Source organism: Oncorhynchus kisutch, linkage group LG15 (assembly GCF_002021735.2).
Source record: "Oncorhynchus kisutch isolate 150728-3 linkage group LG15, Okis_V2, whole genome shotgun sequence".
Classification (NCBI taxonomy): Eukaryota; Metazoa; Chordata; class Actinopteri; order Salmoniformes; family Salmonidae; genus Oncorhynchus; species Oncorhynchus kisutch.
In genome coordinates, this window is record NC_034188.2 from 33,700,170 (window position 1) to 33,761,117 (window position 60,948).

Consider the following 60,948-nt stretch of genomic DNA (forward strand, 5'->3'; position numbering starts at 1 on the left):
AACACTCATTAAGTTTAATTTTCACACTTATTAAACGTCTATTATTATAAGATGTAATGTAATGCGCCAAATGTATAAAATACACTAGCCAATTCTTAAGGAAAAAACACATTCCCCTGGTCACAATACTACAGCCTCTTACTGCCCACAACTTTCATCCATTGCTGTTGTAGCCTAGTTTTATCATGCAACAAATAATTCCCATGTTTAGTTATCAGTTAGCCACAGCTCTATCGATATTGCCAATCAGCTACTGTATTATTAGAATTAACACTTGCAATTCTTTGACAAGAATATATTCAGTTCATGATTCAGTGATTCAAATACGACTCTATTCTCAGTAGATTATTCCAGCACACTATTTAGGCCACACAAAAACGTACTACCTCGAAATCACCTCGCTATTTATGTTAAATAAATTAGCCTTTCGATTTGAACTAAGCAAGCTATTAAAACGTTCAGTTTACATCTTAAAACAATCACTGGCTGCTATATTTATCCAAAAAAAACATGGCAATAGTTGGAAATTACAATCAGAAACTCAGATTTCAGTCAGTAACATAGACCCAATGCTATTTAAATGACAAATAAATCCCCCAAATGATCCAATTATAATGGTTTGTGGTCTTAACATCTGGCAAATAATAACAACATAATTACCAGGTCATCAAAGTGTCATCAAAGTGTCAATGCATTGATTTGGAAACAGATCTGGCTAGGTCAATAAAAACGGATGATCATTTCTCTTGCGACATAATGCAATTCCTTCCTTTACATCACATCGGCTCTGTAATGATTCTTTTCTTGATGAAAAGTTAGGGCGAAATTCCACCTTAATTCGCTCTAACTTCATGGAAAAAAGGATTTATTCAATAATGGCCATATGGGCAGTTTTCTCTAAATGTATTTATTAACCCGTCCGGGATAAATCTGTTTAGACAGTCATATAATGCTTTAACCTTTAACCTAATCTCTAACAAATTATCCACAAAGAGTCCACTCTGAACCTACCAGAATACTTTGTACCCCTTTTACATATTATTATCATTATCAAATTTCTAATAAACTATTATAAACACACAATTTCTCATGTTTTTCTCATATCTTCACAGAATCCATGTATAACGTAGGAACTCTTAGGTGCTCACATGAATGAACCACTCCATGTGCGTTTCAAAGGACTCTCCATCCCTACAAAGCAGCTCTATATTTGGAAACTTATTATTCAAATTTAAATCAGCCTATTATACACATTTCTATATCTTATCATCCAAACTTCAGATTAACACTTATTTCCACACACACACAACTCTCATATCACATTCACAAGACCCACGGGGGAAATGAGAGAAGAGGAAAAAACGGTTAGCGCTGTTTTTAGATTTCAAACCCTGTTTATATGAACAGGGAAACCCACACCATTACCAAAATATTGCCTAATTGTGGCCTCCCGGGTGGTGCAGTGGTTAAGGGCGCTGTAATGAATCGAGTCTCTGTGCCATCAGAGACTCTGGGTTCGCGCCCAGGCTCTGTCGTAAACCCAGCCCCTCCCTTGGATCTTCAGGAGTGGTCAACAGGTGAAGTTGCAGATCACCTCCCCGTTGACAAAAATGCAGTGGAAATTCTTACCTGGACAATCATCTTTATTTAATATCGATTCATTATTGCAATAATGAGACTAGTTAACCCAACACTCTTGACTGTTGGGCTGAGCAGCATAACCTTTACAGAAATGCAGAGTTCTTTATATAGCTGACACTAAGAATGCTTAGTCATGGCTGGTTCCACTCCTCCCATGCAGAGCATCATAAGCCACTCTTCAAACAATCATCTTTATTTAATATTGATTCATTATTGCAATAATGAGACTAGTTAACCCAACACTCTTGAATGTTGGGCTGAGCAGCATAACCTTTACAGAAATGCAGAGTTCTTTATATAGCGGACACTAAGAATGCTTAGTCATGGCTGGTTCCACTCCTCCCATGCAGACCAAGGGGCATCATAAGCCACTCTGGGTTCATCCTGTGGTTATCTACACGGGGGTTGTTGTCTTAAACCCCACACTGGCATAATTTCCCAGATGCCAGAATGATTTAAAGGATTATTTATCCTGTACAACTACAACTGGTTTTGGAGTTATAGTCTGGAGTAGGGCTGTTGCGGTGATCATATTACCGCTACACCGGTAGTCATGAGTTATGACCGCAGTCAAATTCCACGTGACCGTTGAGTCATGGTAGTCTCCTTTTATGCACTCTGGGTATGTGTTCAGTACCCAACTTGCTAACGACTGTCAGGTTGCTAATGACGTGAGACAACAGGTTGAAACTGAGTGGAAAACATGTTTTTTTATGGATGTTGTTTCAAAGACAAACACAACAAAATGGACAGGGCTTTCTAAGGTGATGAATAATTCAAAACACAAGCCGATAAACAATGAGTATACCAAACATTAGGAACACCTTACCAATATTGGGTTGTACTCCCACCGTTTGCCCTCAGAACAGCCTCAATTCATCAGGGCATGGACTTTCCTGTTTGCTTATGAGTGTGGTTTTAGTGCCAGCATTGGTCTGTGGTGGTATGTAGACAGCTACGAAAAATACAGATGAAAACTCTCTAGGTAGATAGTGTGGTCTACAGCTTATCATGAGATACTCTACCTCAGCGAAGCAAAACCTCAAAACTGCCTTAGATATCGTGCAACAGCTGTTGTTTACAAATATGCATAGGCCCCCGCCTTGTGTCTTACCAGAGGCTGCTGTTCTATCCTGCCGATGGAGTGTATAACCCACCAGCTGTATATTATTAATGTGATCGTTCTGCCACAACTCGGTGAAACACAAGACATTACAGTTTTTAATGTCCCGTTGGTAGGATATACGTGCTTTCGGTTCGTCCCATTTATTTTCAGCGATTGAACGTTAGCTAACAGTACGAATGGCAAAGGCAGATTAACCACTTGTCACCTGATCCTCACAAGGCACCCTGATCTCTTTCCGTGAAATCTCCCTTTCTTTCTCCAGAAAATGACTGGGATGAAGGACTGTTCTGGTGTTTGGAGTATATCCTTCCTGTCCGACTCATTAACGAAAGATTCTTTGTACAATTCGAGGTGAGTAATCGCTGTTCTGATGCCCAGAAGCTATTTTCAGTCATAAGAGAAGTTAGCAGCAACATTATGTACGAAATAAGTTGCAAAAAAATGAACAAAATAGCACGGTTGGTTAAGAGCCAATAAATCAGCAGCCATCCCCTCTGGCGCCATTAGACCCATGGTGCAATTATTCATTACACTTTGGATGGTGTGTCAATACACCCAGTCACTACAAAGATACAGGCGTGCTTCCTAACTCAGTTGTCGGAGAGGAAGGAAACTTCTCAGGCCAATGGTGATTTTAAAGCAGTTATAGAGTATAATGGCTGTGATATGGGAAAACTGAGGATTGATCAACAATATTGTAGTTACTCCACAATAATAACCTAATTGACAGAGTGAAAAGAAGGAAACCTCTACAGAATAAATTATTCCAAAACATGCATCCTGTTTGCAACAAAGCACCAAAGTAATATTGCCAAAAATGTGGCAAAGCAATTTACTTTTTGTCCTGAATACAAAGTGTTATGTTTGGGACAAATCCAATACAACACATTACTGTGTGCCACTCTCCAGATGTTCAAACATAGTAGTGGCTGCATCATGTTATGTATATGCTTGTAGTTGTTAAGGACTGGTGAGTTTTTCAGGATAACATTTTTTACGGAATGGAGGCACAGGCATCCTCGAGGAAAACCTGGTTCAGTGTGCTTTCCACCAGACACTAGAAGATGAATTCACCTTTCAGCAGGACAATAGCCTAAAACACAAGGCGAAATCTACAATGGAGTTGCTTACCATAAAGACAGTGAATTTTCCTGAATGGCCGAGATACAGTTTTGACAAAAAAATGCTTGAAAATCTATGCAAAACTTGAAAATGGCTGTCTAGCAATGATCAAAAAAACAAATTGACAGAGCTTCAATAATTTTGAAAAGAATAATCAGCAAATATTGTGTGAATACTTTATGATTGTCATGTTTAGAAGTTCATAAAATTGCTTAGTCGGGTTGGTTGAAACTAATCTTTTCCCACCCACTATGTGCTCATTTGCCTTGAACAGAAGAGGTGCCATAGAAAGTGAATCTATCATAGAGATGAAGGATCATAATCTAGAATCCTGTCCCCCTTTGTCTTTTTAACCAGGCAAGTCAGTTAAGAACAAATTCTTATTTTCAATTACTTCAGTCGGTTAACTGCCTTGTTCAGGGGCAGAACAACAGATTTTTACCTTGTCAGCTTGGGGATTCAATCTTGCAACCTTTCAGTTACTAGTCCAATGATAACCACTAGGCTACCTGCCACCCCTAGTCTTACATTGTGTCTCATTTGATAAAATTATCATCAATAAATTAAGTAGTCCAAAACTGTCATATAAATAATTACATTTGAGATAACATATAAACAACACAGAGTATTTTTTTATTTGAAAAAGAAACATCACATTTTACAAACAAGGTTAAACCCTTGAACACACATACAAACAGAGTAAAAATGTTCACCTCTAAAAAAAATAAACTGTTAAAAGATAAGACATAATAATGACAGCCATGCGTTAGGATTTTGATATGTTACAACAGAACAATGTTCATTCCTATAGCGGAGGTGTATAAAGATGGCGGCCCCAAAGCACTTACAGTACCACACGTTCCTCATTTTGCTACATTTGCCGTATTGTACATTGCTCTCTGTCATTTTTGTTGTGAGCAGAGCATACTATTACATGATCTCAATCCTAGCATCAAGCCATCGGCAATTTGAAAAACCGAAAATTTGTGCTGATTTATTGATTAATTGAACCATATCAAGCGTGGTAGTTAAAACAACTCAGTTGACAGAGTGGTGTGTACTCATGGATGCCAAGGGAAGACTTCCCCAAAACACTTACAAATAAACATTTGACGTCTTTTGTCTCTCTGTGTTTCAGAATTTTCCTTCAATTTCGGAAGATGCTGAATGAATCTCACGAAAGCATCTGAGAGAGTGAAACAGCGCCCCTCTTTCTTTAGTAGGTGTAGCCCAGCTGATGCTGTCTGGTCAAAAAGAGTATGACATTGTTGCCGCCTGTAGCATTGAACGCAAGGGAAGCCAGCAAGCATTTGGCCTCCCTTGATACATATTTAAAAATAAATTATAACCAATCAGCGTTGAGATAAACGAGCTCAACTGTGAATGGTCCTGGTGTACCAAAAAATGATTATAACAGTGATCCAGATCCAACCATAAATTCATACATTGTGCGTCTGGTCTGATAGGAAGTTCAATATGTAGCTAGATGTAGTAGGCCAACGTTAACTAGTTACCTATGAACGGAAGTTAGGCTAGTGAGCAAGAATTTTAGCCAGGTAGCCTAGGACAACAAAAACTAAAAGCGTGTACTGTATGACAGAGTCATAGAGCGTTTAGGCAACATGATAGAGAGGAGGATGTCATTGGCGTATCTTGTTTTTGAAATCTTGTTTTTGAAATCTTTTAGAAATCTTTTAGTTGTCACTGTATTAAACTAAGCGGAGGTGATTTGATGAATCTGAAATGGCGCTGGAATAATGGAGGCAGCTCCTGTTTTCTTTGCGACTTGCAGTAACTCTCTGTGGTTCTAAACCAATGGTTGTTTAGTGGTCCGAGCATGTGGGAAACATTAACTTGCTTGACCATGCTGTAGGCCATGTAACTGTTTGTTACATGCAATATGCTTCGTGGACTCCGCCTTCGGCCTATATTGTCTCTGCCTATATATCATGGTGGGAAGGCATATAACTAACAGGTTATTGAGCAACCAACGCAATTATGACAAAACATAGGCTGTAATATGGCTTTTTCCCCCCTGACTTGGCTTCCCCGGTGATTTTAACCACGCACCACTACCGAGTGGATAGTGCTGAAACAATGACGTAATATCTGAACCCTGTCACCGTTATGCACGTTTGTCACATCTTGAGTTATAAGATTTGTAGAACTACCTCAGGATTTCACTCAATTTACTGTAAGTGCTGCTTAACAAAATGAACGTTGTAAGTGCTGCTTAACAAAATGAACGTTGTAAGTGCTGCTTAACAAAATGAACGTTGTAAGTGCTGCTTAACAAAATGAACGTTGTAAGTGCTGCTTAACAAAAATTATGTTTTAGAATCGATGCTCAGTCACTAGCATGGTGCAAGAATGTTCACTACAAATGTAGTGGTCCCTTTTCCAGTTGTTGCACAACGACTCCGTCTGTTTATCTCAGCGCGACATCATTCGAACGAATTCTGTGAAAAGAGAGAGAACGTAACAAACAAATTCTGTGAATAGAGAAGAGAACGCAACAGAGAGAGGAAAAGGAAAAAGTATTATCCTATACACAAACCATCAAAAAAGCTGAAGCCCCTGTTTCTGACAAACATAACTCAGTTCTGAAACTTCACACACACGCGCACGCGCATACACGCACATGCACGCATATGGGGATTTTAGGTCCCCACAAGGATAGAGGAATCAACCCAACACACACCCTCAAAGTTGACCAGTCCATCCCCGTTGAGGTCCACATCCCGGAGGATCTCATCAATCTCTCTGTTTGTCAGCTGTTCTCCCATCAGTTTCTTCATGGCCTCCCTAAGCTCCATTATACTGATCTGACCATCGCCGTTAGTATCGAACTGAGAGAGGGAAAGAGAGACAGAGACAGAGAGACAGAGAAAGAGACAGAAGAACAAAGAAAGAGAGAGAGCGAAAGAGAGACAGAGAGAGAGAGAGAGGAGGGAAGATATAGTGACAGTTACTCACATTGAGAGAGACCGCAACCATTTCTGTCAGCTTTGAGCCCACACAATCTGAGAGAGAAAGACTGACCTCCTTGAATGCGTCTCGCAGTTCTTTCACTCCGATCATATCTGCTGTCTCTGCCAGCATCTTTGGGCCCATCAGCTCCACAAAGTCCTCAAAGTCTAGTTTGCCCCCACCTACAGACCAGAAAGAAAAAAAATATGTATATATATTTTTTTACATTTCTTTTAAATTTCTTAAACTTTTATTTAACTTGGCATGTCAGTTAAAAACAAATTCTTATTTACAATGACGGCCTACACCAGCCAAACCTGGACGACGCTGGGCCAATTGTGCGCCGCCCTATGGGACTCCCAATCACAGCCGGATGTGATACAGCCTGGATTCGAACCAGGTACAGTAGTGACGCCTCTTGCACTGAGATGCAGTGCCTTAGACCGCTGCGCCACTCGGGAGCCCTCGGGAACACGACTACTATTACTCACAGTTACATTATGGATACGGCTAATGTCTTTCTTTACTGACTCCGTGCTTCCTGGGTCCATCATTCGTTGTAATAACACCACTCTAGAGTTTCAGATATTCTATGATTCTGTGGCGTTTCCCCCGTCTCATGTTGATGATGACGTCAGACTCACAGATGGACTGGCCAAGCTCGATGAGCTCCATCTCTGTGGGCATGTAGCCCATGGTCCTCATGCACTCTCCTAGGTCCTTGTAGCTGATGTAGCCATTCTTCTTCTTATCAAACTCCAGAAACGCCTCGCGGAGCTCTGCGCGCGCACACAGGCACAGACATACACACAGGGTAAGAATTGGATCATCTACACTGAAACACGTGTAGTGGTTTATGATTATGACTATGTCAGATAGAGGGGTGTAATCTACCTTCAATCTCCTCGGGTCGTAGGTCCCTGTCCTGTCGGAGGTAGCAGAGGGACACACATAAGCAGACTGGTAGTTGCACATGAACACACACACACACACCACACCACCCACTCACACATGTACATCACAAACACACAAGACTTAATGACAACACAGTCTGTTTACACACGTACCCACGGTCAGACCAACGTACTCCGCATGCCTCTACGTTGACACAAACACCGCAGTCAAATGCACAGATGAAAATCTAAAGGTCGACAAAAGAACAAATGTCCAACCACTGATATCCTGAAATGCACAACGCACTTCAATCACAAAGACAATGGGAGCCAATTGGCCAAAGGCAGCAGGGGGATGAGAGGAAAGCCGGGGTAGAGAGACAGAAGGTCTGCCGTTTGGTTTCCTTTGATGAAAGAGAAGACTTTTTAAGGCAGGGCCGTACATGTGATTTGTAGTGGGCCAGTAGACACACATTAGTAGAAAGAGTAAGCCAGGATGCTCTGCGAAGTCAGACTAAATACGATATCTATCTGGTACATTACATCGAAAGGATGGGATATATCTGAATCTAAATGTATACAGAGGACATTGGGAGAGACATTTGTTTGTGTTATGGAATGGGTAAAAAATAATTTTACGTCAACGTAAATCACCATAGGGAGGGTTGCCCCTGGCAACAGCTGGAGATGAGGAGATTTGGGAGGTTTAGTATGAGTGAGACCCTTGTACACATAATGTGCATTGTCGGTGCAACCACGCACACACTGTAGGTGGTGCCTGTTCCGGTGTGGTACAGTATAGGAAGAGAAAATCCCTGTAGTTCTATTTTTCTTTATAGTCTTTACTACAGATGTTCTTCTTGGAGTCTCCCTGTATATGATCTGCTCTGTGTGGACAAAACATTAGGAACACCAGCTCTTTCCATGACATAGACTGACCAGGTGAATCCATGTGAAAGCTATGATCCCTTATTGATGTCACTTGTTAAATCCACTTCAATCAGTGTAGATGAAGGGGAGGAGATTTTTTTATTTTTAAGCCTTGAGACAAGTGAGACATGGATTGTGTATGTGTGCCATTCAGAGGGTGAATGGGTAACACAAAATATTTAAGTGTCTTTGAACGGGGTATGGTAGTAGGTACCAGGCGCACCGGGTTGAGTGTGTCAACAACTGCAAAGCTGCTGGGTTTTTCACGCTCCACAGTTTCCCGTGTGTATCAAGAATGGTCCACCACTCAAAGGACATCCAGCCAACTTGACACAACTGTAGGAAGCATTGGAGTCAACATCGGCCAGCATCCCTGTGGAACGCTTTCGACACCTGGTAGAGTCCACGCCCCGACGAATTGAATCTGTTCTGAGGGCAAAAGGGGGTACAATTCAATAGTAGGAAGGTGTTCCTAATGTTTTGTACACTCGGTGTACACAGTGTGCCAACACATCAAGGTTTGGTTCGCCTCCTCTCAGACTATTTTACACTATATCATTTATATAGCAAGTTTGATTGGTTGTTCCATGATGGTCATGAAAGTGAAATGACAACTTAATTGTGGAGAGAATATCACGTGGTGAAAATGAAGTGACATAACGATGATGACGTGTGTGTGTGTGTGTGTGTGTGTGTTAGTGGCATTGTGTGACTGAATGGTTTAGTATGCATTTGTAAGTGTGTATGTGTGCGTGTGATGAGTGTGTCCGTGTTCACTAGTGCGTGTACGTGTGATGAGTGTGTCCGTGTTCACTAGTGCGTGTACGTGTGATGAGTGTGTCCGTGTTCACTAGTGCGTGTACGTGTGATGAGTGTGTCCGTGTTCACTAGTGCGTGTACGTGTGATGAGTGTGTCCGTGTTCACTAGTGCGTGTACGTGTGATGAGTGTGTCCGTGTTCACTAGTGCGTGTACGTGTGATGAGTGTGTCCGTGTTCACTAGTGCGTGTACGTGTGATGAGTGTGTCCGTGTTCACTAGTGCGTGTACGTGTGATGAGTGTGTCCGTGTTCACTAGTGCGTGTACGTGTGATGAGTGTGTCCGTGTTCACTAGTGCGTGTACGTGTGATGAGTGTGTCCGTGTTCACTAGTGCGTGTACGTGTGATGAGTGTGTCCGTGTTCACTAGTGCGTGTACGTGTGATGAGTGTGTCCGTGTTCACTAGTGCGTGTACGTGTGATGAGTGTGTCCGTGTTCACTAGTGCGTGTAATGAGTGTGTCCGTGTTCACTAGTGCGTGTACGTGTGATGAGTGTGTCCGTGTTCACTAGTGCGTGTGCGTGTGATGAGTGTGTCCGTGTTCACTAGTGCGTGTACGTACGATCTGGCTGCTTGCAAAGCCCTGTTTGAGGAAGATGCAGGCGGGGCCCACGATGCTGTGTAACACGGTGCAGTTCTGGACCAGCGCAGACAGGGGTGCCTTAAACTCCTTGTCTTCGCCCGATTCCTCCTCGCCCTCCGACCGTGGCCCCTCCTGGCCCCCTGTTCCCCGCTTGTCCCCCCGGGGCTCGACGGCCCCCTTAGAACCAGAATCATGCAGAACTAGTGAACCCAACAGTCGTTGGTTTCACACTCTGTTTCATTCTCTGTCTGCTGGGGTCTGACAGCCAGCTGTCCACAGCACTAGTCCTCAGGGAGATCAGATGTTGAAACAGCACACAGTACAGGAAAGGATTGGCAATCTCTTCTCTTTTAGGAAGTTTAACTCTGCCTGTCTACATGGTAAACCCTGTCAGCCAGTGGCTCATCAGCCTAATAAGTAGAACTCTCTGTCTGTTTACATGGCGGTATGTGTATTGGTTACAAGAAGCCATGCTTCCCCTCTCTCTCTCTCTCTGTCCTGTCCCGGTCCCTGTCTCTCTTCCCCTCTCTCTCTGTCCCGGTCCCTGTCTCCATTCCTCTCTCTCTCTGTCCCGGTCCCTGTCCCTGTCGCTCTCTCTCTCTCTCTCTCTCTCTTGGTCCCTGTCTCTCTTCCTCCCTCTCTCTCTCTCTCTCTCTCTCTCTCTCTCTCTCTCTCTCTCTCTCTCTCTTGGTCCCTGTCTCTCTTCCTCCCTCTCTCTCTCTCTCTTGGTCCCTGTCTCTCTCTCTCTCTCTCTCTCTCTCTCTCTCTCTCTCTCTCTCTCTCTCTCTCTCTCTCTCTGTGTCCCGGTCCCTGTCTCTCTTCCTCTCTCGCTCTGTTTTTCAAGGCTCAGTGTTGGATTGGGGTGTTCATTCTGCTAAGTGTTCAGGCCACAGACACTCAGCTCACCTCAGGGACTTAGCACAATGTTACATAACACACTTACAGAGTACGTCTAGTCAATAACTACTCTACGCGTGACTTGAGTATTAAGTTGATAAAACCAGATACCATTGATCTGGTTCCCGGGGCCTGCCCTTTCAGGAAACACAAGTATAAAGAACTCCTCATTCTTGGAGATAATCAAAGCAAGGTCTCCACCGTACTAATACCGCCGATGCAGAAACAGTATGCAGACAGGTGAAGTGTCATGGATTGCCTCTGCTGGACTTGTTCAGAAGAATTACATTAGATTGTTTCAGATCAATGTTGTGACAGTCCTTTAGATCAATAGCAAAGTTGTTTAGAAGCACACAGGACCTGTTCTCAATTGAGAACAAATACAGAGCAACTACATGTAGTCAATATCTTCATGATACTCCATGCATTAACACATAGGCAAGGAAATAGCAAGCAAGCAGAAGCTTCTCTCGTCCCATATCTTTGGAAAAGCAAAAGCAAATGGAACTGCTCTTACCTTTTTTGTTTTGTTTTTCATGGATGGCTTGGTACAATTCCCCATCCCCTATCCTCGAAGTGAAGTAACACTCTATCCTCCCTCTCTCGTCCCTCCCTCTCGCTTCTGTTTTCCTTCTTGCTCTATTTTCTGTCTTTCTCTCTCGCTCCACCCCTGTCGGTGGAGTTTTAAAGGTCCCACCCAACGTTGGAGCTCTGAGGTGGGGTCCAGGGCATCCTATCACCCATCGTGGTCTGAAGAGTGATGTTCATATCAGAGATGAAACTCCTGATGTGTGTTTACTACGGTTGCCTATAAACAAACATAAACCTAGCCCATAAACGTAGCCCATAAACCTAGCCCATAAACCTAGCCCATTTCTATGTCTGTACAGAAAAGAGCTGCATGACATTTTGTCCATGTGTGCATCACTCTGTCTCTCTCTCTCTCCTACCCTCAAATTTACCCCGTCTTTTAATCCCTTCTCTCTCTCTCTCTATCTCTCCCCCTATCTCTCCCCCTCTCTCTCCCCCTCTCTCTCCCCCTCTCTCTCCCCCTCTCTCTCTCCCTGGAGCAAGGCTTGTTATACCATAGAAATGACTACATATATGTAGGGTGATGAGAGGCAGACGGAGAGAGAGAGAGAGAGAGAGAGAGAGAGAGAGAGAGAGGGAGAGACAGAGAGAATTAGAGGAGGCAATTGCAAGGGATTTAATCCCTTTCCCTGCATTTCAGATTAAAGGGAGAGATGGAGGGGTAAGAAGAGAAACGGATAGAGTAAGGAGATTGAGGGGAAGAAGAAATTGAGTCCAGGGTGGAGAGAGGGGTGATGCAAGATGAAAAGAGATGGTGAGAAGGTAAAAGTGGAGGACTGATGGAGAGACAAGGATGGACTTTTCCCAGAGTGACAAGGAAAGAGGAAATGAAACTGGCCAAGGGATGAAAAGCAATGAGAAAGCCATAAGAGGACAAAACAGAGAGAAAGCAAAAGAAAGAGAAAATGAATGAGGAAGAAAAGAACCAAGAGTGAAACAGATGCTCAAACAGCCTGGGAGCTGCGGTCTTGGGCTACCATTGGATGAGTGTGTGTGTCTGTGTTAGCATTACACACACACCTTTAACTGCATGTGTGTGTGTCTGTGTTAACCCTATCCAAACTAAATACACGCCTTACAGTAGACTGTTCTGATTGGTCTGTTTTAGCATTGATAAAGGCTTCAGAGGCTATTATTGGATGTCAAATGCAGTATTATCTCTGATTGGTGCACGATAACAACACTACAGAGGCTCTAATGCTCTAAATATAATATCAGACACGCCAGGACAAGACTTCAACTGTGTTTCTGTGCCACAACACTGACTCACATGACTAAACACATACTATGACAAGTGATGGGAATGACATGCTGTATAAGGAGAGAGAGACCTATTGGATGTCTGTGTTGTCAGCCAGGGCAGATGTTTAACATACTGTAGCTTGCCTTTGTACATCTTAAAACAAATGCATACTGTTCTATGCCATTGTCCTTCTGATGAACCTCAGGTTTTGGGTAGAAGGCAAAGGCAAGGGTCCATAGACACTGGTGTAAGGTCAGATTTGTGTTTCACCCCCATATGGCTAAGCTTAGGACTGGCAAAAGGTAAGCCAGATCTATGCCCATTGGTGCTTAGCGGGACCCAACCACTATCCAGAGAGTTCCATACCCTCAGAGGTCAGGGCAGAGGTCAACAGAGGAGTGAACTCTAGGATAGGCCTGGTCCTCCAGCTGGGACTTGGTATGATGCACAGCTGTGGAACTAAGTACTTTGGCAACTTCCAGGCTATTTGGTAACGTGTGTATGTGCATGTGTTTTACAACAGTGGGATATACATTGTGTGACATTCCGTGAACACTCGAAGACGAGTATTATCCGATTGTAACTTGGCTTCAAATTCAGGACAGATTTGTGCTTAGACCAAGTGAACATTTTGGATAAATCCTCAGCAAGTACTAGTGTCTAACTCTAACAAGTATATGTCTCGTATCCAAGTATTGCTTTGTTTTGTTTTTGCTTTTTGTGCTTACACACTAACTCTAATTACAATGAAATGAACCAATCAATCAAATGTATTTCTACGTAAGCAGTGACAGGGTGCCTAGTCAGGGGCATGTTGAGGTCAGTTCTATGCTGCAGTGTCAGTTTATTACCACTAGAGGGCAGCTTCTGCAGGGCAGTACTTATCCCTTAAGTATTTGGCAGAATTGAAAGCCAAATTAAAGCTGGTAATCCCCTCATCTTTAAGTGTTCATGGGGAATATATCCTGCTAAGAATGCTATTTATATACCCCCCCCCCCCCCACACACACACACACATCAAAGATTATGCCAGTATGGTGCTTCATTCAAACTCTTAGCCGGCCTAGTTAGTAAACATCATTTGGTCCCGGTTCAAGTGATGAGTCGCTCTCATTGGACAGAGACCAGTGGTTGCAGAAGGACCAGTAACTGCATCTATCTCCTAGACATGATAAGAGTTATTGCCTAAGAGGTTGGGTCTAGTACTGAGGGTTAATCAGATCTAGGCCCAGGGCTAAATCCCAGGATTACTGTTATTCATTATTCACTGTGTATTATTCCTTGTGTCACTATTTCTATTTTCATGATATTTTTTATATTTCACTCTGCATTTGTTGGGAAAGGACCTGTGAGTAAAAATGTCACTGTTAGTCTATACCTGTTGTTTACAACGCACGTGACAAATCAAATTGGATTTGGGGACTAGTCACTAATACAACCAACGCCCAAGACTGATGATCTATCTAGTTGTTATTTAAGTATTGATAGTGTCAATTAATCATGTGACTGTTGGGGTTTCTGGTTCTGTGTGTTCTCAACATGATCTGATCTCAATCAGGTGTCTCACACACACGCACGCACGCACACACGCACGCACGGACACACACACACACATACATTGTGACAGACTCAGGTAGACATGCGTCATGCAACATTACTCTAATCCTTGACTGGAAGTAAGACTCTGGTCACTATGGCGATATGCGTGTAGGAGCCGGTAATTATGTTGAGCTATTGTGTTCTGATCAGGTCTTAGATACTGACACTAGTATCCAGTAACTCAACCTGTCTATCAGAAATTGAGAAAGAGAAAGAGTGGAAAAGGGAGAAAGGAGAGGGAGTGAAAGACTGAGAGGGAGGAGAGAGAGGGAGTGAAAGACTGAGGGAGGGTGGAGAGGGAGTGAAAGTCTGAGAGGGAGGATGGAGAGGGAGTGAAAGACTGAGAGGGAGGAGAGAGAGGAAGTGAAAGACTGAGGGAGGGTGGAGAGGGAGTGAAAGACTGAGAGGGAGGAGAGAGAGGGAGTGAAAGACAGAGGGAGGATGGAGAGGGAGTGAAAGACTGAGAGGGAGGAGAGAGAGGGAGTGAAAGACTGAGGGAGGGTGGAGAGGGAGTGAAAGACTGAGAGGGAGGATGGAGAGGGAGTGAAAGACTGAGAGGGGGATGGAGAGGGAGTGAAAGACTGAGAGGGAGGATGGAGAGGGAGTGAAAGACTGAGAGGGAGGATGGAGAGGGAGTGAAAGACTGAGAGGGGGATGGAGAGGGAGTGAAAGACTGAGAGGGGGATGGAGAGGGAGTGAAAGACAGAGGGAGGGTGGAGAGGGAGTGAAAGACAGAGGGGGATGGAGAGGGAGTGAAAGACTGAGAGGGAGGATGGAGAGGGAGGGAGTGAAAGACTGAGAGGGAGGATGGAGAGGGAGGGAGTGAAAGACTGAGAAGGAGGATGAGAGGGAGTGAAAGACTGAGAGGGGGATGGAGAGGGAGTGAAAGACTGAGAGGGAGGATGGAGAGGGAGTGAAAGACTGAGAGGGAGGATGGAGAGGGAGTGAAAGACTGAGAGGGAGGATGGAGAGGGAGTGAAAGACTGAGATGGAGGATGGAGAGGGAGTGAAAGACTGAGAGGGGGATGGAGAGGGAGTGAAAGACAGAGGGAGGATGGAGAGGGAGTGAAAGACTGAGAGGGAGGATGGAGAGGGAGTGAAAGACTGAGAGGGAGGATGGAGAGGGAGTGAAAGACTGAGAGGGAGGATGGAGAGGGAGTGAAAGACTGAGAGGGAGGATGGAGAGGAAGTGAAAGACTGAGAGGGAGGATGGAGAGGGAGTGAAAGACTGAGAGGGAGGATGGAGAGGGAGTGAAAGACTGAGGGAGGGTGGAGAGGGAGTGAAAGACTGAGAGGGGGATGGAGAGGGAGTGAAAGACTGAGGGAGGGTGGAGAGGGAGTGAAAGACTGAGAGGGAGGATGGAGAGGGAGTGAAAGACTGAGAGGGGGATGGAGAGGGAGTGAAAGACTGAGAGGGAGGATGGAGAGGGAGTGAAAGACAGAGGGGGATGGAGAGGGAGTGAAAGACAGAGGGGGATGGAGAGGGAGTGAAGACTGAGAGGGGGATGGAGAGAGTGAAAGACTGAGAGGGAGGGTGGAGAGGGAGTGAAAGACTGAGAGGGGGATGGAGAGGGAGTGAAAGACTGAGAGGGGGATGGAGAGGGAGTGAAAGACTGAGAGGGGGATGGAGAGGGAGTGAAAGACTGAGAGGGAGGATGGAGAGGGAGTGAAAGACTGAGGGAGGGTGGAGAGGGAGTGAAAGACTGAGAGGGAGGAGAGAGATGGAGTGAAAGACAGAGGGAGGATGGAGAGGGAGTGAAAGACTGAGAGGGAGGAGAGAGAGGGAGTGAAAGACTGAGAGGGAGGATGGAGAGGGAGTGAAAGACTGAGAGGGAGGATGGAGAGGGAGTGAAAGACTGAGAGGGAGGATGGAGAGGGAGTGAAAGACTGAGAGGGAGGATGGAGAGGGAGTGAAAGACTGAGAGGGAGGATGGAGAGGGAGTGAAAGACTGAGGGAGGGTGGAGAGGGAGTGAAAGACTGAGAGGGGGATGGAGAGGGAGTGAAAGACTGAGGGAGGGTGGAGAGGGAGTGAAAGACTGAGAGGGAGGATGGAGAGGGAGTGAAAGACTGAGAGGGGGATGGAGAGGGAGTGAAAGACTGAGAGGGGGATGGAGAGGGAGTGAAAGACTGAGAGGGAGGATGGAGAGGGAGTGAAAGACTGAGAGGGAGGATGGAGAGGGAGTGAAAGACTGAGAGGGGGATGGAGAGGGAGTGAAAGACTGAGAGGGGGATGGAGAGGGAGTGAAAGACAGAGGGAGGGTGGAGAGGGAGTGAAAGACAGAGGGGGATGGAGAGGGAGTGAAAGACTGAGAGGGAGGATGGAGAGGGAGGGAGTGAAAGACTGAGAGGGAGGATGGAGAGGGAGGGAGTGAAAGACTGAGAAGGAGGATGAGAGGGAGTGAAAGACAGAGGGGGATGGAGAGGGAGTGAAAGACTGAGAGGGAGGATGGAGAGGGAGTGAAAGACTGAGAGGGAGGATGGAGAGGGAGTGAAAGACTGAGAGGGAGGATGCAGAGGGAGTGAAAGACTGAGATGGAGGATGGAGAGGGAGTGAAAGACTGAGAGGGGGATGGAGAGGGAGTGAAAGACTGAGAGGGAGGATGGAGAGGGAGTGAAAGACTGAGAGGGAGGATGGAGAGGGAGTGAAAGACTGAGAGGGAGGATGGAGAGGGAGTGAAAGACTGAGGGAGGGTGGAGAGGGAGTGAAAGACTGAGAGGGAGGAGAGAGAGGGAGTGAAAGACAGAGGGAGGATGGAGAGGGAGTGAAAGACTGAGAGGGAGGATGGAGAGGGAGTGAAAGACTGAGAGGGAGGATGGAGAGGGAGTGAAAGACTGAGAGGGAGGATGGAGAGGGAGTGAAAGACTGAGAGGGAGGATGGAGAGGGAGTGAAAGACTGAGAGGGAGGATGGAGAGGGAGTGAAAGACTGAGGGAGGGTGGAGAGGGAGTGAAAGACTGAGAGGGGGATGGAGAGGGAGTGAAAGACTGAGGGAGGGTGGAGAGGGAGTGAAAGACTGAGAGGGAGGATGGAGAGGGAGTGAAAGACTGAGAGGGGGATGGAGAGGGAGTGAAAGACTGAGAGGGAGGATGGAGAGGGAGTGAAGACAGAGGGGGATGGAGAGGGAGTGAAAGACAGAGGGGGATGGAGAGGGAGTGAAAGACTGAGAGGGGGATGGAGAGAGTGAAAGACTGAGAGGGAGGGTGGAGAGGGAGTGAAAGACTGAGAGGGGGATGGAGAGGGAGTGAAAGACTGAGAGGGGGATGGAGAGGGAGTGAAAGACTGAGAGGGGGATGGAGAGGGAGTGAAAGACTGAGAGGGAGGATGGAGAGGGAGTGAAAGACTGAGAGGGGGATGGAGAGGGAGTGAAAGACTGAGAGGGGGATGGAGAGGGAGTGAAAGACTGAGAGGGGGATGGAGAGGGAGTGAAAGACTGAGAGGGGGATGGAGAGGGAGTGAAAGACAGAGGGAGGGTGGAGAGGGAGTGAAAGACAGAGGGGGATGGAGAGGGAGTGAAAGACAGAGGGAGGGTGGAGAGGGAGTGAAAGACAGAGGGGGATGGAGAGGGAGTGAAAGACTGAGAGGGAGGATGGAGAGGGAGGGAGTGAAAGACTGAGAGGGAGGATGGAGAGGGAGGGAGTGAAAGACTGAGAAGGAGGATGAGAGGGAGTGAAAGACTGAGAGGGGGATGGAGAGGGAGTGAAAGACTGAGAGGGAGGATGGAGAGGGAGTGAAAGACTGAGAGGGAGGATGGAGAGGGAGTGAAAGACTGAGAGGGAGGATGGAGAGGGAGTGAAAGACTGAGATGGAGGATGGAGAGGGAGTGAAAGACTGAGAGGGGGATGGAGAGGGAGTGAAAGACTGAGAGGGAGGATGGAGAGGGAGTGAAAGACTGAGAGGGAGGATGGAGAGGGAGTGAAAGACTGAGAGGGAGGATGGAGAGGGAGTGAAAGACTGAGAGGGAGGATGGAGAGGGAGTGAAAGACTGAGAGGGAGGATGGAGAGGGAGTGAAAGACTGAGAGGGAGGATGGAGAGGGAGTGAAAGACTGAGAGGGAGGATGGAGAGGGAGTGAAAGACTGAGAGGGAGGATGGAGAGGGAGTGAAAGACTGAGAGGGAGGATGGAGAGGGAGTGAAAGACTGAGGGAGGGTGGAGAGGGAGTGAAAGACTGAGAGGGGATGGAGAGGGAGTGAAAGACTGAGGGAGGGTGGAGAGGGAGTGAAAGACTGAGAGGGAGGATGGAGAGGGAGTGAAAGACTGAGAGGGGGATGGAGAGGGAGTGAAAGACTGAGAGGGAGGATGGAGAGGGAGTGAAAGACTGAGAGGGGGATGGAGAGGGAGTGAAAGACTGAGAGGGAGGATGGAGAGGGAGTGAAAGACAGAGGGGGATGGAGAGGGAGTGAAAGACAGAGGGGGATGGAGAGGGAGTGAAAGACTGAGAGGGGGATGGAGAGAGTGAAAGACTGAGAGGGAGGGTGGAGAGGGAGTGAAAGACTGAGAGGGGGATGGAGAGGGAGTGAAAGACTGAGAGGGGGATGGAGAGGGAGTGAAAGACTGAGAGGGGGATGGAGAGGGAGTGAAAGACTGAGAGGGGGATGGAGAGGGAGTGAAAGACTGAGAGGGAGGATGGAGAGGGAGTGAAAGACTGAGAGGGAGGATGGAGAGGGAGGGAGTGAAAGACTGAGAGGGGGATGGAGAGGGAGTGAAAGACTGAGAGGGGGATGGAGAGGGAGTGAAAGACAGAGGGGGATGGAGAGGGAGTGAAAGACTGAGAGGGGGATGGAGAGGGAGTGAAAGACTGAGAGGGGGATGGAGAGGGAGTGAAAGACTGAGAGGGGGATGGAGAGGGAGTGAAAGACTGAGAGGGAGGATGGAGAGGGAGTGAAAGACTGAGGGAGGATGGAGAGGGAGTGAAAGACTGAGAGGGAGGATGGAGAGGGAGTGAAAGACTGAGAGGGAGGATGGAGAGGGAGTGAAAGACTGAGAGGGGGATGGAGAGGGAGTGAAAGACTGAGAGGGAGGATGGAGAGGGAGTGAAAGACTGAGAGGGAGGATGGAGAGGGAGTGAAAGACTGAGAGGGGGATGGAGAGGGAGTAAAAGACTGAGAGGGAGGATGGAGAGGGAGTGAAAGACTGAGAGGGAGGATGGAGAGGGAGTGAAAGACTGAGAGGGAGGATGGAGAGGGAGTGAAAGACTGAGAGGGGGATGGAGAGGGAGTAAAAGACTGAGAGGGAGGATGGAGAGGGAGTGAAAGACTGAGAGGGAGGATGGAGAGGGAGTGAAAGACTGAGAGGGGGATGGAGAGGGAGTGAAAGACTGAGAGGGGGATGGAGAGGGAGTGAAAGACTGAGAGGGGGATGGAGAGGGAGTGAAAGACTGAGAGGGGGATGGAGAGAGAGGGAGTGAACGATAAAATCAATGAGTTGACCTATCATGGGGTATGAGTCTTTACTATTAGGTGTGAGTCAATTGTCTTTGATGTTTCAGACTACAGGAAGTCTGCAGTAACTCAGTGAGTCAGAACCAGTGCCGAGTAGAGAGCAGGCCAGGATGTGGCGGGCAGGGCAGGGCAGGGCAGGGCAGGGCAGGGAGGAAGAACTGGACCCCTGAGGGCAAACCTACGGATCTCCTTCCCCCAAGACTCTGAAGCCATGGGCATGTTGTGTTGTGTAGTGAGTCGTGTCATGCTTTTATCGTGTGGTGGGTGGTGCTAGCCGCTGATATGGTGGGTGGGGATGAGAACAGTTTGGTGTTCATAAGTCCTGGGGCGTAACATGATATCTGTTACGGATTACACTTTCATAATGTAGCGGATGGCAACGAAAGAGCTTAAATGCTCATGCTGCTACCACATGAACCCTGAACACATAGCTAAACAACACAACTCTGTTAGCATCAAGGCTAACATTAGATCAAGGTCCAGTCTGACTATTAGCATGAGCGCTAAACAAAATACACACCATAAACTGTCCAGTTTGTGTGGCTTAGGTCAGAAAATACCATGGGACATAGGATATAGCATAAGCAGCTACCGTAGAGTATTGGGACAGTGTCAGCATTTACATTTGGAGCAGAGAGGCTTAGAATTTCAATTGGGACCTGGGTAGATTTCAATCATGCCTTGGTGGATGGGCATGGATGGACACACACACACACACACACACACACGGCTAAAGCAGGTCTATCCCAGGTCATCCTGGTTCTTACCGGTCCGAAAGCTAGGTCCATTATAGGCAGCAGGTCTAACGGCTCCTTCTCTTGCTGCTTCTGACCACCCGTCCTCATCATATCTGCCACCTTGTCCTCCACATCCAGATCCTCCTCTTCGTCCCCTGTACCCCTCTCTTTGTCCCTCGCTGACACGGGGAAGGGGGTGGGGTTCTGGCTGCACCACCTACCATGGGGGGGCTTGACTCCAGCCGCTGAGACCTCAGGGACTCCACTCTGCTCACTGGACCGCCTCCTCTGCTTATTCTGCTGTTTCTGGACCTTCTTACTGATCGCTGCTTTTACCTGCGTGGGGAAAGTACAGGGTGAAAGATTCCTTCGAGCCACATTGATACTGATAGTCAGGAGCAGAGTCAAATTCCATACTAAAGTTTCATAGAAACTATTCAACTGATAAGATGTTATTTCACATTGAATAATGAAGAGTAATGGAATAATGAATACATTTGTGTCTGAGGTTCAATTTGCGGGTTAAATTCTCCCCAAAATTATTTCATCCCATAACCTCTGACGAAACCCTTAAGATTCCCTGGTTTCATATATCTGAAACAAAGTCCCTACCCCTGCCCCATTATACACTGCTCAAAAAAATTAAGGGAACACTTAAACAATACAATGTAACTCCAAGTCAATCACACTTCTGTGAAATCAAACTGTCCACTTAGGAAGCAACACTGATTGACAATAAATGTCACATGCTGTTGTGCCAATGGAATAGACAACAGGTGGAAATTATAGGCAATTAGCAAGACACCCCCAATAAAGGAGTGGTTCAGCAGGTGGGGACCACAGACCACTTCTCAGTTCCTATGCTTCCTAGCTGATGTTTTGGTCACTTTTGAATGCTGGCGGTGCTTTCACTCTAGTGGTAGCATGAGACGGAGTCTACAACCCACACAAGTGGCTCAGGTAGTGCAGCTCATCCAGGATGGCACATCAATGCGAGCTGTGGCAAGAAGGTTTGCTGTGTCTGTCAGCGTAGTGTCCAGAATATGGAAGCGCTACCAGGAGACAGGCCAGTACATCAGGAGACGTGGAGGAGGCCGTAGGAGGGCAACAACCCAGCAGCAGGACCGCTACCTTCGCCTTTGTGCAAGGAGGAGCAGGAGGAGCACTGCCAGAGCCCTGCAAAATTACCTCCAGCAGGCCACAAATATGCATGTGTCTGCTCAAACGGTCAGAAACAGACTCCATGAGGGTGATATGAGGGCCCGACGTCCACAGGTGGGGGTTGTGCTTACAGCCCAACACCGTGCAGGACGTTTTTCATTTGCCAGAGAACACCAAGATTGGCAAATTCGCCACTGGCGCCCTGTGCTCTTCACAGATGAAAGCAGGTTCACACTGAGCACATGTGACAGACGTGACAGTCTGGAGATGCCGTGGAGAACGTTCTGCTGCCTGCAACATCCTCCAGCATGACCGGTTTGGCGGTTGGTCAGTCATGGTGTGGGGTGGCATTTCTTTGGGGGGCCGCACAGCCCTCCATGTCCTCGCCAGAGGTAGCCTGACTGCTATTAGGTACCGAGATGAGATCCTCAGACCCATTGTGAGACCATATGCTGGTGCGGTTGGCCCTGGGTTCCTCCTAATGCAAGACAATGCTAGACCTCATGTGGCTGGAGTGTGTCAGCAGTTCCTGCAAGAGGAAGGCATTGATGCTATGGACTGGCCCGCCCGTTCCCCAGACCTGAATCCAATTGAGCACATCTGGGACATCATGTCTCGCTCCATCCACCTGTGGTTGCACCACAGACTGTCCAGGAGTTGGCGGATGCTTTAGTCCAGGTCTGGGAGGAGATCCCTCAAGAGACCATCCGCCACCTCATCAAGAGCATGCCCAGGCGTTGTAGGGAGGTCATACAGGTACGTGGAGACCACACACACTACTCATTTTGACTTGTTTTAAGGACATTACATCAAAGTTGGATCAGCCTGTAGTGTATTTTTCCACTTTAATTTTGAGTGTGACTCCAAATCCAGACCTCCATGGGTTGATAAATTTGATTACCATTGATAATTTTTGTGTGATTCTGTTGTCAGCACATTCAACTATGTAAAGAAAAAAGTATTTAATCAGAATATTTCATTCATTCAGATCTAGGATGTGTTATTTTAGTGTTCCCTTAATTTTTTTGAGCAGTGTATATCAGTCCTTCCATCTTCTTACCCTCAACTCTTCTTACCCTAATACACAGCAGTGAGCCCCTCACGCACACACACACACACACGCACACACACACACACACAACACACACACACACACACACACACACACACACACACACAACACACACACACACACACACACACACACACACACACACACACACACACACACACACACACACACACACACATAGGCACATAATATAATCAGAAAAACAAAAAGACGCTAAAGCATCTAAGTTTGTTTATTAGAGGTAGAGAGAACATTCTAAAAATATTCTAAACATTCTAAACATTCTAAAAACATTCTAAACATTCTAAAAACATAGTGTAATTAACTGTAAATTAAGCATTCACACGAAAACAAACACACACACACACACACACACCTGTTTTGCTGTTTTCTCCTGCGGCGTGCTCATCCCTTCTGTAACGCCTCCTCCGGCGGAAGATTCCTTCTGAATGATCATAAACATCTCTGTGTCGTTTGCTTACGCCTCCCTCCCTCCCTCCCTTTCTCTATCTATCTATCTATCTATCTATCCCACTCCTCTCTAGTTTTCCTGGTGGATTTATTTTAGAGATACCTCAAACTGACTTGATTAGTTCTATATTTACTAGTTCTAATTCCTGCCTTGCCTTGCTTTCTTATCCATCCAATGCTATAGACCTCTCTCCAAAGTTTAAAATCAGAAAAAATGGCAAAATATTTCGAAATAAAATCATCCACCTTTTTTACTTCCTCGGTTTCCCTCCCCTATTCTCATCCCCTTTTCCCCCGGTCTCCATCTATCCCCCTGTTCAGTGGATGTTAGCGCGTGGCTCTCTCCATCTCTTGTCCTGTGTCCAGGTGAGTGGGTTTTATCATCAGGTGTCCTGTAGCTCAGGGATTGAGTTCCTGCACCTCTGCCCTTCTCGCTGTCTCTGAGTCCCTCAGGTGTCACAGTATCTCTCTCTCTCTACCTACCAATTTCTCCATCGCTCCCCCAACCTGTCCCTATTTTCACCTCTCTCTCTCACACACACACACACACTCTCTCTTTCCCCTTTTTCCAGTATCTCTATCATGTTGCCTGTCTGTTTCCTGTTTTGTGCAGTGATATGTTGTCTACCCCAGTTGACATGTGTTTAACCTACTCACTTCCTCCATCCTCGCTCTGTCCTTTTTCTTGCCTCCATCCCTCTCTATTGTGACCCTCTGTGTCTCGCCCTGACAATAATCCTCTGCGTTTACTCTCTCTCCCCCTTTTTTTCTGTCGCTCAATCTGTCCCCAATCCTCTGCCCTGTCATATTCCAGGCCTTTGTTGGAACGCAAATTGGATTCTCGGTGAGGTGTTCAGGTCAGCCTTTCATTTGCTAAGGGAGGAGGAGGAGGAGGAGGGAAGGGGGGCTGCGTACAGATTCAAAGAATGATTTGCTGCATAGGAGATAAAAACATGACGTGGCATCCCCATCAAAAACGAACATGCATGAATAAATGCATCATGTAGGCATGACTAAACACACACACACACATCCTGGCTACTGAGGGTATAGTGTTTCAGCACGCACACACACATCCTGGCTACTGAGGGTATAGTGTTTCAGCACGCACACACACAGCTTGCCTACTGAGGGTATAGTGTTTCAAAACACATACACACACACACAGCTTGCCTCCGTTTAATTTTTAGACACTACAGTGTAACTATAAGCTCGTCCTTACATGGACATGTCTGACGGCTCCACAGATATGTAATTCTGCTAAAAGCATCTATAAATAACACTACCTCTCTGCTCTTCCTCTCCAACTCTTCTTCCCACTCCAATTCCAGTGGGGGCTGGTGGGAGGAGCTACAGGAGGACGGGCTCATTGTAAAGGCTGAAATTTGAAGGAATGGATCGGAGTCAAACATGTGGTTTCCATATGTTTGAAGTGTTTGATACCATTCCGTGTATTCTATTCCAACCATTACCACGAGCACCTCCTCCTGTAGCTCCTCCCACCAGCTTCCATTGGCTTAGGCCTCATAGATCGATGGTGAAGGCGCACAAATGAAGTAGTTCATGGATAAATGGTGAGCATCACTCTCTCTCACTCTATCAATCATTTTCAGTTCACTAAACAAGGACTATAAAATACAACCTAGCCTTATACGGCTTGTTCTACTTCCTACATCTAAGTGTATGCACAGTTGAAGTTAGAAGTTTACATACACTTAGGTTGGAGTCATTAAAACTTGTTTTTCAACCACTCCACTCCTCAAATTTCTTGTTAACAAACTATAGTTTTGGCAAGTTGGTTAGGACATCTACTTTAGTAAAAAAGTAATTTTTCCAACAATTGTTTACAGACAGATTATTTCACTTATAATTCACTGTATCACAATTCCAGTGGGTCAGAAGTTTACATACACTAAGTTGACTGTGCCTTTAAACAGCTTGGAAAATTACAGAAAATTATGTCATGCCTTTAGAAGCTTATGATAGGGTAATTGACATCATTTGAGTCAATTGGAGGTGTACCTGTGGATGTATTTCAAGGCCTACCTTCAAACTCAGTGCCTCTTTGCTTGACATCATGGGAAAATCAAAAGAAATCAGCCAAGACCTCAGACAAAATATTGTAGACCTCCTTGGGAACAATTTCAAATGCCTGAAGGTACCACGTTCATCTGTACAAACAATAGTACGCAAGTATAAACACCATGGGACCACGCAGCCGTCATACCGCTCTGGAGATGAACGTACTTTGGTGCGAAAATGCAAATCAATCCCAGAACAACAGCAAAGGACCTTGTGAAGATGCTGGAGGAAACAGGTACAAAAGTATCTGTATTCACAGTAAAACGAGTCCTATACCGACATAACCTGAAAGGCCGCTCAGCAAGGAAGAAGCCACTGCTCCAAAACCACCATAAAAAATCCAGACTATGGTTTGCAACTGCACATGGGGACAAAGATCGTACTTTCTGGAGAAATGTCCTCTGGTCTGATGAAACAAAAATATAACTGTTTGGCCATAATGGCCATCGTTATGTTTGGAGGAAAAAGGGGGAGGCTTGCAAGCCGAAGAACACCATCCCAACCGTGAAGCACGGGGGTGGCAGCATCATGTTGTGGGGGTGCTTTGCTGCAGGAGGGACTGGTGCACTTCACAAAATAGATTGCATCATGAGGAGAAAAATGATGTGGATATATTTAAGCAACATCTCAAGACATCAGTCAGGAAGTTAAAGCTTGGTCGCAAATGGGTCTTCCAAATGGACAATGACCCCAAGCATACTTCCAAAGTTGTGGCAAAAGGACAACAAAGTCAAGGTATTGGAGTGGCCATCACAAAGCCGTAACCACAATCCTATTCCAAATTTCTGGGCAGAACTGAAAAAGCGTGTGCGAGCAAGGAGGCCTACAAACCTGACTCAGTTACACCACCTCTGTCAGGAGGAATGGGCCAAAATTCACCCAACTTATTGTGGGAAGCTTGTGGAAGGCTACCCGAAACATTTGACCCAAGTTAAACTATTTAAAGGCAATGCTACCAAATACTAATTGAGTGTATGTAAACTTCTGACCCACTGGGAATGTGATGAAAGAAATAAAAACTGAAATAAATCATTCTCTCTACTATTATTCTGACATTACACATTCTTAAAATAAAGTGTTGATCCTAACATTGTGTGGTGAGCCAAATTTTTACTAGGATTAAATGTCAGGAATTGAGAAAAACTGAGTTTAAATGTATTTGGCTCATGTAATGTCTTTATGTTAGTTGTGTCTGCATGCTTAATCACGCATGGAACATTTCCTAACAGATTATAAAGTATTCTATTTTATTGGCCCCACTGCTTTCTTGACCTCTGACCCCTCCTTTCTTAGCCATTATTATCCCCTTTCCGGCTGTAAGAGAAGTTGATAGTATGCAAGCTGAAGGCTAAGCGTATGTTGCCAAACATTTCGCCAGTTCCTAATGAGGTTTCCATTAATCACTTTAAGCCTATCTTTCTCCCTCGTGCAGTCATTCATTATTGATGGGGGGAGCACAAACTCAGACTGGGGGAGAAAAGAGTTAAATTATGGTAAAAACAACTAGAGAGACACTGGGGGTTAAAAATAGAGGGAAGTAGTTTAAGGTGTCAGGGGCCTCGAGAAAATAATTACGAGAGTTAGACAGATAGTTCAAGGTGGTGGTGGGGGGGGGGGGGGACCAAGTAGTAGGACCAAATTCAGGAGTATCCAGAGGTGAGGTGGGTCTGATTTGGGCCTCTCTGATGGTTATGAGTGTTTAGTGGTGTGAGGCTCTGAATGACATTTATTAAACAATGGAAATGTCTCTGAAATGATACCCAAGGTTGTTTATTCTTCCAATCATAAAACAATGTCCTCTCATTGATCCCAGAGATCTACCTGTAAGCCTATGACAAGATCTCATTTTACAGAGAATGAGAGATGGAGGGAAGAAAGGAGAGAGGGAGGTGAGGGATGGATGGATAAACAGTCATGCAAAACGGAAGGCTCGTGTTACTGCATGTAGATTAGCCTCGGAGTGATATCTCATTACAGATACTATAGACAGAGGAACTAGATGAACCTTAATAATTCATTTGTTTGTTAATTAAAGAAGGGATAGACAAAGAAGTCACGATGGGCCCGATTCAGACTTCAGATAAGTAAACTTAACATGGACTTAAGTCGATAAAAATAGTTTAGTGCCCCTTCTGAGGATACAATAGTCCCTTTTCCAGTACACAACACACTGACATCACGCACATAAACTCAAACAAAAAGTCCATTTTTCAGGACCCTGTCTTTCAAAGATAATTCGTAAAAATCTAAATAACTTCACAGATCTTCGTTGTAAAGTGTTTAAACACTGTTTCCCGTGCTTGTCCAATGAACCATAAACAATTCATGAACATGCACATGTGGAACGGTTGTTAAGACACTAACAGTTTACAGACGGTGGGCAATTAAGGTCACAGTTATGAAAACGTAGAGTTTTCTACGGACTCTGAAAAACACCAAAAGAAAGATGTCCAGGGTCCCTGCTCATCTGTGTGAACATGCCTTAGGCATGCTGCAAGGAGGCATGAGGACTGCAGATGTGGCCAGGGCAATAAATTGCAATGTCTGTACTGTGAGATGCCTAAGACCGCGCTACAGGGAGACAGGACGGACAGCTGATCGTCCTCGCAGTGGCAGAACAAGTGTAACAACACCTGCACAGGATCGGTACATCCGAACATCACACCTGCGGGTGTGGCAACAACAACTGCCCGAGTTACACCAGGTATGCACAATCCCTCCATCAGTGCTCAGACTGTCTGCAATAGGCTGAGAGAGGCTGAACTGAGGGCTTGTAGGCCTGTTGTAAGGCAGGTCCTCACCAGACATCACCGGCAATAATGCTGCCTATGGGCACAAACCCACCGTCGCTGGACCAGACAGGACTGGCAAAAAGTGCTCTTCACTGACAAGTCGCGTTTTTGTCTCACCAGGGGTGATGGTCGGATTTGCGTTTATCGTCGAAGAATGAGATTGCCTGTACTCTGGAGCGGGATCAATTTGGAGGTGGAGGGTCCGTCACAGTCTGGGGCGGTGTGTCACAGGATCATTGGACTGAGCTTGTTGTCATTGCAGGCAATCTCAACGCTGTGCGTTACAGGGAAGACATCCTCCTCCCTCATGTGGTACCCTTCCTACAGGCTCATCCAGACATGACCCTCCAGCATGACAATGCCACCAGCCATACTGCTCGTTCTGTGTGTGATATCCTGCAAGACAGGAATGTCAGTGTTCTGCCATGGCCAGCGAAGAGCCCGGATCTCAATCCCATTGAGCACGTCTGGTACCTGTTGGTTCAGAGGGTGAGGGCTAGGGCCATTTCCCCCAGAAATGTCCGGGAACTTGCAGGTGTCTTGGTGGAAGAGAGGGGGTAACATCTCACAGCAAGAACTGGCATATCTGGTGCAGTCCATGAGGAGGAGATGCACTGCAGTACTTAATGCAGCTGGTGGCAACCAGATACTGACTGTTACTTTTGACCCCCCTTTGTTCAGGGACATATTATTCAATTTCAGTTAGTCACGTGTCTGTGGAACTTGTTCAGTTTATGTCTCAGTTGTTGAATCTTGTTCTGTTCATACAAATATTTACACATGTTAAATTTGCTGAAAATGAACACAGTTGACAGTGAGAGGACGTTTATTTTTTTTGCTGAGTTTATGTGCGCGAATCTTTGCGGCAGAAAAGAAAGTCATCGCCATCTGCGCCCATTCAACATAGTCTAGATTTATGTTTTTATTACTTCTAAATAAAATAACTTTTTAGGGTTCTCATATGCTTACATTGATGTTTTGATTTTTGCTTAAACCGTCGCTAAGATTATATTCGGTTGTGATTTTTGCAAAATAACTATTTTGGATGCAACAGTTGTTAGCTAGAATGCTAATGCTAATTGATATATGCTGTAGCAAAAGCTATAATGCTAACGCTAATTGATATAGGCTGTAGCAAAAGCTATAATGCTAACGCTAATTGATATAGGCTGTAGCAAAAGCTATAATGCTAACGCTAATTGATATAGGCTGTAGCAAAAGCTATAATGCTAACGCTAATTGATATAGGCTGTAGCAAAAGCTATAATGCTAACGCTAATTGATATATGCTGTAGCAAAAGCTATAATGCTAACGCTAATTGATATAGGCTGTAGCAAAAGCTATAATGCTAACGCTAATTGATATAGGCTGTAGCATAAGCTAGAATGCTAACGCTAATTGATATAGGCTGTAGCAAAAGCTAGAATGCTAACTCTAATTGATATAGGCTGTAGCAAAAGCTAGAATGCTAACGCTAATTGATATAGGCTGTAGCAAAAGCTGGCCAAAGAGCCATTTTGCTGGTTGAAGTTGAAGTGTTTTTTAAGTATAATGCAGTTGATTTACAATGACACAAACATTAAGCATGACATTCAAACAAGCCATAAAATCGAATTATAATCCATAAGAACTCCTGCTTGTTCTGCCACCAACTTGCGCACATCGCCCCTTGTGCAGCAATGTTTGAAAATAGTATATTGAAAGTATTTAACAGATTTCTTATTTTTTCATATCGTACTGTTGGTATAGGCTGGTAGCTCCTCGCGTATCAAGCTTAAAGTGTCAGAGATAGAAGGCTGAAACCACGTCTGGGTTATAATCCTAACACATAACACACACTTCCCACTAATACACACCACACTCACTTGTTCCTGCTCACACACACAGAGACACACATGATCAGGTGGTGCTCTCTCAGTAACTCAGCCCCAACTTGACCCTCTGCTCTCATCTGAACCCCTATCTGACCTGTTAGTTCTACAAAAAATTATTGATCAGGGATTATGGATTTTAATCTTAATCTTTTAAAGCTCATTCTCCTTTGTGGTCACCAGCGTGAGAATGAAGTGTAGGGTGGACATTGTTTGAACGCCCTCCAGTGGACTGAAGGAGAACGACAGTCTTAATGCACCAGAGTCAAGTTCCAACAGCAGCCAGACAGTTCAATATCTGCATGTTCACAAACAGCAATTTGTGCGATCGATCTGTAGAACCACTACACTGTGGAGGTAATGCAACACATTTTTATTATAGATGACACAAAAGATGACGCCGACAGACACAGTCACCCTGTTACTCGCTCCTAGCCAACGTTGTCAGTCATCACTAGCCAGCCTCCGGCCCAGGGCCCTGCCATGAACCTAAGACACTGTTATTAGCTGGCTACCATCCGGTACTCTACCCTGCACCTTAGAGACGGCTGCCCTATGTACAAAGAGTCATTGAACATTGGTCACTTTAATAATATTTACAAACTGTTCAACCCACTTTACATGTATGCTGAACAAAAATATAAATGCAACATGCAACAATTTCAAAAATGTTGCTGAGTTACAGTTCATATAGGCAAATTAGGTCCTAATCTATGGATTTCACATGACTGGGCAGGGGAGCAGCCATGGGTGGGCCTGGTGTGTCTATACTGTATATAATGGTGTGTATTGACTGTATGGACACTATATGAATAGAAAAGGTGTGTACAGAAGTAGTTATACAGGATGAGCCATGACTAGAATATACAGTATATACATATAAAGTGGGTTAAACAGTATGAAAACATTATTAAAGGGACCAGTGTTGAATGACTATGTACATAGGGCAGCAGTCTCCAAGGTGCAGGGTGGAATACCGGGTGGTAGTTGACTAGAACAGTGTCTAAGGCTAATGGTGACTGTTTAACAGTCTGATGGCCTGGAGATAAAAGCTGTTTACCAGTCTCTCGGTCCCAGCTTTAATCCACCTGTACAGTCTCCACCTTCTAGATGGCAGTGGGGTGAACAGGCTGTGGCTCAGGTGGCGGAGGTCCTCGATGATCTTCTTGGCCTTCTTGGTGACATCTGGTGCTGTAGATGTCCCGGAGGGCAGGCAGTGTGAACCCTGGTGATGTGCTGGGTTGTCTGCATCACCCTCTAGAGAGCCCTGCGGTTGCGGGTAGTACAGTACTATGCATCTGTAGAAGTTCTTGAGGGTCTTTGGGGCCAAGCTGAATTTCTTCAGTGTCCTGAGGATGATATTATATTGTTATCGTATTGCTACACTCTTAGAAAATAAGTGTAGTAAAAGGGTTTTTCAACTGTCCCTATAGGAGAACCCATTTTGGTTCCATGTAGAACGCTCTGTGGGACGATTTGTTTTCTTGAGTGTATGGTCAGGGGGCCGCAACATAATTACAAATCATTTGTAGACTGCAAATTGACCATAAGAAGCCCAAACAGAATTGGACTAAAACACAATCATTTCAAACCTTGCTTACATTTGTATACTGTCACATACATCTCCCTATTATGTGTGGGAATACTTTGGAAGAGATTTCCAGAATTAAAATCACTTGGAGCGGATTTGCCGGTGTTTTTACAGTCTTAAAAAAATAAAAAGTAATATTGTAAGAAAACATGGGGGGGCGGAGGTGTTGTTGCCTACCTTCAGCACCTGGGGGTCGGCCCGTCAGGAAGTCCAGGATCCAATTGCACGGGCGGGACCCAGGGCCCTGAGCTTAGTAATGAGCTTGGAGGGCATTATGATGTTGAAGCCTGAGCTGTAGTCGATGAACAGCCTTCTTACATAGGTATTTCTCTCGTCCAGGGCTGTATGCAGTATAATGGCGATTGCGTCGTCCGTCGACCTGTTGGGGCTGTATGCTAATTGTAGTGGGTCTACGGTGCCGGGTAAGGTGATATGATCCTTACCCAGCCCCTCAAAGCATTTCACAATGACAGAAGTGAGTGCTCCGGGGCGACAGTCATTTAATTAGTTCAGTTACCTTCGCTTTCTTGGGTACAGGAACAAGGGTGGACATCTTGAAGAGAGTAGAGACAAGAGACTGGGATATGGAGAGATGTAATATGTCCGTTAACACTCCAGCCAGTGCTCTGAGGACGCGGCTTGGGATGCCGTCTGGGCCGGCAACCTGGGCCGGCAACGCTTAAATGTCTTACGCACGGAGAAACGAGAGCACACAGTCCCCGCGAGCGTCAAGGGCCTGCGTCGGTGGCTCGATGTTGTTGTCCTGGAAGCGGGCGAAGGTGTTCCGCTTGTCCGAAGGCGGGTATGTCGGTGTCGGCGACATGGCTGGCTTTCCCTTTGTCATTTGTGATTATCATCTCATGTTTGAGCTGTTGAATTGCAACCACAGCTGGTCTCTTAATACACGTCCATGTTCCCAGTCACCTTTTCGTGGTTAAATGCGGTGGTTCGCGCCTTTCAGTTTTGTGCGATTGCTGCCATCTATCCACGGTTTTGGTTTGGATAAGTTCCAATCGTCACAGTGGGAACAACATCCTTAATGCACATTCTGATGAAGCCAGTCACCGATGTGTATACGTCGATACTATTCTCAAAGGCGACCGGGGACATTTTCCAGTCTGCGTGATCAAAACAATCTAGAAGCATAGATTCTGATTGGTCACACCAACAGACCTTACCAAGGGGTGCTTCCTGCTTCCTGGAGGAGCAGAATGGAGGCGTGATCTGATTTGCCCATGTATATACTCCACTATTAAAATGTAAAATACACTGTAAAACACTGTCATCTTACTATATACACACTTTAGATAAATATAGTAGGAAATTGTAATTTCAGTCTTTGGCCATGTCCATTTGTAAGGGAAAGAATGTCATGTTTAAGGTGCTTTTCAATTCGCTTTTCCATGTGGCTTCCTTCAGAGTCCTCTGGCATGTGCTCTCTTTAAACACAAAACACCCACATATTCCATGGAAGCATATTTACAGGAAATGTTCATAAACGACAAAACCGTGAACAATAGTCAAGTGTTAGTGAATAGGATGATGACATTGCAGTTTCTCTCACACGTTTTCTACATTGTTCCACTTTCTTGTCTTTGGTTCTCAGTGTTCTCTGACAGTTCTTAACGGGTCTCTCATACCTCCGGGTCGGGGCTAATAATGATAAGAGGCTCACGGTTTCTCCCTTTGATGATTGGCCAGGGGTTGAAGTAGGGGAACACCGGCTCTGTGAACGTGGCGTCGGAGAAGGTGAACAGGTGACTCATATCCCCTGCGTCGTAAAACGCCACCACACCCCTCCCGTAGTCAAGGTACACCCCTACCCTCCTGGGGGGTCGAGGGGGGTGCAACAGGCTCTCCTCGTGGTTGGTGCAGGCCTCGTACTCGCTCCCTCCCCGCCCCTCTCTTAACACCAGGGTCCAGAAGCCGTCGTCAGGACACAGGCTAATCTCATCCTTCCTGTTGACCGAGGCGGCCGCCACCCCCAGCCCCCAGGCCGTCTTGGTGCCCACCTCAACCACCCAGTAGTGTTGCCCTGAGGCGAGGGCTTGGCTTCCCAGGACAATGTTGTAGCGCGTGAAGCGCTCAGGGTTGTTGGGCAGGTTGGGCTGGATGTCCCCGACACTGACTTGGGTGCAGCACGTGGACATCCACAGCCTGGGGTAGGCGGTGTCTGGGTTTAGAGTCACCGCTGTCACACCTGGGAAGAGACAGAGGATTTGGAATACGATAGAAAGGACAGGCTGTATGCGGTCAACATATTGGTGTGGTTGGATACTGTTGTGTGACAGTCAGGTTTGATAGAATGCAATCAGATGGATCCTGTGATGGAATGTTGTCAGATATGTGAGCGCTGTCGTCTAATGGAGTCTAGTGTGGACTATATGTGGTCAGGTGCGGTCTAACTACATTTTGCTGTGGTTGTACCTGGCTGAAGGACAGCGCTCATCCTCCTCCAGGTGCGGTACTGCAGTGGTCCCAGGAACTCCCCCTCCGGCAGATCCACACACACCTCCGGGGGTCGCTCAAACATAATCTCCGCTCTGAGAGAGAGAGACGGATGAAGAGAGAGAAAGTTTTTTTTCCAGAGTTCCCAGTGGTTCTGAACACGGCCTTAGTCTCAGCGGAGGGAGGGAGAGAGCAGCAGAGGGTCTGCCTCTCCCGGTCCCTGCTCCCTCCTTCCTTTCCTCCAGTGAGACTGACCAGAACAGGGGACACCGTCATCCACCTGATGGCGAAACTCGAGTCGCTCCGCATCTGCCTCATGCACAAATCCATGCAGTTCCTAACATCAGAGAACGTGAAATATTCCTCAACGTTAAAATAGACAAGACGAGCTGCTACTGATAATACAAATGCAGGGCTATCAATAGGCCTTCACTTGGCTACTCACTCATTGCAGCTGCAGCGCAAGTGGAAGTGCGGAAAAGCGTTGTTTTATGTTTTGTCATAGCGTTGAATAAAACCAGTGACAGTGCTGAATAATTTATTTGACATGAACTCACTCATAAAAACAGCAGCTCTTTGCTGTATTCTTTTGACAGTCTCTCCCTGGTCATGGTTTTAAAAGTTATTGAGTCTTATGTAGGCTAGTATCAAACTTTGCTGTGGCCGGGGTCATGGACATTCTGTAGGTCATGGAAGTTCTGCGAGCTATCCGATTGGCCAACGCAGTAGCCGTATTCAATTTATCCACAGATCTCCCGGTCTGGCAGGTAGGCCAAGTTTGTATTTTCAGACCAATGAAATGGTTCAAAATGGGAAGACGTTGCCTGCCCGGTACGCAGGGCTTCTGAATCAGGTGGAACTACCGCCAACAGCGCAAGCCTTTATCGTGGGCTTTTCTACAGAAATGTTTGGTGATCGACTAGGAATGCCTTGAAGATCGTCCGGTTGACGACCACTGCCTTACAGTATGAATAAATAATGTTGAAAAGGTGTGAGGAACATTGGGTTACTGTTTTTTTTAATCATGTGAAGTCATGTGGATATGACACAGATCTATGAACTGTAGCATCAGATAAGAACCATGGATTCTTTCACTTACCCTCTGATAAAATCCTTGATTCCCTGAAAGAAAGAATGACAGCTATGAGGCCCTGCTGAGACATCCACACACTCTTCTCCTCAAAAACCCTCAACTATATTCTGGATTTTACTTGAACCCTTTCTGTTTTCATTTTCACTCTCCCTCTATTTCTTTACCCCCCCCCCCCCCACCCTTAACCCCTCTCCCTTCCTCCTCTACAATCTATTTTCTCTCTTTGTTCCTATATCCATTACAGTCCCTTTCTCTTTCCCCCTCTCTCCACTCCTTTTCTTTCCCATTCCTCCCTCCTCTCCTCTCTCATCTCACCCGGAGTTGTGCCGGGTTCTCATTCTCTCGGAGTTTGACGCGGAGCTGGTCGGCAGTTTGCTCTAACTGGCCAATTTGCTCTGTGGTGTGTTTGAGGACCTCCTCCAACTGGTTGAGCCTATTTTCCTTCTCCCGCCGCAGACTCTCCTTCACTCTCTCCTCCTCCTGGAGAAGGAACTCCCTCAGACGTCCAAACTCTGCACTCACCTGCTCCTCTATGTCCCCAGCTCGCTCCTGATGTAGGGGAGGGACAGAGAAAATGTTACAGACTGGGTTGGAATCCATCTTTGGAGACTGTGTTGGACCACTGAGCTTCAGTCAGGAGGTTAGCTCTGGGAGCTAACACGAGCTTGTTTCATTTTATTTCAACTTCAAAGGATACAACTAAGTCAATTAAGAGGAAATTCTTACTTACAGTGACAGGCTGTCAAGAGGTGGCGACAGCAGTGATATAAAACGATGCAAAAAAAACAAAGACATCACGAAACACAATGAGACAGACACACGGCAACAGCACATTCAGTGATAACAGAGGCAGGAGATAAACACGTATTGATTCAAATCTCATGATTCAAATCTCATGATTCAAATCACTTGATTCAAATCTCATGATTCAAATCTCATGATTCAAATCTCATGATTCAAATCACTTGATTCAAATCTCATGATTCAAATCTCAATTCTCAGAAACGGTCACTCGTCACATGAACACCTAACCACCTCCGCTGCATAGACACACAGACACACACACACAGCAACACACAGACACACAGTAACACACACAAACATTTGCCACATCGGTCACGTGGTAGCTAGATGGTTGACACACATCCTTGCTCATACCCACTTCCTGTTCCCCACAGAGAGACAGAGGGAAGTGAAAGAACAAGTGATTAGAGGAGAGAAAGTGTTTCAGTGTGTAACAGACAGACACAGGGCATGCCTCCTTAATGGGGTCCCGATGTCTGTGCTGTGCTCATCTTCAACGCAGGCCTCCAAGGACATCGTACACATTCGGTATCTACCTCACACACACACACACACACACACACACACACACACACACACACACACACACACACACACACACACACACACACACACACACACACACACACACACACACACAGTAGAGCCTGAACATTTCTCTTTTACTTCACAAAGCCTTGTGAGGTGAAGCCTGTGTCAGAACAGAGAGGGAGAGACCTGGGACAATCCTACATGTTATGATTGATCTTATCGGTACGAACTAAGGCGTGTATTTTACCTAATTCTGTGTGTGTTTACATTAAGGGTGTGATAATGTGTGTGTGTGTGTGTGTCTGCACTGTGTGTGAGAGAAAGAATGGGTAATCCCCTAGTCAGAGTCATAATCCCAGCGTCATTGTGCATTAGACATTCACAACTGTCCAATAACGATGTTACCACCTGTAACAACATAATCACATTGACAAACTCTGTATAATTAAACTCATTTGAATGTGCCTGGGTGAGACAACGCACTAGAGTGTTGACTGGCCACTAGAAACGTTTCAAGGATGATGGGCACTGTAAATGAGAAGCCTCTCACTGACAGCACGCACGCACGCACACACACACACAAACAGTCAGTCAGTCAGTATACCTTGATGAGCATGATCTTGTTGTTGGTCTGGACCTGACAGAGAGAAGCCTGTTCTGTTTGGATCATTACTCTCTCCAGGGCTATGGACAGCTTGTCCTGCAGAAGAGGAAGAAGAAAAACAGGTCACACACACACACACACACACACAGCTTGAAGTTATGCGAGTTGAACTGGTAAACAGTGTTTTCTGTTATACGGAGATTCATTGAATTAGGCCTAACTCTCTTGTCAATTTAAGATGCACTGTTTTGGATCCTTTGTAGTCTGACAACAAGCTCAATGTGACTCATATGACCAGAGGGCCTTTCCAACTAACTGGCTTCATTTCAACAAGTTACCCAAATGAACCCCCCAAAAGTTACAATGTAGATGGATAAGATTTGTGAAAACAGTGTAGTGACTGAGGTATGTCACCAAATATCCAAAGCAAATATAAAAGGTTAAATATGTCAGGGAACTAAGCTTTGACACCAGCACGCCGAATTCCTCTCCAGCTCCAAGTATAGGCTACATCAACACTGACTTGTGTCTGCTTATGTCTCGCGCTCTAGCATGTTAAAGACTCAATTATCTTGGGTCCACATTTATCTTACAAGACTTAAAATATATGACTGAATAGCAACTTTGTGAACTTGGCTCAGTTTGAGATTTGTGGACAGATTCTGCCACAATTTATGCATTCCAATGCGTCAGGTCCCTGTGTCATGATGTTACGAACCCGGCTAACTCATATGTATTCCAAACACCTACACAGGTAGATACATAAATAGTAAAATAGTGTTCTAAAAGTGTTACCTTGTAGTTCTCGAACGCCTCGTTGATGGGGATGACATTGTGCGTCTTGTGATCTCGGGACATCCCGCACACCAGGCAGATCGCGAGCTGATCATCCTCACAGAATAGCTTCAACTTCTCCTCGTGCTCCTCACACCGGTCTGACTCGAGGCGAGGACAGAAATCGGTGAAACTGAACCCGGAGCTGGGCATAATGCCCCCCCGTTGCCGTTCTTCAGTATCCTCCTGTGAGCTCTCCTGGTCTCCGGGTTTCCCATCTATGTCTCGAGCTCTCCTCACGCTGTCCACGACGTTACACAGAAGCGAGTTGGGGCGCAGCTTCGGAGCGCATGTCTTTCGGCACTTCGGGCAGGTCGGGTGTTCATCGTACTTGGCCTCCCAGCACTGCGTAATGCACACGCGACAGAAGTGGTGTCCGCACTCGAGGATCACCGGCTCACGGAAGAGCTCGAGGCACACTGGACAGGTGAGCTCGCTATGTAGCTCCTCAAGCGTGCTGGCGTCAGTAGCCATTCCGAGCCGTCTGCATACTGAAAGGATAGGGGGTTGCGCTCAGAAAGTAGCTGACTGCAGCACATGAAAAGTTCACTCTTCCGTATGTGAGAGGGCGACAAGGGTGCGGTCTGTCTGAGACAGTAGACTCCCCTGTTTTCACGGAAGAGGGTGAAGAAGTGCAAATCAAATCAACGTTTATTGGTCGTGTACACAGTTTTGCGTGTGCAGCGAAATGTTTGTTTCGAGATCCAACAATGCAGAAACATCTATCAATACAATGACAACACACACATAATCCAAAATAAAGGAAGATATATCAGAATGAGCAATGTCAGAGTCCGGAATATAAATACATTTATACTCAGTTTGAGCTACACCCCCCTGTAGCCACGAAGGGATGCACCTGGTCAACAACAATGCTCATATGCTGTGGCATTCCCCACACCATGACACCACTGCCACCAGCCTGTACCGTTGACACCGGGCAGGATGGGGCCATGACGCACTGGGATTCGTCGGACCAGGCAATGTTTTTCCCCTCAGTTGTCCAGTGTTGGTGATTGCCTGCCCACTGGAGCCGCATCTTGTTTTTAGCGGATAGGAGTGGACCCCATTACGGTCTTCTGCTGGAATAGGCCATCCGTGACAAAGACTGCGAGTTCCGAGTGACTGAGGTCCTTGATGATCTTCTTGGCCTTCCTGTGACACCTGGTGTGTCGATGTCCAGGAGGACAGGCATTGTGTCCCCGATAATGTGTTGTGTTGACCGCACCACCCTCTGGAGAGCCCTGCAGTTGTGGACGGTGCAGTTGCAGTACCAGGCGGTGATACAGCCGACAGGATGCTCTCGATGCTGCATCTGTTGAAGTTTGTGAGGGTCTTCGGGGGCCAAGCCTAATTTCCTCAGCCTCCTGAGGTTAAAGAGGTGCTGCTGCGCCTTCCTCGCCATGCTGTCAGTGTGAAGGGACCATTTCAGGTCCTCGGTGATGTGCACGCTGGGGAACTTGAAGCTTTTGACCCTCTCCACTGCGGCTCCGTCGATGTGGATGGGAGTCGGGGGCATGCTCCCTCTGCTGGCTCCAGTAGTCCATGATCAGCACCTTTGTTTTGTTGACGTTGAAGGAGAGGTTATTTTCCTGGCACCTCTCCACCAGGTCTGTCACCTCCACCAGGTCTGTCACCTCCTTTCTGTAGGCGGTCTTGTCATTGCTGGTAATCAGGCCTACCACTTGGTCGGCAAACATGATGATTGAGTTGGAGACGTGCATGGCCACGCAGTCATGGGTGAACAGGGAGTACAGGAAGGGGAAGTCTAAGACCCAGTTGCACAGGGAGGGAGTTCAGACCCAGGGCTTAGTGATGAGATTGGAGGCCACTATGGTGTTGAATGCTGAGCTGTAGTCGATGAAAAGCATTATTACATAGGTATTCCTCTTGTCCAGGTGGGAAAGGGCCGTGTGCGCGATTGCCTCACCTTTTCAAGGCAGTGTTCTGGAACATTGCATCTACATGTCCACAGAGCCCCGTGGGCAGAGGCGTAGAGAACCAGTTATTGCTCTGGCTCAGTTCCATTTAGGTTCCTGGCTCCTACTTTTATGCACCCCCTGAAGCACTGTTTATTATCTATGCATAGTCACTTTACCGCTACCTACATGTACATATTACCTCAACTAACCGGTGCCACTGCACTTTGACTCTACTGGTACCCCCTGTATATAGCCTCTACTGTTATTTTATTGTTTCTTTTTAATCTTAATTTTTTTTAAATGTTTAAACATTTAAATAGTTGAACACTTATTTTTCTTAAAACTGCATTGTTGGTTAAGGGCTTGTCAGTAAGCATTTCACCCTAAGGTTTACACCTGTTGAATTCGGCACATGTGACAAATAACATTTGATTTGGTTTGAAATCTAAAAGGACTGAATAGGTGAAATCAAATGTGTGTGTTTGAGGGATGGGTGGCGCCATAGTGTTATAGGAGCTGCATAAATGTAGTGTAGGCCCAACTGTAATAATGTAATGTAAGTGTGTTAGAGGGGTCTGTGACAAGGCTTTAAACCAGGTGTCACCCTGAGTGTTTGAAACGTTCCAAAACATTGCCTTGAAAATGTGAGGCTCGTACATGAGCCAGAACTCTGATTAAAGGCTTAAAACTTAAAGGCCCAGTGCAGTCAAAAACGTGATTTCCCGTGTTTTATATACACTGAGTATACCAAACATTAGGAACACCTTCCTAATATTGAGCTGCAACCCCCCCCCCCCCCTCCCCCTCCCCCTTTTTGCCATCAGAACAGCCTCAATTCGTCAGGGCATGGACTCTGGAAGGTGTTGAAAGCCTTCCACAGGGATGCTGGCCCATGTTGCAGTGCTTCCCACCATTGTGTCAAGTTGGCTGGATGTCTGTTGGGTGGTGAACCATTCTTGATACACACAGGAAACTGTGGATTTTAACAAGTGACATCAATAAGGATCATGACTTTCACCTGGATTCCCCTGGACAGTCTATGTCATGGAAAGAGCATGTATTCTTCATGTTTTGTATACTCAGTGTATATTTTCACACTATGAGGTTGGAATAATACTGTGAAATTGTTAAAATTATGATAATGCCCTTTTAGAGTAAAAGCACCTGAAATGTCAGCCTGTTTTGGTGGTAGTTGTGACCTGCCTGGTGCCATCGCCAGGTGGTAAATTAGTTAATAGACTTCCAAACCTCTCTGGCAATAACAGCTGTTTTTCAGTTTCCCCCTCCCCACTCAGACCATTCCCCGACAGTCCTAGCTGAATTCTTGCTTGAGAAATCGCTCTCAACTAAGAAGCAATTTTTGTTTCTTTTTGACCATTCTAATTGAAAACAATCACAGTAAGGTACTTCATTGTTACCCAGAAATGATTTGATTTTAAGATAAAAACGGCTGCATTGGACCTTTAACCAATCAATCAGTTGGAAGTCAGCAGCTTCCATTCCACCAAGGGGGAACGGGGAAATACCTATGGGTCTCCAAAATAAACCTGTTATCTGTCACATTTTGGGTTATTCTATGGTCAGCTTCTGGGCAGTGCTTGTCCCCCAGTCAGTCCTCAGTGTCAGCTATGATATGACTTTTGGTTATTGAACTACAGTAGGTGAAATGGATTTACATACGGTAATGGAATTATGGAAACGGGATAACATCATTGGTCCCTGATCTGTACTACACTAGAAATGCATAATTATGGATAAGAATATCATTCTGTTCATGGTGGTGTATCCTGAATAACTACAAAAAGATAGAAATATGCAATAATCCTTATTTGCATATTTGGGTATTATTCTACACACTGGCTATTATTTGAATGAGCTCCGCCCACAAACAAGACCACTTTGGTTGGTCCGGACCGGACCCAATCTGAACCAATCGTAGACGTCTATGTTTCACGAGTTTGGACATCACAGTAGAGTAAAGTTCAGTACAGTACAGTAAAGTAGATATGTTCAGTACAGTATAGTACAATCCAGTACATTATAAACTGGGTGGTTTGAGCCCTGAATGTTGATTGACTGACAGTCGTGGTACACCACGGGTATGACAAAACGTTTATTTTTACTGTTCTAATTACGTTGGTAACCAGTTTATAATAGCAACAAGGCACCTCGGGGGTTTGTGGTATATGGGCAATAAGGACTGTGTCCAGGAACTTTGCGTTGCATCGTGCCTAAGAACAGCCCTTAGCCATGATATATTGGCCATACAGTGCATTCGAAAGTATTCAGACCCCTTCCCCTTTTTGTTACGTTACAGGCTTATTCTAAACTGGATTAAATCAATTGTACTCATCAATCTACACGCAATTCCCCATAATGACAAAGCGAAAACAGGTTTTAAGAAAGGTTTGCAAATGTATTTAAACATTAAAAACAGAAATACCTTCTTTACATAAGTATTCAGACCCTTTGCTATGAGACTCAACATTTTGCTCAGGTGCATCCTGTTTCCATTGATCATCCTTGAGATGTTTCTACAACTTGATTGGAGTCCACCTGTGGTAAATTCAATTGATTGGACATGATTTGGAAAGGCACACATCTAACTATGTAAGGTCCCACAGTCGAAGGAATTGTCCGTAGAGCTCTGAGACAGGATTGTGTCGAGGCACAGATCTGGGGAAGGGTACCAAAACATTTCTGCAGCATTGAAGGTCCCCAAGAACACAGTGGCCTCCATCATTCTTAAATGGAAGAAGTTTGGAACCACTAAGACTCTTCCAACAGCTGGCCGCATGGCCAAACTGAGCAATCGGGGGAGCAGGGCGGTGACCACAAACCCGATGGTCACTCTGTCAGAGGTCCAGGCTTCGGGACAAGTCTCAATGTCCTTGAGTGGCCCAGCCAGAGCCCGGACTTGAACACGATCGACCATCTCTGGAGAGACCTGAAAATAGCTGTGTAGCAACGCTCCACATCCAACCTGGCAGAGCTTGAGAGGATGTGCAGAGAAGAATGGGAGAAACTCCCCAAATACAGGTGTGCCAAGCTTGTAGCGTGATACCCAAAAAGACTCAAGGCTGTAATCGCTTCCAAAGGTGCTTCAGCAAAGTGCTGGGTAAAGTGTCTGAATACTTATGAAAATGTGATATTAAATGTGTTTTACAAGTTTCGTACATTTGCAAAAATGTCAATTATGGGGTATTGTGTATAGATTGATGAGGGAAAAAAGTATTTCATACATTTTACAATAAGGCTGTAACGTAACAAAATGTGGAAAAAGTCAAGGGGTCTGAATACTTTCCAAATGCACTGTATACCACACCCCCTCGGGCCGTATTGCTTAATTATACTGCACTCGTGTGCTTTACTGAACTCTAGTTTACAGTACTGTACTGTACTCTATTTGACAGTACTGTTCTGTACTGTGCTGTCCAATCTTGTGAAACATAGACGTCTATGATTGGTTCAGATTTGGTCCTACCAGGGTGGACTGACCAAATGAAAACTACTTTTCAACGTCCATGGACGTCCGGTGTCGGTAGGTGCTCAGTGGGCGAGGAAACTTGTTACAGTAAATGGAAAGAGGGTAGGTGGTAGGTGTCATGGTAGGAGTCATTAAGAGCTGGGAGACGTGACATTAACTGGAGAGAGAGAGAGAGAAGAGAGAGAGCGGCAGAGAGATAGAGAGAGAAAGAGGGATGTGTTGTCCAGACTGTTTTCACAGTCTTGCTTTGACTACCAGATGACGGAAAGAGAAAGAAAACAGTTATGAGCTGAACATAACAGTATGCCAGTATTTCCCATTGTAGCCAATTCAATTGTAGTAATTACGTTAAAGATTCTTCAGTAATTACGTTACCGATTTGGTCACAGAATTACGAGTTTTAATCACTTAATAACTTTAAACAATCTTTAAAATCACCATAACTAATTGATAGGTCTACCATTACTTGTTGCTTCAGTGAACTTTCCTTATCCTCCCCCCTCATGAGACATTATAAACACATAAATTATCTCTAAGATATGTGGGTTTTTGGAAATGGAATTACAAGGCTAAAGTCAATGTTTCTTAAACTTACAGAAGGCAAATAATTTCTCCAAAAGGAGAGAGGGGCTCTGCTCTTGCTTCCAGCCAGTCTTGGAGGTCTACTCTGGGGGAGGTGGGTGACTTCACCCCCTGCCTCTGGTTCTTCTACATGAAGACTCCCCCAAAAGCCGTAGGGGGAGAGGGGTACCAGCCCATCTGCCAGTGCTACAGGAACCATTAGCATTTTGCCAGGCTTTACCAACGCCAGAGCCGTGCTCCCCTCTGCTCCTCCTACTTACCCCTGGCGGAGGCAAATGGCCCAGAGACAAGTGGATGTGTGAACCACAGGTGAGTATACTGTCTGTCTGTGTGTAACTGTGTATTACATTCAGGGTCAATTCCATTTGATTCTACTCGATTCAAGAAAAAAACTTTATTTGTGGTGTGTTTGTGTGAAGCCAGCAGTTCTTAGAAAAGTGCTTAAGCAGTGTGACTTCTCTCACCCAAAGCAATTCAAACAAAGTAATGTCATTATTATGTAATCTGGGAAATATTCTGTTTTTTTTCCCTTTTTAAAGTGGAAATGACAGCGTTTTAGCAACATGACATTTTATTAAAACCTGTTCATATCCACTCCAAGAATAGTATGTTTGGGAATTAACCTCTACACGATCAGTGTGTCCCCCGCAGTACGTTTGAGCTACAGCAGGCTAGTGTGATTAGCATGGGGTTGTAAGTAACGAAGAACATTTCCCAGGACATAGACATATCTGATATTGTCAGAAAGTTAAAATTCTTGTTAATCATCAAATCAAATCAAATGTATTTATATAGCCCTTCTTAGATCAGCTGATACCTCAAAGTGCTGTACAGAAACCCAGCCTTAAACCCCAAACAGCAAGCAATGCAGGTGTAGAAGCACGGTGGCTAGGAAAAACTCCCTAGAAAGGCCAAAACCTAGGAAGAAACCTAGAGAGGAACCAGGCTATGAGGGGTGGCCAGTCCTCTTCTGGCTGTGCCGGGTGGAGATTATAACAGAACATGGCCAAGATGTTCAAATGTTCATAAATGACCAGCATCGTCAAATAATAATAATCACAGTAGTTGTCGAGGGTGCAACAAGTCAGCACCTCAGGAGTAAATGTCAGTTGGCTTTCCATAGCCGATCATTGAGAGTATCTCCACCTCTCCTGCTGTCTCTAGAGTTGAAAACAGCAGGTCTGGGACAGGTAGCACGTCCGGTGAACAGGTCAAAGATCCATAGCCACAGGCAGAACAGTTGAAACTGGAGCAGCAGCACGGCCAGGTGGACTGGGGACAGCAAGGAGTCATCATGCCAGGTAGTCCTGAGGCATGGTCATAAGGCTCAGGCCTTCCGAGAGAGAGAAAGAAAGAGAGAAAGAGAGAATTAGAGAGAGCATACTTAATTTCACACAGGACAACGGATAACACAGGAGAAATACTCCAGATATAACAGACTGACCCTAGCACCCCGACATATAAACTACTGCAGCATAAATACTGGAGGCTGAGACAGAAGGGGTCAGAATACACTGTGGCCCCATCCGATGATACCCCCGGACAGGGCCAAACAGGCAGGATATAACCCCACAAACTTTGCCAAAGCACAGCCCCCACACCACTAGAGGGATATCTTCAACCACCAACTTACCATCCTGAGACAAGGCCGAGTATAGCCCACAAAGATCTCCGCCACGGCACAACCCAAGGGGGGGCGCCAACCCAGACAGGAAGACCTAACTGCACTGTCCAATTTACAGTAGTTATTACAGTGAAATAATAACATGCTATTGTTTGAGGAGAGTGCACAGTTATGAACTTGAAAATGCATTAATAAACCAATTAGGCACATTTGAGCAGTCTTGATACAAAATATTGAACAGAAATGCAATGGTTCATTGGCTAAGTCTAAAACTTTGCACATACACTGATTCCATCTAGTGGCCAAAATCTAAATTGCGCATGGGCTGGAATAATACATTATGGCCTTTCTCTTGCATTTCAAAGATGATGGTACAAAAACACGTTTTTTCTTTGTATTATCTTTTACCAGATCTAACGTGCATATCCTTGCTTCAGGTCCTGAGCTACAGGCAGTTAGATTTGGGTATGTCATTTTAGGCAAAAGTTGAAAGATTGAAACTTAAAACATGATTTTCAATTGTTTTGCACTGCTCCCTTACCTTTGCTGTTCTTCCATCAGAAGACCTGGAAGGGTTTATACTTACCAAAAACAGCTTTAGTTTTGAAGTCTGTGTCTTTCGGTTATCAAACACGACATATTTCGGTTGAAATGCAGCCAAAAAGAAAAGTTAGTTCGCACCAAAACGTCGAAATTACTTATTATATGTCGACTAAACTTGTCAAACTTGGTTCAGAACACAGCGTTAGCATGTTATATAGCTTCACAGCAATTCTCAGGACAAAGAGAAACACACGCATCGTTTAATCAATCTTGGAAGAAAGACACCACAGGAGCAGAATGCGCATGAGAGTAACCTGTTTTCTCGCGCGACCGAAAGGTTTCGATTCACACAATGAGAAGCCCCATTGAAAGCGGACCTCGAGCTGAAGGCATAGGAACTGTTCCCAGGACTGTAGGTGCTTGGGAAGGGTTTGGGCGATGACGTCAAAGTTGGGCCAACTTTTTGGATGACAAGAGAGAGTTTGGGAGAATGAGTGCCCTGAGAGTTCTGCTTTACTTACAGACATAATTTAAACGGTTTTAGAAGATTTAGAGTGTTTTCTATTCAATAATAATTTTTAATTGCATATATTAGCAATTTTTGACAGATTTTTTTTCTGTTTACCATGGGCACGCAATCACCCCAAAGGGGGCAGCAATCAGCCCTATCCCCATCAGGTTTTAAGCATAAACTGAATTTGATATTTTTGACCAATATTATGATTTCCTGTTTGTGTCATATCTGCAAAGTAGTTAAAACGCTGTCAATTCCACTTTAAACTCATTAGTGATTTCCAGGAATAAAAAGACTGGATCATAATTGAAGCTCAGGCCTGTGTTTGTTCTTATTTTTCTAAATGATATTCTTATACCCAACAGCTCAGAGTAATCACCAGTGGTAGAATGTTATTACACTGTTAAAAAAAGTTGAAATGTAAGTTGAACTATCTTTCTCTCTGTGTTGGTTTTAATCTCAGTGTTCCCTCTCTGCGTGTTCTAAGTTGGAGTTCTCCAGTACCAGTCCAGAGATGTATTATTTCCTGTGCCATGGCCCTGTGGACCAGAATGTGGTGGAGAGCCAGGTGGTGCTCCAGGACTACACCAGCTCCTCCTATACTAATGGCCACCCCAACCCCAGCCTGCACCACTAAGGCCCAGAGGACCACCTTCACCCTCAGCAATGTGGTCCCTCAGCGGGCAGCCTCAAACTCTAGGCCCCTGGGCTCAGCTGGAGGTTGAGATTAGGGCCCGGATGGGTGATTACTGCATGGGGCCGGCGTATGTGTTGACACTGCCATACCTCTCTGAGTGCTGGATGGCTAACCGGGTGGTCTGCCCACTGCTGCCCCTCCGAAAACTTTAGTCTCCCCGCCTGAGACTCTACTTTCCATCATATTCCGCTGTGGGTCGGAACGACCCTCAGAGTGGAGATTGGACCGGTGGACCCCCAGTCAAAGGCATCTGTTCGGGGGTACGATGTGAGGCGGTTGGCCCTGGACACCGTAGGGGAATATTCTACACCATCCACATCAGCCAGTTTCACACCCAATGTCGATGAGCAGGTATGTTAGTAAGATAATTATGGTCTGTCCATAGTCAGTGAAAAATAAAATGCTAGCGTTTCCTCCCCAGTTACAGTGCACACACACTGAACACTAACCTGCTTAAATGGTTGCTAGAGAATATGTCTCGTGAAAATGGAGGACATGCGTTGAATAATTACGCAAGCAAAGATGAAAGCAGATAAAACATTTTTTTAAAGTATTATAACCGCATGTATGAAAAAACAGAGCGTCTCAGCTGTGAACGGAATCTTCTCCAAATACAAATGACACCTTTGTTCACATGCAGCTTCTGTGTCAAGGTCACTGATAAATGCAAATCACAGACGAGGTTACCTCGGGTTGGTCTTTGCTCTGGTACAAGGACCTAGAGCAGCTGATGTGTACACATTTCCTTTAGTCTGTAGTCCACCGCCAATTGTTGTGTGTGTGTGTGACTATATGACTACAGAAGTTTGTACTTCTGTAAGGAGAGATGGAGAGCATTAAGTTAGTCTGATTAATCAGGCTGTACATGTTATATACAGCCTGAAACTAATGCCTGTAAAATCATGGAAATGTTCCTTACAAGCCAGAATGTCGAATTAGATCACACTTAAAAACTTACTCTACCGGTTTTTCCTTCAGCTGCTTGAGACAAAATATCCACAGGAAAGTGTTGTTTATCTGACTTTTTAGAGCCCGTACTTTGGTTTGGCACCAAGGTAAATTAGTTTTATACTGGATATTCAGTTCTCTCGTCAATAGCTATTCAACCAGTCATAATGAAAATGGTACTGAAAACAGTGGATGGAGAACAATACACATTTTTGTATCGAATTATTCTTTTGAATATTGAAATCAGAATTTTTAAAAAATTCACACAAAAGGTGTTGATTGTTCTCCATCCTCCCCAGATTCAAAATATAAAATGTTTTTCATAGCTATTGACAGAAAATCAAATATCCAACATAAAACCATATACCTACCACAGGTTGGTGGCACCTTAACTGTGGAGAACAGGCTTGTGGTAATGACTGGAGCGGAATGGCAAATAGTCTCCAGGTGTTAAGATGCCATTCCATATGCGCTGTTCCAGCCATTATGATGAGCTGTTCTCCACTCAGTAGCCTCCTGTGATACCTACCTATACTACCTGCTTGTAACAGAATCAGTGTAATGAATACACCCCAGATCTCCAGTTGAAGCTCCTGCATGCTTGGACTTGTAGTTTATGTATCTCCCCCACTGTGGTCTTGAACAAGACGTCCACGATTAAAGCAAGCTGTGACGAAGTCGATATCGCTAGTTTCTGCCAGTGCCATACTAGTGAATGGATACGATTCCAGAACGTTATCAGTAGGTGTTGCTGTCACTAAGTTGTTGATACAACGACTCATTTTCCCTGGCTGGGTTTGGCTCGAGCATTTGGCGAGTCATATGGCGAGTCACCTAGCGTCTAAAATCCTAATGACACCAACAAGAAGTAATCTGTTTGCTAAAGTAGCACCAAAGTAGTATACAAAATTCCAGCTGGTCTGGGGGGTAGGCACAAAACCAAACAAGTTCTAGCTGAAAGACTGTGGCAATTGACAGTATATGAAAGGAGACCATTGGTCACTGAATAAAGTCGTGTTTATTCCTGATAGATAATACAGAAAACAAACGAATAGTACAAAATACCAAAATTGTTATCGTCCTCATTGATAAAGTCAAAATACAAGGCCATGATTGATGTATTCAAAGTGAAAATACTAAATTTCATAATATAAAGATACAATGTACATTTGAGAAACATACAAAACACACAAGTTTCTCCATATTCAATTTGACATCTCAACCTGGATGACCGTCCTTGCCTTTTTTTTTGGAGTAGGTAGAAGTTGTCCCTAACCACTGATACAAGGTCAGAGCTTTAGACTGCATTTCTATTGGTCAACTTCAGGATTGAGGCCAGGGTAAAATGATCTTAGATCTGTTAGGGACTTCTACCGTGAGCAGGAATTTCTTTCAACCCCCCCCCCCCCCCCCCCCCAAACAAATCATGGTAAATCTCAATTATCAAACTATAAAAAGCACTCATGGTTTTTGAGCTGCTCTGGTTCGCTGAAGCCTTTCCCACACTGAGAGCACTGGTGGGCGCTGCCGGCCTTGTCTCGGTCTCCACTGTGGATCAGCTGGTGTCTTTTCAGGTACTCTACTCTGCTGAAACGCCTGCCGCACACCTCGCACCCGTACGGACGCTCGCCCGTGTGGATCCGCTGGTGCCTCTCCAGGTTGCTTAGGCGACTAAAGCTCCGCCCGCACTGTTGGCAGCGGTGTGGCCTCTCTCCAGTGTGAACCACCTGGTGCCTCTCCAGCGAGCGCGAGTGTGTGAAGCCCTTCCCACAGAGCTCGCAGCGGTGGGGCCGCTCGGCCGCGCACACACACTCGTGGTTCTTCAGGGCCCAGGCATGGCTGAAGGCGTGGCCGCATGAGGCGCAGGGAAACAGGGTGGCCTCCGTCCCTCCCTGCAGGTGAGTGTCCCCCAGGGGGCAGGGGTGCTCCTCCAGCTCAGCCTCGTTGGCAAAGCCCCCGCCGCACTGCGTGCAGAAATGCATCAGGTCTCCGGTCTCCTCCTCACCACTGTCATCCACGCTACCCGGAGCAGATGGGTGATGCAGGGCCTCATCTGAGCCTCCCTGCTCCTCCATCCCCTCACCGTCCCTTGGCCTCTTGGGCCAGCGTGGCTGCAGCACTCCTCCAGCCCCCCCTGGCAGTGCCCTCTCACCTTCTTTCAAACGGGCACCAGGACCCTGCAGGGCATCACTAGAGTCCCTCTCTGAGGGTGTGGGACTCCCCAGCGCCCCCTCCTGTTCCAACCCATCCAGACCAATGTACTTCTGGCCCAGACTGAACTCGCTGCCTGCTATGACTTCCAGGTCAGGGGTCATGGAGCCATGGTTGGAGCCTGCTGTGGGAGGGATCCTCAGGGCTGCTTGCTGGCGCCCCCTCTCTGCCCTCAGGGCCGTCTCCAGCCCACTCAGGTCCTCCACGCTCAGCACCCCCTCCGACACCTCTGTTGGAGGGGACCCCACGTCCCACTCCTCCTCATCCCCCTCTTCATGCCTTAGGGCTGAGGGTCGCTTCAGGGCCTCCTGGGCCATAGGGCTGAACTCCATGTCTCCTACTGGGCAGAGAGATGGAGAGAGAGAGGGTCTGTTAGAGGAGCAGTACTATGAAGGCACATGCAAACAATGTACTGCAGACAACACTGTACTGCAGACAACACTGTACTGCAGACAACACTGTACTGCAGACAACACTGTACAGAGCCAAAGGCGTTAACAAGTGTCCTGTGAAACCTACAAGAAAACGTCAGCATTCCCATTGGGGTTATTGCTCTATCCAAGAGTTGTTGTAATCATGTTTTTGGTTCCGAGCTGGTGTCAGTACCTTCGCTGTGGTTTCTGGATCCAGTATGGCGGTTCTGGTTGGGCGGGTCCATCTTGAGGGCTTCCTTGATCAGCCGCAGAGACGCAGGCTGGTAGCCCCCCTCCACCACATCACTGGACTACAGACAGAGCAAAACTAACTACATTACCCACAATAGACTACAATACAGTAACATTAATGCAATGCAGAGTTCACTAGCACACCCAGCATTTCATGTAAATACTTATGAAAGTGCACTTTGCAAGTATCCCAAAGAACACTGTTCAAGTTTTACACTGGGCATTTTCTGTAAACGTACAATGTTTAGACAGTTTAAGATGACATGAAGACAATTGTATTCTTTAAGTCACCTGGTAGAATACACAACTGTTCCGTCCTAAAATGATATTCATGTTTAGGGTCTACAACGTTCTACACTTGAGTGCAATTTCTGAACAAGCACTTCTGCACCTGAATATCAAATCAGTGTCTTTCCAACATCCACGCCATCTACCAGCACTGCTGCAGTTTGTCAGTCACACAACCACAGCAGATGAACATTGTATCTGCGTGTGGTGAGACTGAGAACATTGTAAATATAACAAACTTCACTGAACAAAAATATAAAACGCAACATGTAAAGTGTTGGTCCCATGTTTCATGAGCTGAAATAAAAGATCCCAGAAATGTTCCATATGTGCACAAATAATAATAATAATAATATCCCTGTTAATGAGCATTTCTCTTCTGGCAAGATAATCCATCCAGTTGACAGGTGTGGCATATCTAGAAGCTGATTAAACAGCATGATCATTACACAGGTGTACCTTGTGCTGAGGCCAATAAAAGGCCAATAAAATATGCAGTTGTCACAATGCCACAGATGTCTCAAGTTGAGGGAGCATGCTGACTGCAGGAATGTCCACCAGAGCTGTTGCCAGAGAATTGAATGTTCATTTCTCTCCCATAAGCCAACTCCCACGTAGTTTTAGAGAATTTGTTAGTAAGTCCAACCGGCCTCACAAGCGCAGGCCACGTGTATGGGGTCATGTGGGAGAGTGGTTTTCATATGTCACCATTGTGAACAGTGCCCCATGGTGGCGGTGGGGTTATGGTATGGGCAGGTATGAGCTACAGACAACACAACCGCATTTTATTGATGGCAATTTGGATTGCACAGCGATAAAGTGACGAGATCCTGAGGCCATTCATCCACCACCTCATATTTCAGCATGATAATGCACAGCCCCTTGTTGCAAGGATCTGTACACAATTCCTGGAAGCTGAACATTTCCCAGTTCTTCCATGGCCTGCATACTTACCAGACATGTCAGCCCATTGAGCATGTTTGGGATGCACTGGATCAACGTGTATGACATCGTGTGCCAGTTCCCACCAATATCCAGCAACGTCGCACAGCAATTGAAGAGGAGTGGTACAACATTCCACAGGCCACAATCAACAGCCTGATCAACTCTGAGAAGGAGAACCAGATACTGACTGGTTTTCTGATCCACACCCAATTTTTATTTTTTTAAGTTATGTGACCATCAAATGCATATCTGCATTCCCAGTCATGTGAAATCCATAGATTAGGGCCTAATGAATGCATTTCAATTGACCGGTTTTACTTATTTGAACTGTAAGACAGTAAAATCTTAGAAATTGTTACATGTTGCGTTTAGATTTGTGTTCAGTATAGTGGTCTCCGATGCAGTGACGTTGTGTAGGACATATTCAGACTCACCTCCTCTTTGATGTTGTCCATCTCCTCCCCCTCTCCTGAAACACAGCCCCCCTCCTCCTCCAGTTCTCCTTCCTCCCCGGGGAACTGAATGAGGTACAGCTCGCGTGCCTCCTTCCACCCTCCCCCCATTACTACCCTGGCTGCTCCTCCTTCCTCCTCCCCCGCGCCTCCCAAGGCAAGGCCCAGCGTCTGCTTTCCTCCTGTGGAGGATGGGGTGAGGAGGAGGGAGCATTAAGGAAAGAGTGGGAGGGACAGAGCGGAGCGATGATATAAATAGAGGGGGAAGGGAGAGAGCATTATGAAGGAGAGGAAGGGAAGCAGGGAGAGGAGGAGGGATGGCAGGGAGCGGGAGAGAGGCAGAGGGGGGCATGAAGGATGGAGGGGAAGCAGGGAGAGGAGGAGGGATGGCAGGGAGCGGGAGAGAGGCAGAGGGGGGCATGAAGGAGAGCGGTGACAGAAGTGGAGAAGTTGGGGGAAGGGAGAAAGCATGTTGAAGGAGAGCGGGAGGAGGAATGGCATGGCGCAGGAGAGAGCATGGAGGAGAGGGGTGCATTGACAGTGGAGGAGTTGGGGGAAGGGAGAGAACATGAAGGAGAGGAGGCAGAGTAGGGAGAAGGAGAGAAAGCGTGAAGGAGAGCAGAGGGGGTGGGAGTGAAAAGGGGCGAGGAAAGCAAATAGAGAATTGGAGGAGGTGGAGGCAGGGAGAAGGAGAGGGCAGGATGAAGAGCAGGGAGGGAGGGAGAAGGAGAGAGGTCGTGATGAAGGAGAGCGGAGATAGGAGTGGGGGAGGTGAAAGATAGAAAATGAAGAGGAGGAGGTGGGGGAGGGAGAGCGGAGGAGTAGAGAGAAGGAGAGATGAGACAGCTCAGCCTCTGCCAGATGGCTTCCAACAGAACAAGCACCTCTTCACACAAGCATTACAGGCTTTCGACTTAATGGTACACAAGAAAATCAACTTGTATTGATGTGATATGCAATCACATAACATTTCAATCATAATCTGATGAATGATGTTTAATGTCAGTTTAATACATATGGAAAAACAAATACATAAACTACTTTATGGTCCGTGATGCTTGTGGCTGTACTTACTAAATATGAACACTTACGAGGCACTTCAATTTTCCGCTTTTTCCGCCCACCGTCCTCAGACACTATCAAACCAGCATTGCGGCGATTCTCTGCCCACCCCATCCCGTACTTGCGTTCATTTCTCAGTTTGTTCTCCGTCAGTCGGAGTCGGAGTTTTAGAGCGTCCATTTCCTTCCTGTTCAGCGATATTTCCACCAGATAGTCATTCACCGTGTCCTGGAACAGTTTGGTGATCTCGCACACCGATGCGCGGATCAAACTGTCCATGACTGAGGTTAGGTGGGTCTGGAACGTCTCCACCGAGTCCGCCATGGGTTCGCTGCCTTGGCGATCACACGATGGATATGGGAAACTGGACCAGGCAGATATTCAACTGAAACACGAAAAGTAATAGCTAGAGTTGACCGTTACCAAGTCACATTATCAGTGAGTGACAACCGTACGTCAGTCAGCAGCATCATACATACCTGTAATTAAACCAGTAGCTAACTTCTGAATTATTATAATTGTTCTAGTTAGTAGCCTAGCTACTCACTACCAACAAATACAGCAGTTGAACAAGACAGCCTAACGTCGTATGGCGTGAGGAAAAACAAGTAGCACACCGTGAATGTGAACCCATCTTTACCGCGCGACCGAGCTACCACACTTGAGGTTTAGCTAGCTAGCTAACGTTAGCTTGATTGCTACCAAAAGCTTTATAAATCTAGCTAACTCGACGACTATTACAACACCACTAAGGCTAGACCATACTATGTAGCAACACTAACGTTTACAGTACAAAGCTACCTACTTAACGATCGTCGCTATCCGACCTTGTAAAGCTTCCTTCTTGAATACAACGCTAGCTAGCTCGCTAACGTTAACCTACAGCTCAAGCACATATTTGGCTCAAGTGGCAGCTAGGCTAGTAATTCTAGCTAGCGTACGTACCGTGCAGTCGCTGAAATCAGGCTGACGAACCACCGTTTGTTATAAACGACAACCGATACGTATGAACACTGTAGATAAGCCAAGCGTCAATATGACAAAGGAAAAATAGATCCAACTTTATATCCTCCCTTCCAAGCACCGTTGAGGACATTGCGCATGCGTAGTAGACATTACCGTATACAACCACATCCTAAAAAATGTCATTTTGAGGCGAAGCATGGGTTTAGACGATTGACGTATGTAACACATGGATTGCTGACGCTATGTATTGGCCACTATTCGGACATATTGGCACTCCCTAGGTCGGAGGAGCAGTCCTCCATAGAGCCTCACAGTGGAGGTGTCATAATACCCATAAAACCTAACGGTCAAACAGGGAAATGGACCTAGAGCTAGAGGCGTCACTACGGACCCGGGTTTGATCCCGAGCTGTATCACAACCGGCTGTGATCCGGAGTCCCATAGGGCACCGTCTGGGCTAGAGGAGGGTTTGGCTGGTGTAGGCCGTCATTGTAAATGAGAATTTGTTCTTAACTGACTTGCCTAGTTAAATAAAAGGTTTTTAAAAATAAAGAAAATATGGTTCCAATCGTTTTTCCACCATTCATTTTCCCATAGGACATTTTAGAATCACTTAAAATAAGGGTTGTGTTTCGTGTAGGCTTACCCTGGTGACATTTTGATAACTCACCTTGTCCGAGAGATTTACATGGTTATCAATATATTAGTCTATTTACATTCAGACATCATGCAAAGCAGACATCATGCAAAGTGACAAATCCCTGCAAGCTCCTGCACTTCATCTCTAGCTGACATCTTTGCTAACGGGTATTGTGTCAATTGAAAACGTGCACAAGACAGTTCACAGAATTGTCCATTTAAATAAATGTTGCCAATTTATTCAATACTACATTTAACTAACATTAGATAGTTAATCCAGGATCCTTACCTTTGCCTTGATTTGACAGTCTTGTCCAGATCATAGCATTTGCAGTTATTTATTATCGTCACATTAGCAACTAATTAGCGGTAAATTTGCTCCCCTTTGGTCAGTGTGGCGAGGGATGTTCTGATCAATAAATTGCAAAACTCGTGCAGCACACACCATACCAGAAGTACTAAGAAATGAGATTTGAAACTCAATTCATAATAAAACCCATTGTGTTCATTGCCCATAGAGATAGCACTCTAGTGCACAAAAGCCCATTTAGGATGGGCAGCGCCATCGAGGACTTTCACCATTTTGAAGTAGTCAACTTTGTGAGGCTTCCTATGGGATCAGCCAATGAATTATGCTTGTGAGCAAACATTCCATAACTGTAGATGGCAGTAAATCGCCAACTTTGACTGTTCAAATAAATAACACACTTCAGCTGGCAGTATGCACCCTTTCACAGAACCCAAACGTCTGCGTGGGTGCGCCATCGTGCATAAATGTATTTTGTCCCCCCACACGAAACGCAGGTTAAAATATAACAACAAACTCTGAACCAATTACATTAATTTGGGGACAGATCAAAAAGCATGAAACATTTATGGCAATTTAGCTAGCTTGCACTTGCTTGCTAATTGGTCCTATTTAGCTAGCTTGCTGTTGCTGGGATATAGTTAAACATTGAGTTGTTATTTTACCTGAAATGCACAAGATCCTCTACTACGACAATTAATCCACACATAAAACAGTCAACCGAATCGTTTTTAGTAATCTCTCCTCCTTCCAGGCTTTTTCATCTTTGAATTTATATGGTGATTGTCATCTAAACTTTCATAGTATTACTACACCGACCAGCAACACAGTTCGTCTTTCAATCACCCACGTGGGTATAACCAATGAGGAGATGGCACGTGGGTACCTGCTTCTATAAACCAATGAGGATATGGGAGAGGCAGGACTTGCAGCGTGATCTGCGTCAGAAATAGAAAGGAGTTATATTTTAGCCCTTGGCAATGCAGACGCTCGTTGGCATGCTCGCGCAGTGTGAGTGCAATAATTTGATAATATAGATTTCTAAATTGATTTGGCACAAGCGGAATAGTCAGCCTGTTTGAGTTTGTTTACCAACTCATAGAAGTATACTGAAAAAAATATAAATGCAACATGCAACAATTTAAAAGATTTGACTGAGTTACAGTTCATATAAGGAAATCAGTCAATTGAAATAAATACATTAGGCCCTAATCTATGGATTTCACACAACTTGGTCACAGGCACCTTTAAAAAAAAAGATAGGGGCGTGGATCAGAAGACCAGTATCTGGTGTGACCACCATTTGCCATGCAGCGTGACACATCTCCTTCTCATAGAGTTGATCAGGCTGTTGATTGTGGCCTGTGGAACGTTGTCCCACTCCTCTTCAATGGCTGTGTGAAGTTGCTGGATATTGGCGGGAACTGGAACACGATGTCATACACGTTGATCCAGAGCATTCCAAACATGCTCAATGGGTGACATGTCTGGTGAGTATGCAGGCCATGGAAGAACTGGGACTTTTTCAGCTTCCAGGAATGGTGTACAGATCCTTGCGACATGGTGCCGTGCATTATCATGCTGAAACATGAGGTGATGGTGGTGGATGAATGGCCTCAGGATCTCGTCACGGTATGTCTGTGCATTCAAATTGCCATTGATAAAATGCAGTTATGTTCGTTGTCCGTAGTTCATGCCTGCCCATACCATAATCACCATAGGGCACTCTGTTCACAACAGGGAGACACATTTTTTTTTATTAGAACATTAGGTACATTTTTTTCAATGTAAAACTATTAACTGATCACCATTAATATAATATTTTATTTACAATGTACTGATAAAACTAATGGTTTCTGTTTCTTTTCTTGTTTCTTTGCAAAAAGTAAACATCCAGAGAGCCTCTGTATTGCCCCCCCCCCCCCCCTTATTTACAGGAAATGGTGCAGTCCTGCTCCCAAACCAGGCGCAAATGGTACTTGCTAGCAGTGAATTGTAAGTGAGGAGTGCAGGTGGAGCATCATGGCTCAGCTTCCTAAAGAAAAATCTGTCTTCCAGAAATGAAAAGAAAGACAGGAGAGAGAAAAGAAACGGCGACAGTATGTCACCCAATTTTCACAAAGGAAGGTGGGTGTAGTCTGTGAGTGGTGGAAATTAACCTGTTAGCTTAGTCCATAGTGAAATAGGCTACTTTTGCTCCCCTAACATTAGTTACTTAGTTACTTAATATATTCACAGACAATTCTGAGTGTTTACATTTCGCTCATCTTTAAGCCGACATTTAATCAATGCAGGCAAACTTTTAGCAAGCTATTGATACTAAATCAGTTGTCCCTGCCCCTGCCTGGTGCCAGGCCCAACAGGTGCAGCTTCAGGCATAGCAGCCCTGTCTCCCCATCCCCATCCCCCTGAACCAGCCCTGTCTCCCCATCCCCATCCCCCTGAACCAGCCCTGTCTCCCCATCCCCATCTCCCTGAACCAGCCCTGTCCCCCCATCCCCATCCCCATCCCCCTGAACCAGCCCTGTCTCCCCATCCCCCTGAACCAGCCCTGTCTCCCCATCCCCATACCCCTGAACCAGCCCTGTCTCCCCATCCCCATAGCCCTGAACCAGCCCTGTCTCCCCATCCCCCTGAACCAGCCCTGTCTCCCCATTCCCATACCCCTAAACCAGCCCTGTCTCCCCATAGCCCTGAACCAGCCGTGTCTCCCCATCCCCCTGAACCAGCCCTGTCTCCCCATCCCCATGAACCAGCCCTGTCCCCCCATCCCCATCCCCCTGAACCAGCCCTGTCTCCCCATCCCCCTGAACCAGCCCTGTCTCCCCATCCCCCTGAACCAGCCCTGTCTCCCCATCCCCATAGCCCTGAACCAGCCCTGTCTCCCCATCCCCCTGAACCAACCCTGTCTCCCCATCCCCATACCCCTGAACCAGCCCTGTCTCCCCATCCCCCTGAACCAGCCCTAGTCCCAACTGAAGAAGGAGGTGAGCAGCATTGTGTTGAATGACATGTTAGTTGGCATAATTACATGTACTGCAATGCATTGAGGACAGGAATGTGATTGTCCAGTCAGGAAAAATTTCTCTTGACACAGAGGCAGTCAATATCAGCCTTAAATGAAGAAATGCAGGCTCTTAGAGATGGATGGGAGTCTCTCCTGTCTGAGGCAACACTGATTGCTACGCAAATGGATGTTGTACCTCAATTTAGCAAGGAACACAGCCGCCAGAGGAAAAGGAAGAGATTCCATGGCGAGACCTCTCAAGAGGAGACAGCTCAGGACAGTGCAGCAATGGAACACAGTGTTTTTTTTACTGCTATGGACAACATCATAACTGACTTGGACACTAGATTCCACACCACTGCAAAAATTGTAGAATAATTTTCTGTTGTTTTGAAAGTTGGGCAGATTAGTGAGGGTAAAGTCCCTTCTGTGTGCCAACCACTGATCATGAAGTATTCCAGAGATCTTACACCTGAGGTACAAAATGAAGTAAGATACCTGAACACTGTATATGCTGCCACTTTCCCCCCTAACTTGTCCCATCTTGGTCTCCTGAATTCAATTAGTAAGATGCAGCTGCAGAGCATTTCTGGAGAAGTGTGCATTGCTTTACGTATATTTTGCACACTGCCTGTGACTGTTGCTGGTGGCGAGAGACCTTTCAGTAAACTAAAACTGATGGGAAAAAAACAATTTGAGGTCCACTATGTCCCAGGACAGGCTTTGCAGTCTTGCCATGCTGTCCATTGAAAGTCAGTTAGCTAGAAAGCTGGACTTCAAAGACTTGATCAGTGACTTTGTTAGCAGGAAGGCTCAGCACTGGGCTCTTGGTGAGTAAGGCTGAGCAAGGGCCAGTGATAACTGTTAAATGGCATTGTTATGGATATTGGATCACTACACACATGATGCCCACAGGCTGAGAACAAGGTATATCTCAAGGTAATGGCTGGATTGCCATAAAATTGGTTGTGCACAATCAAGACCCCAAGTGGAAGAAACCTATTGATTTGATGACCTCTTGACCTTTCCTCTAGCGCCACCATCAGGCCCTTTCATTTCCATTTTGTTTTCCATTTCCACTTTTACAGCTGCTTATTTTCTAGTTGGTATGTGTACTTAGTTCAAAAAATCTGCTACTGATTTTATTCTTTTGTTTGTTATATCATTCTATAGATGATGATGTTAATTTATTTTAATTTAACTTATGGTAGAGAAATTAACATTAAACTCTCTGGCAACAGCTCTGGTGGACATTCCTTCAGTCAGCATGCCAATTGCACGCTCTCTCAAAACTTGAGAAGTCTGTGGCATTGTGCACAACATTTTTGTGAAATAAACTTTTTGTGCGTATGGAACATTTCTGGGATCTTTTATTTCAGCTCATGAAATATGGGACCAACACTTTACATGTTGCGTTTATATTTTTGTTAAGTGTAGTAGAAGGAGAAAATGGACTACTTTAAAATGGAGGTGGCCTCAATGGCTGCTTGTGGGTGCCCACAGACGCCTTAATGCAGAAGAGTCTTCCATCATTCTCTATGACGTTGCTCGTACGCTGTCAATGGGCTGCACTGTGCATTTTGGGCGACTCTTGGACAAAGGGAGAATGTCAATTGGTTTTGCCTCCCTTCTATGTCCACATTTTGAACAAGGTAAAAGGTCATCCAGGAGCGGAGGCAAGGGGAGGGAACGTGTAAACAAATGCGCTCATATGAAATTAGACTCCTTCTCCATGTAATCAGTCAAATTACTTTCACATATGGGTGGAATTCCAAAATAAATGTATCATGTGATAAAAACACATTGCGCTTGTGACAGACATTTTAGAGATAAAATATTAAGTAGTGTATTGTTTCTTCATATGTGATTGCTTTTCTCCTTTGAGAAAACAACAGTTGATTTAAAGGGGGTGTGGCAGATTTCAAAACACTTCTGCACTACTTGATAGGACACCCTTATGTCGAGGTAGGTAATCGAGGTGGGCAGCAGACTCCTTCATTTACCTACCAATGAATTGACAGAGGAGTCGAGGAGATGACAGACCTTCCAATTGAGAATCTCCCAAAGAGTGCACTCCTTCAAGGAGTGAATGGAAGTCAACTGGGTGCTAGCAAACAAAAAATAACATAATTAATTATGTGAACA

The 60,948-nt window shown here is 45.6% G+C and overlaps 3 protein-coding genes across 7 annotated transcripts; all 3 read right to left on the reverse strand.

Moving 5' to 3' along the window:
• Positions 1-4,501: 4,501 nt before the first annotated feature.
• On the reverse strand, positions 4,502-32,453 carry LOC109904718 (calcium-binding protein 1-like). The gene is made up of 9 exons (XM_031791398.1): positions 32,343-32,453; positions 32,148-32,183; positions 20,620-20,925; positions 10,062-10,301; positions 7,754-7,784; positions 7,504-7,638; positions 6,932-7,041; positions 6,591-6,738; positions 4,502-6,348 (listed from the first exon to the last, which is right to left on the reverse strand). Exons 1-9 carry the CDS (start codon positions 32,451-32,453, stop codon positions 6,323-6,325), a joined length of 1,143 nt encoding a protein of 380 aa, XP_031647258.1. The 3' UTR covers positions 4,502-6,322.
• LOC109905212 (zinc-binding protein A33) lies at positions 30,392-38,503 on the reverse strand. The gene is made up of 7 exons (XM_020502467.2): positions 37,906-38,503; positions 37,111-37,206; positions 35,487-35,720; positions 35,178-35,200; positions 34,058-34,173; positions 31,808-33,830; positions 30,392-31,388 (listed from the first exon to the last, which is right to left on the reverse strand). The coding sequence occupies exons 1-6, from the start codon at positions 38,416-38,418 to the stop codon at positions 33,265-33,267; spliced, it is 1,548 nt and encodes a 515-aa protein (XP_020358056.1). The 5' UTR covers positions 38,419-38,503; the 3' UTR covers positions 30,392-31,388; positions 31,808-33,264.
• Positions 38,504-49,260: 10,757 nt separating this feature from the next.
• Positions 49,261-55,163, reverse strand: LOC109905213 (zinc finger protein with KRAB and SCAN domains 1-like). 5 transcript variants are annotated; one of them, XM_031790181.1, is made up of 5 exons: positions 54,830-55,163; positions 53,897-54,269; positions 52,805-53,004; positions 51,079-51,196; positions 49,261-50,809 (listed from the first exon to the last, which is right to left on the reverse strand). In XM_031790181.1, the coding sequence occupies exons 3-5, from the start codon at positions 52,931-52,933 to the stop codon at positions 49,710-49,712; spliced, it is 1,347 nt and encodes a 448-aa protein (XP_031646041.1). In that variant the 5' UTR covers positions 52,934-53,004; positions 53,897-54,269; positions 54,830-55,163; the 3' UTR covers positions 49,261-49,709. The 5 variants fall into 5 exon arrangements, with proteins under 5 accessions (XP_031646041.1, XP_020358057.1, XP_020358058.1 ...); XM_020502468.2 differs by having other exon boundaries at positions 49,261-50,812; positions 53,914-54,269; positions 54,830-55,162; XM_020502469.2 differs by having other exon boundaries at positions 53,914-54,269; positions 54,830-55,161.
• Positions 55,164-60,948: the final 5,785 nt, after the last annotated feature.

Excerpts from the sequence above, each read along its gene's own strand:
- LOC109905212 (XM_020502467.2), bottom strand. The coding sequence starts at position 38,418 with ATGGCTACTGACGCCAGCACGCTTGAGGAGCTACATAGCGAGCTCACC. Across the intron at positions 35,721-37,110 it reads ACAAGATCATGCTCATCAAG|GAGCGAGCTGGGGACATAGA; the intron begins GTATACTGACTG and ends CCCCTACATCAG. Across the intron at positions 33,831-34,057 it reads GAGCGCTGTCCTTCAGCCAG|GTGTGACAGCGGTGACTCTA; the intron begins GTACAACCACAG and ends GTCTCTTCCCAG.
- LOC109905213 (XM_020502468.2), bottom strand. The coding sequence starts at position 54,208 with ATGGCGGACTCGGTGGAGACGTTCCAGACCCACCTAACCTCAGTCATG. Across the intron at positions 53,005-53,913 it reads GCGGAAAATTGAAGTGCCTC|GAGGAAAGCAGACGCTGGGC; the intron begins GTAAGTGTTCAT and ends CATCCTCCACAG. Across the intron at positions 51,197-52,804 it reads TGGACAACATCAAAGAGGAG|TCCAGTGATGTGGTGGAGGG; the intron begins GTGAGTCTGAAT and ends CTCTGTCTGTAG.
- LOC109904718 (XM_031791398.1), bottom strand. The coding sequence starts at position 32,453 with ATGTCGCCGACACCGACATACCCGCCTTCGGACAAGCGGAACACCTTC. Across the intron at positions 20,926-32,147 it reads CTGTACCCAAGAAAGCGAAG|GTAAAAGCAGCGATCAGTAA; the intron begins GTAACTGAACTA and ends TTCCCCACGCAG. Across the intron at positions 7,042-7,503 it reads CGAGCTTGGCCAGTCCATCT|GTGGGGGCAAACTAGACTTT; the intron begins GTGAGTCTGACG and ends TCTGGTCTGTAG.